We start from the raw sequence: 72,089 nt of genomic DNA on the forward strand, positions 1-72,089 counted from the left end.
TCCTCCTCCTCCGCCTCTTTCTCAGCCAGGCCTCGAGCAATCCCAGAGACATTCTTATTCCTGTCACTGCTATTGCTTACTGGTGAAACTGGAAAGAGGATCCAAGATCTCTTTCTGCCGCCAAGCGCTGCGATACCCAGTCCCCAGTGTTCCAGCATCTCTTGTCTCTGATCACAGGGAAAGGCAACCAGCTGCCAGTGTTTGTTTTGACGGCACTCACCTGTCAGCACAGGCGTTGCTTTAGTTTATATAACTGAGGTGGCTTTGACAGCTAAGTCATCCCTTAGCCCCTTTATACACCCAATCTGTTACAGCAGCCCCTGACATGGTACCTAGTGGTTCACAATCCAACCAATAAAGCATGGCTTCTGGACTCTCACCTCCTTACCTGAGGGAGGGCCCAGAAACCTGTCCAGCACCGTTAGACTGGAACAACAAGCTAGGATCTTAGCTGCTGGCTGAAAAGCCCAACATGGTAGCCCAGGCCAGCACTGCACTGCCCCTGACCTAGTGGATGCAGAGCTCTGGGATCCTGCATTGGCCAAGGCATGGAACAGACTAGATGAACTGAAAGGAATTTTCCAAGACCCGCCGCAGGCTGGTGCTTTCATGTAGCCATCATTTCACCAGAGGAGGTTAATTAAGTCCCTTTGGCTGGAAAGTCTTGATCCTTTTTTTATTAATTAAAATGTCCTTATGCACTTGAACAGACTAGAGCTGGAGGGCTTGTAGCCCAGCAGTATCTAAAGCGGATTGTGGGCTGCACGGAATAGGCAACTCCAGGGCAGCATTGTTTCCCCCAGGCCACAGCCATGTCCACTAATCTCCAGGGATCAGGAGGAGCTTGGATCTTGCCACATTCACAGCAAAGTATAAGCCCCTGCCTAAGCACCAGCACGGCAGGAAAGATCCCGCAGGCCCAGTTACTGGGTTCAGAGCTGCTCCCACCTTCAGCTCCCTGTGCGGGACATTTCAGCCAGTGGGTTTGCACCACTGTAAGGGACTGGCTTTGGGATTCTGCTGACAATGCACAAGGAAGAATTGATTCCAGCTCCCTTCCCCGGAGCTCAGCTGGCTCTGCAGAGCTAGAGGGACGGAAACCGCACGTTAATCTGTACGGTCACAAACGGGACTCCATAGTGCCATGGGGTAGTGGATCTGAGCCCAGCAGCACCCCAGGCTCCAGCTCTGGGTCCAACAGTGCCTGGAAGTGGGGGGCAGGGGCTCTGAGCTTGGTAGCTGCCAGGGCGGAGGGAATGGCTCTGACCCTGATAGCACTGGGAAGGAGGGGGGAGGAGAAAGGCTCTGAGCCCAACAGCACCAGTAGCACGGCGCCTGAGTAAGGGGGGCCCAGTAAGAGGAGAACTGCACTTTAACATCTTTCCTCAGCCACTGGATACTCAGCCCTGGGTGTTCAGACACCCTCCCCAGGCTGTCCCGTGCGACCCGCACCCCTTCAGTCCAACTTAACCTGGACAAGGGGCATGACCACGCCCAGTCCCTTGCAACCCCCCATCTCTGCTGCCTGCGCTGCCTCCATTCCACTCCCGCACCCCATGGAAAGCCAAGACCTCACTATGGCCTGACACGCTGGGGCCTCCAGCTCGAGCAGGCTTCCAAGCTCCAGCAGTGGGAGATGTGGCTGCGAGCGCTTCTCCCGCTGTCCCCCTGGCCCAGCCCAGGAGAGTGGCTATGCTCACAGCCAGCCCTGGCTTCACTGACCTTAGTGAGCCTTTTTCTCCCTGTTTTTTCTGCTCCTGAGCTAGAGCTGCCTGCATTCTCCCCCTGGGGAAGCCGGGTCCTCGCTGCCTGGGCCTGCATTGCTCAGATTAATTGATGTCTGGCAGCCATTTCCCCTGACTGACAAGTGCAGTGCAGCCTTTGGTTCACATGCACGGCCTGCCCCATCGCCCCAGAGAGGCAGAGCACAGCGCTCCCCTTGGGGCTGGAGGGCCTCAGAGCCCCCATTTGCCTGCCCTTGCCTCAGTCTTCTAACATAGGACACTGATGCTGCAGCAGGGGACGTGACTTGCCCAGGAGCAGTGAGGGTTCCACGTGTCTGAGGCGCAGCAGGCCTCAGCCGGGTTTCACATCCAAGCCCCAGCTAATTAGCTGACGACACATTGCCCTGCGCTTGCTTGGCTGCTGTCAGGAGCCTGCTCTCCCTCTGGGAATTCAATCCAGCCCCAGAAACTGCAGCAGCCGGCTGGGGGTTCTGGCTTCAGCTCCTGCCTCCAGCAAGCTGTGTGCTGGGGGGTGAGGAGGAAGTTATGCGAGGAGGGGGATTTCCCACTCTTCCTGCCTCTGCAAAAGGTTAAATACCAGTCAGTCAGGGAGCTCAGGGCTCCAAGCCAGGATCAGCTATGTGCCCAAGGGCTTAGCACCACCAGCAGTTGCCAAGCGGGGTCTAAGTTTAGCTCACAGCAGTGTGCACAAATATTACAGCCCTTCCACACCTGCCCAGACACACACTCCGTAGGCAAGAAAAAGTCTAATTCAATGGCGATCAAGGGCATCAGAGGGAGAATCTACCAGGCTCCCTTAGGGAAGTTCCATTGCTGGGGTCAGATAAAACAGAGTCCTGAAGAACACAGCGTACTGGCCCTTGGGAGGTGGCACCAGGGGAAAGAATAGGACCAAGGGGGCTTTCCCAGCTCTGATTTCATGGCTGATATTATAGCCACAAAACTTAGAAGCATGAGAAAAAACAACTTGGAAAGGTGGAGAGCACATGACCCAGCTGCAGTCCCTGGGGTGTCAGAACCCCACCAACCAGCCAGGTGCTCAGAACTGTCCTGACGTCAGTGACAGGATCTGGGGGGGGGGGGGGGGTCTCCACTAGCTCATCGCCAGCCAAATCACCTCCACTGTGCTGAGACAGAAACATCCCAAACGACCACACTCCGAGCGCCAAATCCAACTAGGGTGACCAGATGTCCCAATTTTATAGGGACAGTCCCGATTTTTGTGTCTTTTTCTTATATAGACTCCTATTACCTCCCATCCCCTGTCCCGATTTTTCACACTTGCTGTCTGGTCACCCTAAATCCAACTGAGCCTGTGGGAGGCTCCAAACCAAGAGCTGAGCCCCCGGGGGGCGCTGTTCCGAGGGCTGAGCCCGGCAGAAGGATGGGGAGAGGCTCTGATCTGAGGGCTGAGCCTGACAGGAGAATGGGGGGGGAGGCGCAGGGCTGAGCTGGTGGAAATCTCTGACTCGAGAGCTGAGCCCCCGAAGTTAGGGCGAGATTTTCAAACTTGTTGAGTACCTGCCGCTCTCACTGACACAACAAGCGCCGTTTGGAAAGCCTGGCTGTGATTGTGGGTACTGGTTCTTTTGAAAAGCTGGCCCCCAAGGACTCCAGCCAGTGTCATCAGAAAGCTCAACACTTTGCTCTAGGCCAGGGTAGGGGTAGAAACATTTGGCTTAGTCATTCAGGCAGTTTCCTTACTGTTCTCTCCACACTCACACATGGTTTGTAGAATACTCATAAATGAAGCCTCTGACTCAGAGAGGTAAGTGCAGGTCCTTGTAGGGGGTCTATTAGTGAGGGGCGTTCACTCTCCAGGGGGTGAATTTGGGGTGCCCCTTAGGACGAGTTGCAGTTTTGATTTTAGCGGTTTCTGCCTCAGCCTTGGTTTGCTCTGGGCAGGCACTGACCCTCCCTGTTTTTATTTAATAACCCAGTCAGGGTGGGGGCTTCAAAGGGGTCTAAGGGAAAGTCTGCACTGCAACGTAAGGCCAGCGTTAGTAGAATTCAAGTTGGCAGACCCTGGTTTGTGGACCTGGGGCTTGAGTGTCTACACTCATTTGTATCCCCATGTTAGGAATTGCTGAACGCTGTGTTAAGCGGGCTCAAGTCCAACCGCCTGTAACCCAGACTTCCTAGCGACCTCCCAAAATGAGGCTGCTCTAGCCCTTTGTGGTGCAGTTTGGGAAAACTCAACTGTCCATCAAACCTGATTGTCCAGAGGACAAAGAAGGTTGGCCTGTGGGATTATGGGATATTTTTGACAGACTCCCAGAGCACAAATCCAGTGGGACTGAGTCTACACTGCAAAGCAATAGGGCTTGGACACTGGGTCCTGGCTTGACTCGGGCTTGGACCCTCCCCTCCTGTGGGACCCTGGATGTGAGCCTTGGGTTAGTGCGACTCATGTGTAGACAGAATGGGAGCGGGGGTAGGCTTGAACCTGAGTTGGAACCCTGGGCTTACATTGCAGTACGGACATACCCTAAGGGACTTAGGAGCACACATCCCTAGGACCTCCACTGGGACTTGTGCTTCTAAGTCACCCACGTGCTTTGAAAATCCTACCCTGCGTCACCAAGTGTAAAACAAACCCAAGAAATTATCAGCTTAAACAGGAGTCAGAAGAGTGGCCGCCTGGTCTGAACTCAGGGCTGGAAGCCAAAAGTTACTGAGCTCCATCCACCAATTCCTACTGTAGTCTTGGTCAAGTCATGGGAGCTCTCTGCCACGGTCTCGCTATCTTTCCCCACCTCCAGGTGTGTGAGAGGACTTACTCGTATCAGTGACTATCCTTAAGTCTCTCATCAGCGCTATCACCTGTGTCCCTACTGCTCAGACAGATTTCTGGAGACATGAATCGGCTTTTCTGTGGCCACGTCACCTCCCTTGGCTGGATCCTGAACATGTAGGGCCAGGTATTTGCTGACTCTTCCCTTTTACGCAATCTGGGCAAGAAATAGCCAAGGGAAATACAGAATTGAAGTGTACAAAGTACCATAATTAGCAGCCAAACAGCTGCTTTATCTGGAGAGAGGGAGAGCGCTCTAACTGGGTAAATGTGTTTACTCATTGGTAGGATTTCTCAGTGCAACACAGGAATGGAAAATGCCTGGTACAAATGCATCCAACGCCAGCACATGATCTGCCAGGCAGTGCATGCCATCCAAGGAGGCCATGCAGCAAACCAGCCTAACTGCCAGGGTTGCAACTGGTGGCACGGAGCAGGTGCTGTCCCCAGAGCAGACGTCCCTCATGCTAGCTCAGGTGTTCGAGATCTATTCCAATAAAGAGAGAGAGATTTACACTATAAAAGTTACTGAGCAACAGGATTTCCTTCATCAGCAACTAATACCCATCATTCCTTTGTGCCCTACGGCTCAGAGAGATTGTACAGAACCTTCCAACTCCTCAGTGGGCTACACGTTTCTGAGTGTGAGGCGAGAGGCACCCCTAGCCAGCACAACAGCTGCTGGAGCAGAGTCAGAGACCCTCACAATTGTCACATCTCAAAGTCCTCATGCCACCTTCCCAGACGCACAGGTCATACCAGAAGCCTCATCAGGGCATGCAGTTCTCTCTGCTGTGGAACAGGCCATCTCCTGCTCTGCACATCTGGACCAGCTGCTGTCTTAACACACTCCCTTTTCAGCTACTCTACCTGTGCAGCTTTGCATGTCCCCCCACCCCCACCCCACAGCAGTACACCTGGCCCCACAGAGGAAGTCTGTGGATACTAAGGGGGCAACTCTTTGGCCTATGGGTCTGTGCATCCAGACCTGAAGTGTGGGACACCCAATTAGCCAGGACAGCAAGTATCTCCCCACATCTAGACCCCCTCCCCTCACCATGCACAGTTGGAGCCTCTCCCTAGGCCTGCCCTTTCTGGTGTCTTTGGCAGCCATGTTGATGGGAATTTTTCATTCAAATGACCTTTTAAAAAAAAAAAAAAATCTTTCCTGAGTCACATGCCTCCCTGCTAATGCTTGCAGTGACTCGAGCATTAGGGAAAGGATTAGAGCAATTTTAACCTGTCTTGTGATGTCCTTGGAAACTGCTCATGGAGTGTCTAGGGAGCAGTTATCAATGGGGGAGATGGCAGCCCACAGCAACGGAACAGGAAACACTGATGTCTATGGTGAGCGTGCCCCACCGATGTGTTTGTTGCATGTGCTCCCTGGCACTTGCTGCTGCTGGCACTTTGGCACAAGCTATGGGCTACGAAAATCCTGCTGTCTCATGCGCTGATCACCCCCCCCCCCCCCCGCTGCTGCCAAAAAACGAGATGTGCAGCACTGACAGGAATATCACTGGAGTGTCTGCACAAGAGGCCCTGTGACTTCAGCCTGTCTGCTGGGATTAAGGTGACGGACATTCCCTTATATAACCAAGGGGAGAGAAAAAAGGAACAAAAAAGCCGTGGCCTATTTGTCAGCTCAGGGTGCTGCATCCGCTGGAACCATCGATTACTCATGTTGGTGGCACTCCCCACCTTCATTCACATCTTCCCAGCCAAAACGTGCATATTGCATGGGGGTCCTGTGCTGACAGCCTGGAGGATGTAGTGCTCTGTATTCACAGAACAGGTACAACAGGGTAGCTCCACACTGCTCCAGCCCTCATGCAGAGGGGCTCTGAGTGGAAGTGGGTACCCACTTTCCATGACCTGTACCAGCCTTAGCCTCTCTTCTGGGACTCCCAACAATGGGGTCAGTTAGTGACAATTTCTGGACTGTGGCATTATTTGAAACCACATTCTGTGCTCCCACCTATAGATAGCGCTTAACAATAGGAAGCTCTGAGGAGGCAGTTATGTAACTGGAACTCTTCAAACATAAGAGGCTGCTAGATGAATTTCTGAACAAGATGGTAGGGGTGAAAATACAGGCGTTCTTGTGTTAGGCTAGATAATACTGACATTCAGATCTCTTCCACCTTTTGTCTAGGTTACATCTTTTAACCCTTGAGCAACATGATTTAGGATTAAAAGTGAGTGTAATTCAGTCTTCCCCTTCCAGCCTCCCAAGGGGAGATCCACCAGCTCAATATATGGTCTATATATTTTTAAATAAAACCTGTAGAATACATTTTCCCCTCTGGACATTCTGGTTTTGCCTTTTAAAATGACACAGGCGTTAGTTATTCCATTCTCCTTCCCCACACCCACCCACAATTCCTTCATGTCCAAGAAGTTCCTTTGATCTGCATTTCCCCATCCAATTATGTTTTGTCTGCATTGCAATCCTGGTATGTTATCTATATAACCATAAGACAGGTGACACTGATAAAAGTGATGGATTAATAGCACTGACTATTACCTTATTGGCAGGTGCTACGTGAGATCCTTTCCACTTCCCCACCACTAAAGTACTCCAGTTCTGACCAGCACCTTTTCTGTTATATTAGGTCCAAAGCCTCCCTTCATCAGAGACTATTGACCATGTGGTGGTCGAATGAGACCATTCCAATCCAAGTAAAGCTGAACCCAAATTGCCAACTAGTGCACCACCATTTTTGTCTCCAGCCAGTACCTGGGATCCTCAATTGGCTTGAAGTGAAGCACAGAAGAGAATGGCTCATTCTGGAGTCACTAAATGCTTGATTTATATTAGACCAAACTCCTTTGAGACGGAACCTATTACATTTGTTCACAGTAAGGTCCATGTGTAATAAAGCAGACAGAAAAGTCACTCATTACCAATTCCTTTTCACCTTGCACACTTTAGAAAGAGCATAGACAAGGTCAACTTGGGCTGTGGAATATGACATCTGCAGAAAGTTCATGATTATGCACAAGGACAGGTGACTGCACCTCATGCAGAGAGCTTTTTCAGTGGTTTGTTAACAGACATGAGAACATTATTGAAAATGAAGCTGAAAAGCTAGAAACACTTTGCAGTGAGTGACCCATCCACTCCCACTTTGGTATTTCAACTCATTGCATCATTTTCTCACATCACTCACAGAGGTGGAGGAGGATTTCATTGGTTAATTCTTATAAAGCATTTTGAAACTGAAAAATGCAAAGGTTATTTAGGGTTCATTTCTCTAGTATTCATGCTGATGTTGTGGGTAGTTACACACAGAAACAGCTAGTCCTATACCAGCCCAGCAGTGCTCCATCACATCCAGCATCTTTTCTGGCTGTGGCCAGTACCAGGTGCTTCTGAGGGAAATGCAAGAAACTCATTAGTGAACAATGATGGACTAACGTGCCCATAGGGGAAATTGCTCCTGAATCATAGGCAGTTAGTAGTTAGGGGTTTGCCCTAAAACCCATCACATTTTTAACCTATCAAATCTAAGTGTGAATTCTCATTGTATGTATAAAATGCTAATTTTTTTGAACCACGTTAAACCTTTTGGCTTTTATAATATTGTGTAGCAGTGAGTTCCACAAGTTAATTGCATGTTGGAATTTAACATGAACTGATGTGTAACTACTGCCAAAAACTGATGGCCACTATAAGAAACCAAAACTATGAGAAGAGCTGACAGGAAAGACTTAGTAAACCTCTCTAATAAATTTAAGAATAGCATTCTCAGAATATTAAGCAGCCTCAGGCCTTAAACAGGTATGGTCAGAAGAAAATCAGCAACTGGTGGGCTTTGAATAGGGGACCATAACATCACCCAGGGATTCAATGTGTTGCCTGGAAATCAATGTCTGCCAGTAAGAGACCAAAGACCAGCAGAGCCAATCTTCTATCTTGACTACTGCAACATCCTCCTCTCTGGCCTCTCCCAATACATACATCCCACGCCCCTCGGATGCATTAAGATCATCTTCCTGGCCTATTCTGCCAACATCACTCCCTTTGTTTAATCTCTTCACTGGGTCATTCATGACTTGTCTACTCTGTCTCTTGTCACATCACCTCATCTACTCTGCCAGCAATGCCAGCTTCACCTGCACGGATGTCAAATGCTTCCAAACAACCACCTTAGCCTTTTCTTCCATGCTGCCCCCTGTACATGGGACTCTGTCCATGAATTAATCCATAAGGCCATTACCCTCTCTCTTTCCTCAAATCCCTCCTTAAGACCCACCTTTACTGTGATTTATGATAGATCAGCCAATCAGCGATTGATTGTACATAAACTGGGAAAAGCTGCTATGTATTTTTAAAAACTGAAGATGATTTGGCATCATCAGGTCGTGCAATAGCTAATCTGAAACTGGGTGATCTTTGTTACCCTTGTCTTCCCTCACTGGGTCACACTTGCTTATTGCATCTTGTTGCAAATTAGATTTTAAGCCCTTTAGGGGATGGGTTTTCATATTGTGCAGCAATCCACATATAGCTGTGACTGAACTCAAACTAAGCTGAAGGTTAATCCTTAGCGGAGTTATTAATATTTTGGTTCAATTTATCTTTATGGTAATATTGTACAAACTATCCAAATGGGGTATTTACCCCCATGAGATTTATAGTAATGAGATCCTGAATTACTATAAAAACAATTTATTGGATATTTTTAAGACGATAAGTTATTATTTGCCCCTCAATATCCAGTGATCAAACCCAGTTTCTGTACTATATGACTGGGAAGATCTGGGAACTCTGATTCTCTTTCCTAATCACCAGCAAGGACACCATCATCAATTACAATGAACAAAAAGAATTTTATTGGAATATATACACACCGGGATAACAGAGGTATCTGAATAATCAAATATGGAATGTTTAAGAAAGAGTTAAAATAAATAAGGATACCAAGATTTGCCAGTGCTAGGTCCAGCACCATTGTAAGTAAATGCCCTCCTCTGAACAAGTCTGACTCTGATGGGACCAACCCAACAGAGTCTGTAAATATTCCTACCACTAGAAAGTGGCCAATAATTTTGGAATACAAAGAGTCACTATAGTGCTTTCTACTGATGTGCATTCAAACTTGTTTATTCGCTGTTTTCGTCTCTTATTTCTTTAATAATACCTATTAAGTTCTGAAGTCCAAAAACATAACCTGTGTCTTGGCCCTCATGCACCACACTATCTTCCCCATAGTACTTGCAGGTTGTGTGGGCAAAGTCTATCATACGGACATCAACAGTACTAGCAGTGGGCTTGTATGCATATGCTCCAGCTGATTCATCCGAAGACTCCTCTGAGAGATCCTCCAAGTCCTCTGGGTCTGAGTCCACAGTCACTTCCTGCAACTCCTTGCCATCATAAATGATAAGCAAGGAGCTGGAATAGAAACGGTAAGACTCCTGTTTTTCTAAGACAGATTCGAGTTCAGTCAATTTCTTTATAACTGGTTCAAAGAGTTCCCTGCGCAGGTATTTGCCATTATGAAAGAACTGGTAAAGTGCTTCTTTAAATCCTTGGACTGAAAGCTTTCGCCCATGGTATTTATTCATGAACATTAACTGGCCAGTGCCCGTCTGGTAGACCTGTATAGGAGAGAAGAACAAAAGGAATGGTTGGATTGCCAGCAATGGTAACTCTGAATCATACTCCAGAAAAATTAACAATGTCCCAGTAGAGAGAAAAGGTTTGTCTCTTAAAATAGCTCTTATGCAGTTGGAGGGGAAAGCATCCTAGCAATCACAGCCCACCAATATCTGAGGTATTGCTAGTCACAAAGGAAACTGAAAATTCCTCAGGCTTAGACTTGAGCTTTTCCATTTTGAAAAACGGGATGAAGAATTTAAGTAAGATTAGGAAGGCTGAGGCCAAGATTTCTGAAGTCAAGTTACAACATGTAGGGCAGCCACTCCATATCACTCACTCCATTAGCAACTACTGCATGCCTCTGCTGGCAGCCTTACCAAACCTATTCCCAGAACTGCTGGAAGTCTGAATGACAGCAATTGCCCATATGAAACATTGAAGCAAGCCCCCATACAGAAGAAGAAATTCTCCAGTTCTGAATTGTTTGGTCAAGTGCCCAACCATGTTCTTCAGAATACATTGGGACAACTAAATGTGCAGGAAGAGCAGCCAGTTGTGTTTGCATTGAGCTGTCTAAATGGAGTAGAAAGAAACCACACCAGTTTGCAAATGAGATCGTGGCAACTGTTAATTCAAAGCACCTTCCTCTCTATCCAGGTTTTAACTTTAAGCATCTAAATCCTTGCAAAATTGGAGCCAAAGTGATTTATTAGTCTAGTATGGTTCAGCAATGTGGGTTCTGCCCACATGCTCAGGGTGTGATTGATTGCCATATTTGGGGTAGGGAAGGAATTTTGCCAGAGACCAAGAGATTTTTGCCTTCCTCTGCAGCATAGGGCACAGGTCACTTGTAAGTTGCAACTAGTGTAAATGGTGAATTCTCTATAACTTGAAGTCTTTAAACCATGATTTGAGGACTTCAGTAACTCAGCCAGCAGTTAGGGTTCTCTTACAGGAGTGGATGGGTGAGATTCTGTAGCCTGCAATGTGCAGGAGGTCAGACTAGATGATCATGATGGCCCCTTCTGGCCTTAAAGTCTATGAATCTTTAAGAAAAGGGTAATTTTAGCAATCCGTAATCATTGCTTTTTCCTACAAACTGAGTACGTCATTTACCTCAAACCCACAGATCAGGTGGAGTCTATATTTAAATGGAACCACCACCCTCTACAGCTCTGTATGTTTCTCCAGCAGAGGCCTCTGTCTGAAGGGCACACACACTAAATGGGCTGGAACAGGAAACCAGAACCATTCTCTCAGTTGAGCACCAATACGGTGGTGAACAAATGCGGTACCCCTCCCCAGCCATCTTGGCTGACCGGTTCTCTGTTCTCAATACATGAGTTTAGGGCGGCAGTGAGCTGAGTGCCAGCCACAGGAATACTCACTTTCCCGAACAGAGCAGGGAGTGCTGAGTGAACACATCAGGCATCGGGGGAGTCTACTGGATGGAAAAGGAAGTACCCCACAGAACGTTTGTGAATGGAAGTGGGTAGAGAAGTCATTTTCTCCACCTACTAAGGCCACTGGGAAGAAAAAACATGCCCTCTCCCTACCAACATCTACGGATGAAAGAGAAGAGGCTTAACTTTCCCACACAGAAGCTGGAAGGAGAAGAACAGACAGTCTTGACTCCAATTCATAGCAGCAGAGGGGCAGAGTGGTGGCTCTTCAACACCACTGGAGCTGCAGTGAAGCAGTTAAGGCATTTCATAGGACTCAATCAAGTCACTCAGTCGCCAGAGATATGCAAGCTGCAGGAATTACTTTAAATGAAAGCTTAAGCTGTTCCCTCATTGTATCTGCACTGTAATCTTATCACGCATATTTAATGATCAACTTCTTGTTTGCACATTACACAAAGTTTACTTTCGGCAGTGAAAAGAATCCAGATGTTCCAAGTCCCCAGGATAGTACTAACTGTAAGAGTTGTTGCTGCTGTTCTGATAGCCAAATGGTAAGATCCATGCACAGTGAGAGAAGACAGACAGGTTTGTTTTCTGATCTACGGCTCACAGGACACACTCACTGTGATGCAGAGGGAGAGCTGCAGGTTGCTATGCAGTCACTCCTCTGATTGATTAGTGATATCGGTTTACTCTGAAGAAAGCCATCAAATTTCCTTCAGTTAGAAAGGTGAATGAAAGGTAGGACCTCTCATAAGAACATAACATACTCTCAAAGGTAGGGGTATGAAGGGGGATGATTGGATAATAAGGAGATGTCTAAAACTACAAATACAAAGAATATAATGGATTAAGAAAGCAACAAAATTCATTTTCCTATTGTCACCTTAATAAGATAATGCGGTTTGTTTGTGATTGGCTGGAAATTTACTGAGCTCACTTTCCTGCTATTACCAGTCAATCATACTTGTAACTCTGGGAGACAGATATTTTCCTCAATTCTGAGCAGCTGAAGGCTTGTTTCAGAAGAAAGTTATAGTCTTTGCTAATAGTACCCAACTACAAAGGTACAAGTAGAAAGTGTTTAAAAAATGTCTCTTCAAATATAGCCTGTTTTATTCCCAACCCTACCCGCAATCCATTTCAGACTCACCTGCATGCCACACACTCGGACCCCAATAACCGCTGAAGTACTTTGCTGACACTTCCGGATCTGGTTAGCTTTCTTCTCTTCTGATGCATCATCTCCATGCTGCCGGGTTCCCATTTTAAGGTCCAACACACATGGCACTTCGTATCGAGAGGTTAGATTTTCCAGCAAGATAAATTCTGACTGGTTAAGGAAAAAGCCTTACAATAAGAAACACAGGTTTTAAAATGCATTCTGACAGCCCCATTCCAAGTGAAGGTAGTGGTGAAGTTAAAGTTAAACTGAGAAAAAGGCTAAAAAACAGGGACATCCAAACTTTGCCCAATCATGACTCCACTAGCAACTTAGTAAGAACCAAACAGATACACCTACTTTGCATTAAACAAAGTAGATGGCACATGACCTAATCTTTCATTTGGATGTGAAGTCCAAAGAGGCTATAGGTTCCAGCTTGCACTGCTCTCTCACTCTACAAGCACCTCCAAATTGGAGATGAAAATCACTAGGGGCTCCATTATTTACTAGGCTGGCCACCATCTGGCAATCCACAATCTAATTTTAAGTTCTCCACGGAGTGAGTAAACCTAGCAGACACTATTTCCATAAAGGGAGGAAAAACGTTTCAGTGATGAAGGCACTGGACTGGGATTCACGAGATCTGGATTCAATTTCCTGTTCTGCCACAGACACTTCCCGCATGACCTTGGGAACGTCACTAAAATTCTCTTTGTGCCTTGGTTCCTCATCTCTAAAAGGAGGGGATAACACTTCCTTCTGTCACAAAAGTGTTATGAGGATAAGTTCATAAATATTTGGGAAGACCTGAGATACTATGGTAATGGGGGCCCATTAAATTATCTAGCTAGGAACTTATCACTAGGTTTGTGAGGCTAGCCCCTGGGAGAATTCTATTTGCATTAATCATTCTCCATGGTTCTAACGGGTTAATTATGTTTATGCATACACATTTTTAGTGATCCAATCACCAAAACTCCTCACATACAAGATTTCCTTCCCTAAGCATGTAGGTCTTAAGATCTTTACAGCATCTGTGCCAGTTGCAAGCAGAATGCATTCAAGGCTCTTTGTGCCTTATTATGGAAGAGAACCAACATCACTCTAAAGCTGTGGTGGGCAACCTGCGACCCATCAGGGTAATCCACTGGCGGGCCATGAGACAGTTTGTTTACATTGACCGTCCGCAAGCATGGCCGCCCGCAGCTCCCAGTGACCAAGGTTCGCCGTTCCTGGCCAATGGGAGCTGTGGGAAGTGGTGCGGGCTGTAGGGACATGCTGGCCATCGCTTCCCGCAGCTCCCATTGGCTAGGAACAGCAAACCACAGTCACTAGGAGCTGCGGGCGGCCGTGCTTGCAGATGGTCAATATAAACAAACTGTCTCGCGGCCTGACAGCGGGTTATCCTGACGGGCTGCATGAACCCCGTGGGCCACAGGTTGCCCACCACTTCTCTAAAGGTTCACAGGCATATAGACTCCTTTTGTCTTTACTGGAGTTAAGAGGGCGTGCTCTGACGGCTGCACTGGCACTAATGGAACAAGGAAATCTCATTTTCCATCACATGAACAATCCTACACTCTCAGAGCCGGTAAGCATAATCTGCTTCTGCTTTTAGGAGCTTGCATTTACTAAGGATTTTCATCTTTTCTCAGTTATAAACCCAGATTGAATTTTAGGTTCAGTTTGCTTTCACCAAAAAATTAGCTGAAATTAGCAAGCTGCTGGCAGCAGAGGACTAGCCTGTACAAAAAAAGTTTCCAAAAGTACTGCTATTTTCTCACTCAAGGAATCAAAATGTTCCACCTTTGACTAATTAAAAGCCAACAATCCCCACGTATTTAAAAATAAATAGTATCTGAGAAGATACATTTTTGGAATTGTGAGGGTGGAGGAGTGAAGGTTAAATCCTTTGACATCATCCTAATATATGCAACAAATATAACTGCTCATGCCAAGGAAAGCAGCAGCAGAACTCCACTCCTCTAAACTCATGTATCAGTAAACTTGTCGAGTCAGTGATCACTTCACCTAGGATGCTGGAAACTTTTCCACTAACAGAGATTCATACTAAAGTAGATTCCTTGAGTTGCCCTGCACAGATGTGTTTAAGTGTTGGGAAAGCCCAAATTTTGGCAAAGAGTAACGATCCCTTCACAGTCACCTTCTATCTAACAAACCATGGTTTCAGATAATCTTATTCTGTGTTATAGCTACACAGTCTGGGTTGGGCTTTCGGGGGGTGGGGGGAGGGGCATTTGCTAAGAAAAAAAGCAGAATCCCTCCTTGTTCTGTGTTGAGAGAGAGACTTCTGGGAAAGGATACTATATTGGTTCCGATGTTTTGCATTTTCCTTCATCCGCCGTAACTGCTGCTGGTGACATTTCATACTCCAAGGGTTATGATGCTTAAACTGTGAACTGACATTCCCCTTTTTCTCTACACTGTAATACAAGACTTCAGATTTCTTCAGCCACTCAAATTCTTCCTCTAATTTGTGACTAGAAAACAAAAAAATAAAGAAGTCAGAAGCCAAATGGAGAAAGTAAGTACCCTACTTTTAAAAGGAAAAGATATAATTTGTTCAAGCTTTACATATTATACACTGCTGACCCTCAACCACTCAATGCTTTCAATTAGCCTATTCATATGTACCTCAAAATACTTCTACCAACAGCTGGCAAAATCCATTATTTCATTATACATGGGTCTGATCACGTTTCCCATTGTTGATATTTCAGTCTTTGTAAATCTGCTTCCACAATATGACCATATGCTAATTTATATTTGCAGATTTCAACAGACCCTATGAAACAAACAGTAATGAGAGCTACAGAATCCCTCACCCGCTTGCTAGAAGTTTTCCAGATTTCCATTTTGTTACAGCTCTCTGGTAACTGCCGCTACAATATATTGCAGATCAGGGGGTTTGAATTGGGAACAGGTTTGCAGGAATCCTGCTTTACCTCTAACTGCATTTTTCCTTATTCACCCATGCAAAAAAGATTCCAGTAGACTCATTCAGCATAGCTGAAATTTTCCCTTGCAGAGTTATGCTTCTGCAGACACTACAGTTAAAAACTAACCAGAATCCTAGAACCTTCCTCAACTGACCACTGCAAAGATTTAATTGTGATGGGGCTCAAATGAAATTTGCCTGAATGGAAACCACTTCTGCTACCGAAAGTGTTTCACAGTGGAGAGAAGAGAAACAGAAATGAGTGGGAGGAAGAGACATATGGCAGAACAAACAAAAAGACTGGATAAAACCTCCATTCTAGCATTGAAAAGTAGCCCCAATGTGTTTAATTTTACTCATATCTGCATCAGACCAGATAAGAATAAAATTAAACACATGGAGGTTATGTTTCAAAGCTTTACACTCACTTCCTTTTGACCTACCTTTTCATTTTTTCCTCTTTCCTGTGCTGCCGGACCCATTCCTTAGTTATCTTGTCATTTTCTAATAATACAGTCTTTTTGTTAGACCACCGTAACAACTTATTTTTGGGTTCGCAGTCAGAATTATCTATGCTTTCCAAGTTATCATGGTCCCCATTTAATGGATAGGCTATTAGACACAGATTTCCATCTTCATCCTCTTCAAAGCTCACCGACACCACACCTGAGGAAAGAAAGGAGATGACCAGTTAGTAATCAATTAAATGACATGCAAACACTTTATGCAACATGATTTTACATGAAAAATATAGCAACTTTTGGTTTTTCTCTTACCCAGGTCCTTAGTTTTTATCTTGCCACAGGCCAAAACTCATCTGTCAACCTAACAAATATCAAAACACCTAGACAAAATGACACCTCACAGAGAAGACAATTTATCATGTAGACAAAACAATAGTGACAGAAGAGATTTTTCTCTCTGATGCACAGAGTCAAATAGAAATCAAATAATAACAGGAGACGATTTCAATTATTGAAAAATTTTATTAATTTAAAAAAAGTCTGACTGGTCTGACCCTAGGAGAGATGTAAAACATTTTATATTTACATCTTGCAGTGAAAAATAACCTGCATAGAAACACCAAAAGCTTTAAGTTTTGCATGACAGCAAAGCAAAAAGCATTTATCCAGATTTTTTTGCGGGTTAATAGATTCCAAGGGCAAGGAAAGGCTTCAAGCAGAGCAAAACAATAAAAACGTCACACATTACAACAGATACTAGTTCAAAGGCTTCCACTTAGAATCACCACGTTTAATTTTACACTTTTTCCCCCCTTTTTGGGGTATATATTTTATTGATGTTGGTTGTGCAGCGGTCTTGTGAAATAAAGAACAAAAAGCAATACAAAGCAAATCTGATCGTAGTACATAGAAACATGGTGAACCTTGAAAGCATTTTTTCCTCCTCATCTCAAGAGTCTCTAGAATACTGCATTGTATATTAAGAGTCTTAGAGGAAAGTTCTGACAGGGTTGCCCCCAGTGCCATATTAGAAAGTTTCAATGATTATCGAAGAAGCCGTAACAATTGGCTGAATGTTTTTTTATTTTTTTTTTTCAGTCCTTTCTCTTTATCCTCAAATCAATCAATCTGCACAGTTCTTGCAGCACATCACTCGGCCGGAGGGGAGAGTTCGCGGCGAGAGATTGGCACTTCTGAGCTGGGCAGGCGGTTCTGGGACCTACAGTAGCTGGGGTAGGGAGTGCAGAAGCTCTGACTGACAGTCCTGCTGCCACATAGGAAAGGACTACAGGAAAAAATGGGGGAGCCAGCTAGCAAATGGCCTTTGGCTTTATCCTGGAAAAAACAACAGAGATGGACCAAATGAGGCCCCCTTACCCCTAAATCCCTCCCACACTCCCCAAAAAAGAAAAACCACATATACTAGTACAATTGTTCTACAACATTTTGTAAAGTATCATTTATAGACCACATTTTCTTCAACAATTCCAAAAGAGCTTTTAATAAGATGTGTTCAAACCTCTCAGCAAGTATGTGAACATTCAGGCAATATAACTTTGAAACATCTCTGAAGTCCTCCTCCAATTTTACAATCAATATCAAAAGAAACTTGGCCACCCTTACTCAGTGTTCAAGTCTAAAATGCTTTAAAAAGCAATTCAAAAATGAATAAATGCTTCAAACTTATTTTATCAATTAATCACCAGACAGCAGTTAATGGAATACCCCAAAGAGAGAAGCATTTCATTTAACTAGTGCAATGCTTAAAAGAACTGGAATTTCCACTCCTACATACCATCTGACTCAGCCTCATCACGGCTACTTGATCCTTGCCTACCTAAATGACACGAATTTTCATTTCCTTAAGGGCAAAAACAAACTGCAAATGTTTAACAAGATACTTTTCAACTTTCTTTGCTATACTGACGTTATATATGGTGATTAATATGAGAGTTAGAGGACAACCCAAAACACAAAACAATACAGCTAAACTTCCACAAAACATGTATTCAGGCAATCTTACCCAGCCCCTGAAGACACACATTAAACAAGAGGCAACAAAATAAAAAAAAAAAAATTAAAATCAGAAATAAAAATGAACGTATTACTGAGAACATTTACAAGCTGTTAGCTACTTACCTGTCTGTGCCTAAGGGAGATATATGGGCTGTCACCAGCAGAGTTGCTCTACTCTAATGCTGTTAGTCAGCCCAAAGACCCACTGGCAAGCATCTCCACCCTGCATCTCCACAGCCTGGCTCAGACAACATCAAAATACATGAAAAGAAAACCCCTAAAATCTCTTCGGCGCAGAAGAGATTTTAGAGGAAACAGAGCACACTGGGATTTAGAAAAGAGAAAAAAGCCCAACCCCTTTCTAAGGTTTCGTAACATACCTTCATACTGTGGAGTGAATTTACGCATTTCTGTTGGGAGAGTCTCATAGAATTGGTGTTCCCTCTGGATGAGGGGTTTACAGATGGTCTTGTCATTAAACCGGAGGACACAGGAGTGACCCCCAACCTGGTGGACAAAAGGCTCGAGCAGGACTCCCTTGGCATAGTGCTCCACTTCCATAGCTCCAAATGCTGGGCTCATCCTTGTAGCACATTAGATAAAACAATGTGGCAATGGTGAAGGCAGTTCAGAAGTAGATCTGTCTCCCAAAAGGCGTTTATTCCAGCTCAAAAAGTCTGTTAAAACAAGTAGAATAGAAACCTTTGTGTTAGTAACTTTATATGTTGAGGTCTGAGCAACCGAAGCCAACAGTTACTTTCATAAGGCACAGCAAAGGAAACTGAATGTAAACAATCCTCTATGCAAGGTGAAACTGAATAGAACCCACAGCTTTAAGTGCAGAGGCAAATAAGAGCGAGATCGTACAGGCAGAGAAAAACAAAGCCACTTACCCCTCCCACCAAAGCCTCAGCCAATGGGAATTATATTTAGCTGCTACGCAGACCAACAATGAAGGAGGGGAAGGAGATGAGGCAATACAAAAGAAGGGAAGGGTAACAAACATGCTGCTTCTCTCAGCTGCTCTCCTTACTAGCCCTCAGCATTTTCTTATCAACAGAAAGGCCCATGGGACAATCTGAAGATTAAACTTCATGTTTTAGCACTTTATTCTACATACTCACATTAGATACTAAGAGATTAGATCCAAGTTAGGCTTTACGTATAAGCTATTATGTACACTTACAGAACTACACAAATCAATCATTGTCAATCCATGCATAAGTTTCCATTTAATGTATGAGATATTTTACTAACTTTCAACACAAACACAAGCTATAAAGAATGAAAGACTAGTTAAAAACTCCCACTAAATTGACAAATCATCTTTTCCAGGAGCTGTAAAAAAGAACTTCTAAAAATCCAACCTGAGCAACTTTCTACAATATATTATTTCAAAGTAATTTAGAACAGAAACATGCTATGCACTGTTCATGTTATCTGTAAAAAATTTTGATCACAGTAATTAAACTTTTAATCCGTTTAACTTTTTGCATCACTCAGTAATTTTCAAATGTACTATATACTGCATAGCTAAAGGCAGAGAATCTTTAGTAGAAAGCCGCCAGATAACAAATAGCACCCAGAGGACTGCAGATCAACCACTCAGTTTCAGTTACCTGTTATTTTACTGTTTCATTTTACAAACAGTACAGAATGAAAAAAAAAAAAAAAAAATCTCACAGACTAGCAAATTTAGGTTGAGTAATAGTAATTTGAGACTCCGCTTTAATGATTAACTTTAGTATCTAAAAAATGAACTGACAGCTTTATTCCATCTTAAAGAATGTTACATGAACAATTTCAAAGAAACTAAAAGTATTCAAGGTCACTGGGCTATTTTTGTTTGTCCTTCTCAGATATTTAGCAGCTTTAGCTTACCTTTAAAACTAAACAACTAGAAGCTTATGGCAGTGACGATAGGTTTGACAGGCAACAAGGTTAATACAACTAAAAATATCTACAGTGCTTTTGCATACATAAGAACATTAAGCTGTTTATCTGCCTAATTTAATTTAGCAGAAACAACAGGTCAACCAATTAAATCCTGACTGCTGGAAAATATACCTTCAACTCAGACGCCTGTCAGTGGCATTATTCCCAGGCACACTCAAATTAACAACGTATAAAAATTACAAATTTCCCAAGTATGGAGAACACACTACGCAATAAAACTAACTACTAGATTTTTATACCAAGATTGAATTAGCGAAACAAAAGCAAATTTATCTATTTAATCAATTCTCTAGCAAAGGTATTTAACACCTAACTTACAACAATGCGCACTCAACAAATTGTACAATATTGTATTTGATATTCTAGTTACATTTTATATTGGGGGAGGCATGTCCCCTTGCCAATCTAAATGGATTTCCCAATATTTTTCAGAATACGATCACGATCTACTTGGCAAGAGAAAAACGTTATATCTACATTAACAGAAATGCTAAGAATTCATTTACTTTTTAGCTAGACCTATACAAATACAAACTGAAGACTTACAATATTTATTTGGAACTAGCTTGTTTAAAATACAAGCATGGTATAATAGGATTTTTTTAGTCTGGAACTTGCTGGTACTGAAATTTGTCATCATCCTACCTCCTGAATACTAACTGGCCCAGCCAATGTAAGCAACACTGTCTTATCCAGAAGATGGCACTCTTAGTATTTTTCAGTTGCAGAAAATTATGGAATATATCCTCTGAACTTATTCTACTCACCTTAGGAAAATATACTATTATGCTGCCTTCTACCCAGATTGCAACAGTCAAGCACCACTATACTTGTCAGTTTCTGAGATACAAGTCAACATACAAGTCTATTTAAAAACAGATATTCCAATGTGCTAAGAGAGAGATACATTTCAATGGACAACTATTTTTGTTTTGAGGGTTGCTTGCACACATCAAACTGTTTCATATACAGTTTTTCAATCAAATTTAAAAATCCCCAAAGACTTAATCAGGCTTCCTGGGGCAAACCACTTCAGCCCTCCTGAATTTTGTTCAATCCTAGATAACAAAGCCTTGTCTACAAACAAACAAAAAAAACTGTTCTGCTTTAATTATAAGGTACATTTAAAAGCAGTATGTCACCACCTCATGCAGATGTCATTATACCAGTAACAGCTTATTTCAGTATGTAAAGGGGAATAAGCTACACCAGTATAAGCACTTTTATACCAGCATAACTGAGTCCACACTAGAGGTTGTACTATTTTGTTGTTAAAATAGTTATTTAAAAAAAAAAAAAAAAATCACACTCCTTAACTTAGGTATACAGATACAAGATCGGTGTGGAGACCAGGCCTAAACTTGTGTCAGAACAGCAGAATTTATATTGAAAAGTATGCTTATTAGCACTACAGAAAGGAAATAAATATCTGCCAAAAGGAGAATATTCACCTTAGAAAAAACACACCATGCCCCTCCCTCATATCCCCAGTGAGCTCATTAGTTCTTCAGTGTAACTTCAGAACTTGTTTTCTTTCATATAGACCCAAATGGTCCATAAGGTATTTGCACCCTGTGTATTTAGAAAACAAAAGTCACTTGGGTATGACATTACCCGGTATGTAGCTCAACAGGAAAAAAATCCTACTACTTTTATCATTAAATCTGTATTTGATAAAGGCACCATATATATTATGCCATATCTAATGCAAGCGTTAAATCAGAATTAAGCTATATGTTCTCAAAATTTCACATAAAACACAGCAATTATCAAATTCATTATTTCATATTTAGGCAAAGTTTTCAGTGTGTGGATTTGGGGTCATCAGTACGTAGATCCTGCAAAAAGGTCCTATTTTGAGTAAGCGCGAGAGGTAAATACAAATCCTTCAGAGTAATGTGAAAAAAACAACACGGAAGGGGACTTTCACTGTGGTTGTGTTATGCAAACTCTCCTTATATTTTCATATTACCACATTTAATTAAATAGTGTGTATATTCTGCATCGGTGTTCTCAAAGTATTGATGTAGGAATGTGCTTTAGGAACGTGCCAGATAGTGTAAAATGAAATCTTACACACACAATCAAACAAAGCTAATGCTGTTAAAATCTTGAGGCTGGGATACACAGGGAAATTTACTGCTATAATTATAATTAATTCTCCATGTGAACACTCTTATCTGGAATAAGAGTAACTTTTTCTGGTTTAGCATATTTCACTTCGGAAGCAGTATAAACTAAGCTAGAAAAAGCCACCCATTCCCCGACAATAAGAGTCGCCACACAGGGAGTTATTCCAGAATAGGTATAGCAGTATAATCATGCTGGGACACTTTACTATGCAGACAAGCACTTAGATAACAAAACTCAGTTTGGAACTAGGCTTTATTCTCAAGACAGACTTTGAGGTAAGAAATCCTGGTTCTACTTCCTCACAACCCAAGCTCAGATTTAGACTGATTGCCTAACACTATAATGGATTCACCCAGTGAGTGTGTTAGATAATTCTGGGATTCTGTCCCCCAGATGTGCTGTACTAATTAATTCTCGGTACTCTTTAGGTAAGAAGGAGAACAGAAAGAACAGTTTGATTAAATGACTTTCACAAGGTCAGTGACAACTGAGTTAGGGTGACTAGATGTCCCAATTTTATAGGGACAGTCCCGATTTTGGGGGCTTTTTCTTATATAGGCACCTATTACCCCCACCTCTGTCCCGATTTTTCACGCTTGCTATCTGGTCACCCTAAACTGAGTTAATGGAATGGAATTGACTCAGAGTTCCCGGTTCCCAGTAGCATTCTGTCTCTGCTATGTTTTGGACTGCTTATCTAGCACATCTTTTGGTAAAGAGATGTGTCAGCAAAAGAGACAAAGATAAACAGAGGATGCATTAAAGCAGTGGTCTCCAAAGTGGGGTGTGCAAGAGGATCCTTGGGGGTGTGTGGCAGAAGGAGCGCTTTTTTTTTTGCGCACGCCAGCAAAAATGGTAGAGCCGGCACAGCAGGGGGTGCGTGCTCAAAATTTTTTACTGATATGGGTGCGTGATCAAAAAAGTTTGGAGACCACTGCATTAAAGGATATTTCTTTACTTATACCATACATTTCAAAAGGGGAAAGTCAGAGAAATTTAACTCTAAAGAACTGGATGTAAGATCTGCTTTATATAGCTTTTATTAAAAACTAACCCAATGAATGATTTAATGTCATTATTAAGATACTAACACTTCTGGATAGTCAACTGTAAAACCAGAAGGAAAACATGTACACACATGAAATCTCTGTTCGGAAGAAACTCAAGAATATCTCAAGAGAGTACCTTATTTCTCTAAGTGGAGACTACATTTAAATGCACTGACTTTATTCTCACAGGCATTCACAAGACCAGCTGACCATCCAAAGCATATCAGTAAGGATTAAGTTTTGATAAGGTGACTAATCATTTATATTAATCATAAGCGCTAAACACAAAGCAATCCATGGAGAATTTCACCAGATTTGCTTGCACTGTGCCTATGTCTAACTGACACCAACAGCATCAATGGAACAAATTCATTAGAATAAAATCTGTTCAGCAGGAAAGCTGAAGAAGAGCTACCCTATCGTCGAGTCATTCCATTAAACACCTTATACACCCAGAAGGATAATGCCTACAGGCCCTACTAATTCCAAGACATCTTAAGAGCAAGAATGTAATGCTCTTTAAGAGTGTGATGAATGTATTGTACAAGACAAGGAACATACCCCACTTCCACCAAGCTCCTCATGAGAGCTCCCTTTCCTGTTTCATTATTATAGTCCCACAAATGTGCACAGTAAGACAAGGCCCCCAAGCCAAAGAACTTACAACCTAAACATACAACATGAAAACTTAACCTTTGCCTCTCATATTTCAACTTTCATATTTACTCCTTCCTGTTCTGACTCAGTGTAACAGCAACATCTTCACTTCCCTCTCACTTGCCAATTTTTCCATCCTTTCCCTCATAGTCCAGGGGCCCAGGAATTACAGAAAGATTTAATTCAGAACCAATTATTTTTACTTAAGTCAATAGGCTGCTATGGGCATGAAACAGAGTCCAAGATGAGAGAAGTTCATTGCAAACATATTCCAAAGATATTTCATGTTGCTAGGGGCTGGGAGGGAGGACAAGCTCTCCCTGGACTCTGCCTTCTGAGAAAGCTGCAGCCTTTTAAGCTTTTATTTTAAGCTGTTGCTGCCATTCAGCTGAACAGGCTACATGTTCTTGTGCTTTGCTGCAGGAGCTGGCTCTCTTTAGGTGCTTTCAAGAGAACAACACAAGTAACTGCAATTTGTATTAACTCCTTAAGATGAATGGGGAAAGGTAAACAAAAATCTAAACCAACTGCATATGTTGGAAACTAAACATTTTTACACAACTTAGAGAGCAAAAATTTCTCAATGAAAGATGTTTCTTAGAGCTCAAAGAAGAACAGGAGTACTTGTGGCACCTTAGAGACTAACAAATTTATTAGAGCATAAGCTTTCGTGGATTACAGCCCACTTCTTCGGATGCGGATACAGACTAACACGGCTGCTACTCTGAAACCTGTCTTAGAGCTCAGTGACATCTAGGAAATGAGCCATATATGGAGGGAAAATGTTCAAGCGTTTAGTAAATTTAGTTAAAATTAGTGGCATATGGAAACATTTTTTCTCTGCTACCTTTCCATCACTCAAAACTGGCTGAACAGATTTTGTGCATGCACACATATGCGATACCTTTGAGCTAAGATCACAAACAGTTTCCATCCAAGTTAATTTTGTTTGAGAAAATTAGGAGGAACCGAAGAAGGGCGTTAAGTCACTTTGATTTAAATCAGTCCACCCTGAGCAGATGTCAAGAGCTCAGGAGAAGGATCTGGACACACCACAAGCCTCTGTCCTAAGCCCAGAGAGTACTGGTAAGTGGTGAGGAAACTGAGGCAGGGAACCTACCTGTGTTTCTGTCTGTAAACCCAGAGCACTCACAATGTTGGAGGTCTGGAACAGAATTTGCTTAAGCTACCGAGGAGCCTGTCAACACTGGTCCTGATGCCTAGGGCAGCTGGGTTCTATGCTCCCATTTCCACAGAGGGGTAAAGGACGGAGCGCATATGCCCAGGAAATGTGCTAGAGAGACCAAGGAAAGGAAGTGTTGCAGCCTCTCTCAGTCCAAGGGAAACTGAAGAGGACATAGTGTCTGAAGCCCTACAAAGAAGCCTGGTAAGAGTTCAGTCAGGGAATGCTCTACCAGGACTGTGTATGAAACTTACAAAAACAAAAACTATGTTTACATTTATTTAAGGGATTAAACCTGCAGATGTCCTCTGTCTGAAATCATCTTGCTGAAATAATAATAAAAATAATGTAATAAAAAATAAAGTTGACTGGAATAGCGCCTGCTGAAACATAGAGCCATCAAGATAAAAAGATGTTCGGCAGTAGAAAATGAAACTTACCCTTCCTTGTAATTCAAGGCATCAGGATTTATTCAGCATATTAAGATCAAATTCCCTCAAATTAATTCTATCATGGAAAAGTTACGTATGACAATAAGGTGGAGGAGTTTGCAGGAAAAATGTTTTGATTCCACATTTTTAATTGCATTATAAAACTGGCCTAAACTTTCCAATGTAATTTCTCTTCCAAAGAGACTTCAGTCAATATACCAAGTTGGTAAATGTTTACCCAGTACTAGAAATAGATAGGATGTACCTGAGCAGTATTCAGAAGTTAAGTGATCAAGATCTTGCATAATAAATTATAGGTTTACCTTTTGACAGGAACCTACAAGAAATTTTTTGTTTGTGGCAGTATTTTAATGCTACATATAAATCCCTTCCCACAAGAAACTACTTAATCTATCTTTCATGTTAGTTTTTGTTTATTCAATTTGGATCAATAATTCAATTTAGCCTCACAATCTGTCCAGCTGTCCTAACATAATAGCAGTAAAAAAAGCGACTAATCGTTTAAACTTTAGAGACGAACTACCCACTATTTTATTTCTCAGTCCTCATGGAAAATCCATTCATTAAAAATGGTTGTACTAAACTAAAATGGAGAACCATGTTCTCCATTATAGCTCTTAAGTAAAAGTGACCTGTTCTCTTTAAAGGGTGGAAAGCTCCCTTCTACCACTCATTTTCTGTACCTCCTATACAACTTTGACTTACCTTTAAATAATCAAAAACAATTTAAATGGTATTTCTGTGTGTTTCTAAAATGTTATCCCTTTTGAGATATACATGCTGAGACTACATAATCATATACTCGCCACTGTACCCTAAAAGAAACTTTAAAACGTCAGCTAACAATGCTTTTTTGTGTTAATATAGGAAAGACAGACATTTCAGTTTGGCAAAGAACAGTGTTTATTAGTGATGTAGGACTATCAAAATGTACTAACGTTGATCACTAGAACACTATTTTACTAATTTTGGGTTCCTTCTTGTAAGCAACAAAGTTTGGGTTTTTCAAAATTAGCTGATAATGCACGTTTAATACAGTAGGATTAATGATTTGCTTGTTTTTCCCCTGACACTGCTGCAAGTATGCTGTTAATTGAGAAAAATGAAACTGAACAAGTAATGCAAGAGCAAAATGACAGAATGCTGCAGTGGGGAAAAAAATCTACTGTAGTGCGTTGCTTGCTGCATTCCCTTTACAACCTTGTTTAGTGTCAAGAAATATACTGATCACTTCAGCAGTTTGGAAACAGACTCAGTAAATCTGTCTGATGCAGCTCAATTTAAAAGAAAATATCAAAACTAAGATTATACCCAATGTTGCCTGGTTTGCCAGGTGCAACTCTAAATACAGACAGCTGTGCTGAACAGTGCCCTTTGGTTGCTTGTAAAGCAAGTAAGAGGAAGACAACAAGGGTAAGCCAGAGTAGAGCCTTCTCCATAATTCTTTTAGTTTATGCATTTCTGCATCACATTAGTCAGCATATTGATTTTTTTAAAACTGTCTTGACAACTTAAGGCACCTGCATACCAAACAAAGTCTTCTAAAGGATCTTCCTTGAGAAGCTCCTACAAATCCAAGATACCTTGGTAGGTAAAATTTACTCTCCTAGGTCTGTAGTATGTACAGTCCCTCAGTCCCTATTCTGCCATAGACTTCCTTTGTGGCCTTGGGCAAGTCTCAGCCTTTCTGTATCTGTAAAAAGTGGATAACTGCACTTCTCTATCTCACAGGGATGCTGCGGTGATAAATACATCAAAGATCATGAGGCACTCCAATACTATGGTCATTGGGGCCAGGTAAGTACATTAGGTAGATAGAAAGGTATTTTAAAGACAAGTTTGACAGCTAAAGGGATACCTATTTTCTACCTGAGTCAACAAAATTACCCATTAGAACGTCACTCTTTTCTACAAATACCTTCCCCTACCCCTAAATTCCAGTTATTACCCCTTTACATACAATCTGATCCAGCAATAGATTATCAGTAGCGTTCTGTGTCAGAATCAAGACATTTTAAACACGTAAAACCAAAAATCTATACCATCCAAAGCATTGCCACTAACAACAGTTTTGATAAAACAAAAGTCTGTTGGGGTAATAGAACAGCTGCATTTATCCATCCTCACTCGAATGACTGGCAAGAATGCAACTGTAAATGCTACCGCTTCCTAGGAATTACCGGATATAGGTATCATAGTGCATAATGCTGGACACAATTATATACAACTGCTTATAAGATAAATCTGATGTTGTAACATTTGCTTTATTACCTACCTCCATGAAACACCACAATTCCAGTCTTCTCTAACCCAGTTCTATTTCCATTTAACAGGAGTGTAATTTCCCTGGCCCTCTTCTGGAGATATGCCCAAAATACTTTTAAAAAATTCCCTAAGGTAACCTGAATAACTCTAGTATATTCATTCAGTTTGTGAAAAGATTATGAAACACAAACCTACAAAAAAACCCAATTTCACCAATGTGTAACAGTAAGCTGCTGCTGCCTGGAGCTTACCCATCGCCTCACCAAGTAGTCTTTTCAGATATTGAGAATACAAGCACCCAACTTGGTCTAAATCATTTTACACCTTGTTTCCTACACATAAAATACCAAAGAGAAATGACAGTTCTATTTTTTACTAGATCTATTTTTCCTCTTTAGCGAAACAAAACCAAGTTGGAGAGGTTACAGAGCTTTTCCTGCTCAGACAAGAACACATTCATCTGATCCATGTTACAGCTCTCAAGTTACATAATACCTGGAAAAACAAAATTTATTTTCCAAGGACATAACTGCCATAGTAACTAATGACCCTAAATCACCTATTCTAAGTACTTGAACTTCTTGGAAATGGACCAAAAAAATCTGTTTTGGGCACTAGTTCCTAAAAATACCATCCAAAAGCTATGAAAAATTTCAGTAGTGTTCTTTGACAAAGAAATTAAGTGTTTGGTTAAAATACTGAACAGTTACATAATTTAAATATAGAAATATCTCTACAAGAAAACTATTTTTAGAAGGATGATTTAAATGTCTGACTTCTGCAGGAGACTCATGAATTGAAACTAATGGTGTACATGAATGGCTAATTAGAGACAGTTTCAGTATAGAATATAAGATAACAGTTAGAACTCAGATCCATTGCTTAAGAAAACATTCAAGCTCTGAAAAATTTGGGAGTGGGCTACTTTCCAGTGGTTAAAACAGACAGAGGTTAATGTGAGTTCATGGTGTTGAAGTCTCCAAGGGGGCAGCAGGGATCTCAAACAAGGAGCCTCTCTCTGAAATTAGCTTTTAATTTGTTTTTCATTTTTTTTTATTCCCAACAAAAGTTACAGCATGGTTGCTACCATTTCTGAATATGCAGCATTGAGTGAATCTTGTATTCTACCATAAACCACTCCTGGCTAACATTATACAAATTGCTAAACTTTGTAAATAAATGCTGCTATAGAAACATGTCCACCAAGTCAAAATAAATAAAATTCTATTAGATCTAATACTCATGATAAACCACACTGATCTCTGCAATTTTCACTTTTGGACTAAAAAAACCCCACTCATCTGTCCCTGCTGTGCTGTAAATTCATGAATTCAAACTTAAGGGCTGTAAAACATGTTTTGGTATCAAGAGCTTCATTACACTAATTAGTCATTTCCCCAAAGGAAGATTTTTTTATGAAGTTCTGTCCAACAGCTACATTGTTTTGACTAAGAATTTTTTCTTACTCATATTCAGGTCACAACCTCCTAATCCTAATGTTTTTCTTGCTCTTCCACATCTGGGTCTCAGCACATATTTTAAGGAGATAAATACTTTAAATTTAGGAGAGGGTTTTCAAAGGACACTAAGGGAATTAGGTGCCCAAATCCTACTCACTTCCAATGTGATTTGGAAGCATAACTCCTTAGGCTCTTTTGAAAATCCCAGTTTAAATTTTTATAAATGCATGTAAACCACAAGTGTTCTTTTATTGTAGAAAGACGAGTGACTGAAAGCCATCATCACATAACCTAATAATGTGTGCCTTGTAATGACTAATTACAATTTAAAATAAAAGTTTCCAATAGCAGATTCCTAGTCTTCTAACACCTACTTCTGATGTATCATGGCAGAGTGAGCCTGCACTCTGAAGACATATCCATAAGGTTCATGAATGGCTATGTACCAAGGGTGCACCTTAGAAACTATATTAAATGCATTTAAGGCAACAACCAGTGCTAAGCATGTCACCTTAGTGTAATACTGCTACCTACTCCTACATTTTTAATGGGAACAGCAAATTATTTAGAGGGACATCAGGTATCTGTTCCTGCCCTAAGTTCAATTTCAAGTCAACAACATATCAAAGGCTCTTTTGGCAGCAGCACACCATTGTTGTCCACAGAGGTACAACTTTATTTGACTAAAGTCAGAAATTTCTGCCAAGGCTGTGACCAACATCCTCTCCTTTGAGCATATACTATACACATTTTAAACTGTTACTGTGTACATTTTTGTGAGATTCTGCAATTATGAGAATGCACTCATAGCATTTTGTTATAATTTTTGAAAAATATTCAGCCAGCTTTTTTTGTTTGTTGACATTTCATTTTTTTTTTTCAAATGAAGAAAAAAGGTTCTGGTTTGATTTTTCAGCTTTCCCCCTCACCTTTCTCCTTTCCCCCCTTCACTGGACCCACTAAATCAACAGCCGATGCATCGATCGCCACACCTCCGATAAGTGTAAACAAGCCCCAAATAAGAGCTCATTAGCAACTATAGTAAACAAAGGTCTTATTTTTAAAAAGTAACATCTCCATCTACACTTTAATCGGGAAAATTCAACAGTTAGTTGGGACCTGTGTTAGGAACCTCTTTCAAGGGTTACAAAAGCAATGCAGTGAGCCATCAGTATTTCAAAAAACAAGGATCCTCTTAAGAACTTTCAAAATATAGTTGAATGCATAGGAAAATAGCTGCCCAGAGTCAACAGGAGTTGAATTTATTATGCATAGCCACCAGGGCACTGAAGTGGAGAGGGAGACCAATCTCTTATGAAATCTTTCCCAGCCACATCAGATCAGATCAGGATAAACAGAGGCAGAATAGAAAAGGGTGTCTCGTAAGCAAAATTTCTTAATTGGTGATACTGTGCAATGTGACTGGAAAAAACATTTCTCTACAGTACTTGTCTCGTCTCTGCTGTGATTCAAGTAAAATATTAAAGCAGGTGAGGGTCTAATTCTTTCCCTGTCACAACCACAAAATTTCCTCTAATTAAATACTGTTCAACAATTAACTTTTCCAATCAAATTATATCAAGGTGGTCTTGTTTTTTCTTTTTTACAGCATTATTCAGATGCATTTCACACAAAAATTTATATTTGACTTACTCCACACTTTTCATCCTTTTGTGTTGAGAGGTTGGCTTTCCCGGGCACCATACATGGTTAATAACATACTCACCAAAACCACCATTGCCAAGAAGTTCACCTATTCCAATCTGTAAACTAGGTCATGAGATTCAAACAGCAATGTGAAACCACCTGAGTAGCAACCGGATGGTCCACAGTGGCAGGTCCCATCACCTGAACTCCAAAATGCACTTTAAAATAATTATTTTGTTATAATTAGCCCATCTGATGCGGGATGACCACATCAATATTATGCCTGTATGATGTGTTACTTTTTACCAGAAGTACTTGTGGCACCTTAGAGACTAACAAATTTATTAGAGCATAAGCTTTCGTGGGCTACAACCCACTTCTTCGGATGCATATAGAGTGAAACATATATTGGAGGAGATATATATACACACATACAGAGAGCATGAATAGGTGGGAGTTGTCTTACCAACTCTGAGAGTCCAATTAAGTAGGAGAAAAAAAATCACAATAGCAGTCAGTGTTTCTGCACTACAAGCAAAGGTGGTGAAGGTTACTTTATTCAAACTGAGCGTCCAATAGGACTTCACAGGCAAAAAGCCATTGGCAGGACCCATCACCCACCCAAACAAGAACTGAAAATTCCTAGGAGGTTGCTGACAGCCTACTTCCTTCTCCACAGCCCGGGGGCAGCCATATCCAGTAAGACATTCATGGCCTGGAATAGGACTAAGAATATCAATGAAAATTAAATTCCCCACGGCTTGAAACTTGGAAAGAGTCCAGCACTAATGTTGTTTGCATATTTCTTATTCTTGTACATGATGATGCACTGGGGTAAAAATTTGTCTCTACTGAAGGCAATGATTTAATTGGGATTAGGATTTCATCATAGATTTTTGTTTTAATTTGCAGGATTACATTCTCACATGCATGCAGACAAACAAATTATTGAAATGATGTTGGCTAGAAGAGATCAAATATTTTCCATGTTCAAGATTACAGGTTATTTTCAGAAGACCTATGACTATATCTTAATTACTCTGTCTGGCTTTAATTCCCTCTATATTCTGTTAAGAAGAGTTTTACATGCATGGAAACAAGAACAAGGTAAGCAATCTAGCAAGTGCAAGTTGAAACCAGCAGGCACAGCTTATCTGTCTGTAAAAGTCTACAGGATCACATTCACAGCAAGGAGAGGATGACAGGTCTAATATCTGCTCTCTGGAATCCAGTGTACATATTAATGACATCTAAGTAGAAGATAGTCTATTCTCAAAGTAAACAAGTCATTCCAACTGTTTATAAAGTCATATTTACTCTGAACTGATACTCTAAATACATAAACATATATCAATCCAAAACCATACCAGTCAGCAGATTTCTCAAAGTAGTAGTGAAAGTTACTTTTAACAGGGAATCAGACAACAGGAACTACTTGTTTAAAAAGCTCCCCACTTCTTAAATAAAGCAACAATAGTACAGGAACTCCTCACTTAACGTTGTAGTTGCGTTCCTGAAAAATGCAACTTTAAGCGAAACGATATTAAGCTAATCCAATTTTCCCCATAAGAACTAATGTAAACAAAGGGGTTAGGTTACAGGGAATTTTTTTTCACCAGACAAAAGACTATGTATATATACACATATACATAAAAACACAGTATAAGTTTTAAACAATTTAATACTGGTACACAGTGATGATGATTGTGAAGCTTGGTTGGGGTGGAGGAGTCAGAGGGTGGGATATTTCCCAGGGAATTCTTTATTGCTAGTTAATTTAGCAGATGACTGAGCCCTCCAGGGTTAACTCTCACAAGACTCTACAAGGCAGCAGGAAAGGGGGGAGGGCAGACAGAGAGACACCCTGTGTGTGAGAGGAAAAATGCACATTTCCCCTTTAAGTAGCTGACCCCAGGCTTAAGTACACTGCCTTGTTAATTAAATCAGCTTGCTGAGACCTGAGACAGAGCTACTGCCTAGAAGCTCCCTCCTCCCCCTCCCCCGCTCTATGGAAGATGGGGTAAGCGGGGAGCAGGGAGAGGCACCCTGACATTAGCCCCTCTTTCCCCCCCCCCCACCCGTGCAGCAAGCAGGAGTCTCTGGGAGCAGCTCCAAGCAGAGGACAGGAGCAGCACATGGCAGTGGGGGGAGGGACAGCTGCTGCACAGGGAACTTAGGGGAGTGGGGAGCTGATGGGGGGCTGCTGGTCCACCCTGGTTCCAACGGGCTGCTCTTCCTGCAAGCAGTGGACAAAACAGGTGGCTGCCAAACGAAGTCAGAAGGGAGCATTTCACAACTTTAAACGAGCATGTTCCCTAATTGATCATCAACTTAACATGGAAACAATGTTAACCAGGCCAACTTTAAGTGAGGAGTTCCTGTATCTACTAATGCTAGTAGCATCAGACAATATAGGTTACCCTTGGTTTGATTACTTTGCTTTCTTCACAGGTTTGAGTCCTAGACCATGCAAGTTTCAGCGCTGTAAAGTGGCAGTGTAGACAGTGCATCAGCGCTGGGAGCTACTCCCCTCATAGGGGTGGGTTTTTTTACAGCGCTGGGAGAGCTCTCCCCCAGCACTGGTGCCAAGACTACACAGCCACGTTAAAGCGCTGCCACAGCAACAAGTAGGCAAGCAGTTTATTAGCAATAGCATTTCTCACCTTTGTACCCAGGAGCTGTGTTAATCTGATTGATATCATAATGAAAGTCTATGACCACAATACTGTCTAAATATCTCATATAGAGCACAGATGATTTACTGTACATTTGGAACTGATCCAAACACAAAACAGGAGCAATTGCTAAAAGAAAGTCCTCTTTTTCAATGAGCATGAAACAGAGATTCACCCACACTTCCTGACAAACCTCAGATGCTGTAAAAGCTTTGTGCATCATACTACTGCATAGCTACTTGAGTATTCTGGTCAAGACCCTCTATGTATAATGAAAACAGACTAAAATTGAGCATAGGAAAAATGACAAATTCTAGTTGGTAGAAGGCGTAATAAAGCTAAAAAGTTCAACATCCTGGGATATTTTTAGCAATGTAAATGTGGTGGGGGGGGCTTATTTTTTAAAAGTCTGCTTTTAATCATTATATACACTAGTCAAGAAATTGGGCTGGATCTCAGTCATGTGAGCCACAGAATGAGTCTGAGGGCTGTATAAAAGATTGCAATAGGAGACTGCTCTAAGGAAGAAGAAAAGTCCTAATAGCTCATTTTTTAAAAGTTCTTAAAATCCATTTAATCAGCGTAGACAGCACTTGACAAAAAGTGTTCTCTGATAAATTTAAAGTCTAAACACAAAAGATCAGGGAAGAGGGTATACTAGGATTATTAATGAGAATGGGCTGTTTAAAGAGGAAGGATTTAAAAGAGAGAAGGTATCTGGCAAGAGAGACCATTCATTACAGGGGTCATCACAACAGAAATGCTCAAAGCAGGGAGCATACAAAGGAGATGAAGTAAGACTATCTATATAGTCTAGATCTACACTACAGGTCATAACCCATAGTGTAGATGCGCCCCTACCATCATGGAAGCAGTTTTTCCATTGCTGTAGGAACTCCACCTCCCCAAGTTATGGTAGCGAGGTCAATAGAAGCATTCTTCCTTTGATTTAATTGCATTTACACAAGGGGTTAGGTTAGCATAGCTACAGCACTCGGCGGTGGATTTTTACACCCACAGGTATGTTGAGCTAAACGTTAGGTATAGATCAGGCCTAATGTAAAAGAATTGGGATGAGGGCAGGAAGTGGGAAGTTAGAGCAGAGAGGGAAGATGATGTAATGCCCCGAAGATGAGGCCAAGGAACTTGTATTTGAAGTGGCAAATCAGGAAGTCAATAAGCAGCATGAGAAGAAGCAGAATTTTGGATAGACTGGATGAGAGGCAGGGAGGCTAGAGGAGAGACCGAGAGGCTCCGCGTTAGCTAAAAAGCTACCTAAAATCTATGTAATCACTATTACAATGTATCTACTTCCATCTACCAGACTACAAGCAGCAAATCTTGTGTCGCTGTCTTACAAAAAATTAAAACTGCCTGGTCTTTTCTCTTTAACCAAAATTACTCTTGTGTGTGTTATATCCTGAACATGAAGAAATTGAGACTGGAAGAAAAGTCAGTGTCAGTCTACTGAACAGACCTGAAGTTTCCAGCTTGAATGACAACTGTTTAATTTCTGTGAAAGGACGAACTTTCCTCTATTCAAACAACCCTGGCTCTGGAGGCCATTACTGATTTGAATAGCGCTTTTTTAAATTAAAAATTAAACAATATGAACAAACATGCTTTACTAGGTTTTGCAGTTTTGATGCTTCTTAAGCTACAGTTCTTAAGGTCTTTTAACTTATTAAATAAAGATAAATGTAGTAAACATCTAGGATAATAATCCTTCTACATCTGTTTACAAAGCAAGAGTACTGCTCACATCCATTCTAAGGATTAGTGTTATCACATTAGATCCACCCCAATCTTTCTAATACAACTAGACATAAAAACACATTGCTGCATGAAGCAGGAAGTTTAAAAAAAACAACTTTGGTGGGTAAGCCATCAACTCAATGCCTCCAGAGACACTTAGCCAGCACCTGTCTACAGGCATTTAATAGGGTTTTAATTTTAGCAAACCTTGTTTTCTTCCGCTTTCAAGATGTGTAGTGAATTTTAAACCACTGTCTGGCAAACAAAAGTGGTATCTAGTTCCTATAGCACATTACAAGGCATTTCCACTTGTGTTAAACATATCATGCTCTCTCTTGGTAATTGTATTTTTGTTACAGAATAGGACAGAGGGACCAATTTTTAAACCAACAAAAATGAAGCGTTTTTCCTCTATTAACAAAAATCCCAACAAAAAGTTCTGATGAGATGTTTCTAACCAAAATCTGTAATACAACATCTCAACATACCTTAAAACGATTATCAGAAAAAATATTGTAATTAAACAGTTATACAGTGTATTTTACAGATGGTTCCTGCATAGTTACAAAAATACATTAACCTTGAACAGAAAACAGCAAACCAGAGGAAGGAATTTAGGTACAAAGGAAAAATCCTCTTCCCCTGCAATGGAAAATTTTAATCTCTTCAAGCAGGTTGCAGAGATGCTTAGCAGGACTTGCGTTGCCTAGATACCAATCACACCTTCTTGCCAATAGAGACAAACTAACCATCATCAAATGAAACAATGGACAAGTGAATGAACTAAACTAGTGGGATTTTTATTCCCTTGTTCCTCTGCACAACAACAACAAATCACACATTCTAATGTAGAAAGGGCCAGTTTAAGATTGATTTAGCGCTAACTCATCAAATGTAATGGAAAAATACTGATAAGCTCTAGCCACAATAATCAACAGGAACACAATATTCATTAGTCTCAAATGACCTTGGCTCTGAAACAGTGTTTTGCTCCTACCCTAACATTATGAACAGAATGACAGGTAGTATAATGCCAATTTCCTAAATTGTATTCCTGACTCAGAGTTAAAGAAAAAAGTAGAATTACCAAGGCAGCACTTTTAACAGCACTGCCAGAAAGAAATATATTAATAAGAATTACCATTTAAATATTGCTATAGTTTAGCCTTTTGATCAGATAGTTGAATTTTGTGAGCATATTCTTAGCTACAGAACAAGTTACACATTAGAGAAAGCAATAAAAATCAAATGCAGATGATGCACTTCACTATCATATCTCACAATCTCCTGAAAATATTTAATTTATATCTTGGCTTAATGTTAAAGATTGCAACAAATTACAATGGACTACAATTAAACAAAAACTGTATCTTCAGACCTTGTCTACACCAAGATTTTTTTCCTAAAATTTCCCACTATAGCTACCAAGTCAGTTTCACTGGTATAAGCTAAACTAAGATGCCATGATTTTGGACACTGTGTATTCTAGACCTGTTCTTACCAGGGTTAGATGAAACAGTGGTTAAAATGCTTGTGGGAAAGCACCTGGAGCCCTCTATATTAATACTCCCACTGTTGCTGTAGATGAACCAGTGGTAACAAAAGGGAGGTAATGTGGTCTAGTGGACAGGCCACAAGACGGTGATTCAGGATACCATTCCGAGCTCTGCCACCACCTATCTGTGACATTGGGCAAAACACTTTACCTTTCTGTGCCTCCACTTCCCCTCCCACCACTTGTATTCTTCAAGTGTAACTCTTCAAGATAGGGGGACTGTCCTATGTTACATGTAATATCTATCATAATTTGGACCCCAATCTTGGCTGGACCCTCTAGATGCTATTGTAATACAAATCCTAACATAGATGTGGCCTTAGAGAAAATTGGCCCATTTAAATAAATGAATGGTCTACTTGTCTATATGAAATCACCATCATAACTTAAATTATTTGGGTGTTTAATATTAGTTTCCAATAAATTCCTGCAACTCACTCCTTTCTGTACAAGCCTTGTCTTACTTATCCTAGTCACTAATATTCTCTACACATATTTTGTTTCTTAAATATAATGGTGTAAAAAATATTTTAAAAAACTGTAAAAAACAACCAATACTATTATTTAACTTGCCCTTCTAGATACAAAATCCCTTTGGGGCTCTTATGTCCTAGTTAAATTAGTTTTTTTTTTTTTGTCTAAACTGACTACATATTTTCCTTCAGTGTATTCACAGAACAGTAACATTTCTGACATTTGCTGCCCATGCCCCTTCAGCCAACATACCAAGGCAATCTCAAAAAAGGAAGCAAAAACGTTTGTCTAAGTTACATTTACTAGGCAGAGGAAGATACAAAAATAAGGAGGTACAACAGCAAGGTCTAGGCATAGGGCCCTAGCAGGAAGCTCAGGCCTCACCCCAGCTGCTGGAATTCTTTCTAGAATGGTGCTCCTCAACCCTGCTCAAGGGTCTCCATCTACCTAATAAACTTCTAGGGCTGTCACTCTGTGAGTCACTCTGAAGCTCAGAATATCTGTTGAGTCAGTGTGAAGTGATGGAAACAGCTACAGGCATGGTTGAGAACTCCTCTTGTTTAGATTTTCACCAGGTTTAATCATCACCGAAATTCATGGACTGTTACATCCAATATTTAAGTTCACAAACTTTTTGATTTTACGAATCACACCCATGAGACAGAATGGGCTTTCAAAAACCTCTAGCAAATGGGTGTCTGATAAATTTGAAATTCTCCCCTCCACTGGGGGGGGGGGGGGGGGGTGGAGGGGGTAAGAGAGGAGGAAGAAATTGTGTTACCCGTAATATGTATTCCTAACCAGTTTCCAAGCTTTAATACTTCCAAAATATAACAAAGCAAGATACACAAAAGTAACATATATATACACACACAAGTTTGACTTTAAAATAGGAACATATTCAATTTAAATAACTTTGTAAATGGAGTGAGAACTAAATGATACGAAACAAAATGGACTCAGTTCAAAGATCCTCTTTTTAGTTTCTCTTTTTAAGCTTCAAATTCAGCATGCACAACTCCCACATATTCCTAGCAGCAGCTCTCCAATGGGTTTATAGCTACATAATTACTGAATAAGATCAATCAAGTTTCAAAATCAAAGGGTGTCTGAAGCTTTTGAAACTAAAAAATATCTTACGCCCACATTAGTTTTAATTTCCAGAGCCAATCTCTTATGTTCAATGTTTGTCATAAGAAAAAGGCACCAAAAACAACTCTGCATCTTTAGAGCCATTCTCCTCAAAACTTTTCTGGAATATTCAAAGGATAAGAACACAAGATTCATTTATTAAAATATTGGTTTTGAAATAACAGTGGAATATATTTGCCTGCTGTATCAAAGAAAAAGAAGAAAGCCTATCACTATATGGCAATTCAGTGTATGACTACACTAGAAAAGAAAGGTGTACTTTAACATGTGTTAGCTAATGGGTTATTTCTTTCTAGAGAAGGCAAGGCCCAAAACAGGATGGTTTGTTTGGTACATAACTACAACAGGAGTTTATTTTGGCAGCAATGTTAATACAACAGTAACCACATTTTACAAACCCCAGAATTACAAAACCTCACTTAATCCAAAATGCCTTTTTGTCTCTGTGCCTGAGAACACTATTACATGCACCCTCAATTTTATGAGCCTTTGATTTTACAAAACATTTGTAGAACAGGGTTTCTACTGCATGCAGTGTAATACTTTGGAATTACGATTAATATTTATTTAAATCAAGAAGTGTTTCCTTATACAAAAGATGTAATTACCTTATTCCAATTCTGTAATTTTTCAGTGGCTTTGGAGCAAATACTAAATTTAATTTGTATCCACTACACTCAACAACAATAAAAACAGCCCTTCTCCCCCGACTATCTTAGCAGGTAAGCAATATTGTTTCCATATTGGTAAGTAACACTGAATATAGAAAAACTATCCACCTTTACTCTTACTATAAAACCACGCTTTGTAAAACCCTGGCTTTGTTGCCTCAGAAGTTCTGCCTACCTCACAATTTAATGACATCCAGAAACTTGTTTGGGGGCGAAGGAAAGGGAGTGAAGAGGAATGCTCCCCTCCATAAGCATGATGCTCGGGTGCTAAAAGTGCTCCCACCCCTCAGTTATAAATTCCTCCCGAACCCCTACAGAGGAAAATGCATTCACTGAATGAAACCCGGTGCAACATGAAGCCAGTGCGCACGCAAAGAAACTGGGGCTCACGAGCATCTCTTTGAGGGGGATGGAAGTGGGACCCCTGTGTGTGCATCAGCCAAACACCAGGACGAGGCAGCCCCATGCTTCTGGGCATGCCTGGCACGGCACCAACGCCAGCCGCACGAGGGGAAGTCAGGGGCGGATCGGGGCGTGCGGGGGAACTAGGCAGCAAGGGCGGCGGGTTACAACGCCCAGGGGGGGGAATGCTGGGGATTTCCGCGTCCCACGGGGAGGCAGGACCTGCACTGCCCCAGCAATGACACGCAGAGCTCTGCGGACCCGCAGCCCAGCCCAGCCCGACCGGGGGGACAAGGATCCAGTTAGCTCAGCTGGCCCGGCCCGGCGCAGGGTCCCCATAGGAGGCGCGTAACCTCCACAGGCCGGCCCCGCTTGCCCAGGCTACCGAGCGGTCTGTCAGCGGGTCCGGGGCCGGGCGCGGCCGCCCGAACCGCTGTGGGGACTGGGAGGGGCCGGGCCCAGGAGCCGGGGGGCTCGGCACTGCAGGAGCCGAGGGGAGCTGCCGGAAGGGGGGTGGAGAGGATCGGTGGGGCCCGAACGGGGGCGGGAGGGGCAAGTTACCTGAGTCTCAGATCCCCGCGGCCAGCCGCTTCGGCTCTTTTGTTTCTCTGAAGCCAAAATGGCGGCGCCGAGCAGGGCAGCTCCCTGCGGCCTGGCCCCGCCTCTGCCCCCCCTCTTCCCATTGGTTCTGCGGAGGCAGCTGCCCGCTGATTGGGTGCCCGCGAGAGGCATTGTTGCTAGGGCCGCCGGAGCTGGCGGCCAGGCAGCGCGTGCCACCTGACGGGGGGGGGGGGGAGAGCTGGTGAAAGCTGGGCTTTGAGCGGGGCTGGCAGGGAGATGCCGCCTGAGCGTGCCCCGTGGGGGGTTGCCCCCACCTCGATAGGGGACTCTTCCCTGCCCTCCCCTTGCAAGAGCAGGGCCACGGTGCCCACATAGTGGTGGGGTCCTAGCAACTCCTCTTCCTTGGACCCCGTAAGCCCTGGTTCTCCTAGGCTTTGGCCTAGCAATGGATGTGGCCAGCCAGCCCTCCTTTGGTTTGCTGACTCGCTTGCTCCACTTCTAGCTCGCAGGTTGTACACAAGGGTGAGGTGCAGTACCCAGCACTCCAGCACACACTGATGTCACCTGATGCCATGGGCCTTTGTGCTACAATCCCCTTAGTGGTCCAGCAGGTGCAAGTGTTCCTGTCCTCACCATCCCTCTGAGAGCCCATCTGCAGCCAGTTGAAGCAAAAGCTGTAACAGAGTCATACAGAACACGTAAAGATGATCTTACTTTTTAGTCCTACTTTTGCTCCTGTTATGTTGGTAAAATCCCATCTCATTCCTCCTAAACCTTTAGGGAACATTCATTCCTGTTCTCGCTCCCCAGATCCTTACTGTGACTCAACCTGAGTGATCACCCTAGTGTAAAAAATGCACTAGGCCTAATGCTTTGTGAAGTCACAGTGATGGGGGCCCAACTGCAACCCTATTAATGGACCTATGACAATAGAGCTGCCATCCTGGAAAGAATATAAAAATCGAATAAAAATAATAAGATTATTGCAATTCAGTTTACTAAGCAACAGACTCTCTCTGCCATCTATTTAGGGCTGCCAATTAATCGCAGTTAATGCATGCAATTAATGCAAAACTAACTAGATTTAAAAAATAGTCACAATCAGTTTTAATCAAACTGTTAAACAATAATAGAAAACCAGTTTTACATTCTGTGTTGTAATTGAAATCAATATATTTGAAAATGCAAAAAAAATCCAAAAATAGTTTTAATAAATTTAAAGGGGTATTTTATTATTGTTGAATAGTGTGATTAAAACGATGATTAATCACAACTATTTTTTTACTCTCAGAATTAATTGGGATTTTTTTTTGTTAGCCCTAATTTAGTCATGAGATCAGACATGTCCACATAGGTATAAATTACTAGCATTTTGTGCTAATTTTAAATACATAAAAGGTCAGGAAACTAAAAGTGGTAAAAAAACATTGCAATGTTGTCACACAAAGCACCCAGTAAAGAACTCTGTACCAAAAGCGATGCTTAGACGTTTCATAGCATCCCTAGATATCAGATGCTGTGGCACTACTGTGAACAGCCAGAGCATGCTATGGAATGGCATGCATCTCACCTCCCACATTTGACCTGTGAATTCCTATCTCAAGCGTACAACAAAGAGCAAATGTTCCTTAGTGGCTATCTATTTGGAAATATGCAGTGTCACTTCACAAATGAGGTTTACAGGGGAGGGATCTTTCAGCTGTATCTGTTTTAAAAGCACCATACATACATGCAGCACAATATAAATAATAATTAAAGGCCTTGGGTTTTTTAACCTCAAATCTTCCCCCCTCCCCATTTTTTATGTTGCAGCAATAGTGAGATTAGCTCAAGGGTTTCTGTTAAGAGTCTCCAGATTTGTCTGTTTGGAACCTTGCAGATTATTCTCAGTAGAAGCCTTTGGCTCTGGAATTTGCTTTCCCAAGACGTGACTTTTGTTGGCTGTTTTAAGATTCTATTCTAAATTCTGTTCTCTCAGACCTTTGCCTGGGATGGGTGGCTGTGGAGTATGGCCATAGCTTGTTAGATTGGCAGTTACTGTTTACATGGGCATGGATGCACTAGAAATCATGGAATTGCCTCAAAGTGCATGTCTGATTTGTGTTTATTTGTCATTGGGTGGTGGATGCAGAAGTGCAGCCCTTTAAGCCCATTGCCTATGTGTGACTATTATACTTCCAGAGGGGTGAGTATATTATATTATTATTAATGGCAGTATTAGGTTTCCTCACACCTTGTTCCTGATTGCATCTCCCTCTGACCTTCTTATGTAGATTATTGTGAGCATAGTCCAGGTTATGGAGGTCCCCCAGATGCCATAACCCATCTAGTTTTCCTATGATCAGTTCCCTGATGCAGTTCATGACTGTAATAAGATGTTAACACCAGGCCTCATTTGGCGGGTGCAATATTGTGTCTCACCTCTCAGTCCCCACACTTCCCTTCATTGCTCCATTGCTCTCATGTTCCTTTTCTAAACAGCTGCCATCCTTCTCCAAGTCCTCTTGCACCTCTCAGCTCTGTCATTAGCTAATGACTTGGTTACATTTTGAGACATGGATACAATATCAATGCCTTAGTTGCTTGGCCCTGCAGGTGACCCCACTGGATCAAGCCTTTGGTAGCCTGGCACTCCAGGTGACCCTATAATTCTTATTTTGAACCCTCACCCTGGGCTCTGTCTTGTCATTGTATAAAAGACATTTAGCTCTGAACGGAGGCGAGAGCTCCAGGAAAATGATTTTCTTGCCCAAGCAAGGGAGATGCACCTTGTACAAAGCATTAGCACTGAGGCATTTTATTGATCCAGATAATCTCAAAAGTGTCTGCTTCTCGGAGTGGCACACTCACAAAACAAACCATATTTTGCTTCTGCAAACACCTACCTTTCCTTTGAGAGCTGGTGAAAAGTGCCAGGTTGACAGTTGTGGAAACTAAAGACTCTTCGGTTCACCCACAGAATTGATACAGCATGGGGAGCAGCACAGCAAGCTTCTCCTTCCCCTACTGGGCCTTATCTATAATCCAAAGGGAAAACCCTCTAACAGGAAGTTCATGCACATTCAGTGTTTGGCTTCTCTGCTGAGACTGTCAACAAAAGGCAGCATCATGGTAATAGGGCTCTTAGAGCACATATAACCAAGGCACTAGGACCCACTCCTTTATATACAGCAGTGAAGAGCTATCAGATGAGGATAGCTCTAGTTCACTATCTGAAGGTTATTTTTGCCATAGTCAGGGCATGTCTACACTACAGGTGTTACAGCAGCACAGCTACAATGCTATAGCTAGGCTGTTGTAAAACCTCTTCCATCATTGTAGGAGCTCCCCCTCCCCAAGCAAGAGTAGTTAGGTTGATGGACAGCAGGGATTAGGTTGGCATAGTTATGGTGCTCAGGGCTGTGAATTCACCCTGAAACACTGTAGCTATGCCCAGTGCTTAATTTGTGCCAGGACCTCTAGGCTTGGCAGTTCATTGTCCCAGCACCTCTGGGCTTGGCAGTTCATTGTCCCGGCACCTCTAGGCTTGCCGCATCAGTTACGAAAATTAAAAAATTGCTTGATCTCTGGCACCTAATTGCTCTTTCATTACAAATTAAGTACTGGCCATGCCAACCTAACCTTTAAGTGTAGACCAGACCTTATAATTTAAAAAAAGGCTTTAAAACTATCTGAGATTCTGCAACACAAGATGGCAGAATAAAATCCAGGGACCTGCTCACCAAATCAACCCTGTTCAAATCCGTTATAGCACTTCCCTAATCCTGTGATCCTCCCTATCTCCCAAAACCCCTTCTTCTAGCTACAGGATGTGGCTAGCACAACATTCATGGTGATTTGCTCTCTGGGGCTTGGATTGTTACACATTGTGTTGTTTTCCAAACAAATTCTTCTTAGATGATAAGAGGGTTAATTGGGCTGTGTTTGATTCAATACACAAAAGGATCACAGCACATGTTTTAGTCACCAGGACAGATTGACAGTGCCATGCTGTCAAAAGGAGCTCTGTGTAGCTCGAAAGCTTGTCTCTTTCACCAACAGATGTTGGGTCACTAAAAAGATATTACTTCACCTATCTTGTCTCTCTAATATACTGTAAAGAGGCACTTTAGAACAGAGTGTGGTAGAAATGCACTCAATTCTATTCTCAACCCTGGCAGAGTCATGAAATAATAATTATAACAAAACCACTGGAAAAAGAATAAATGACTGAAAGACTAATTTCTCTTCAGATCAGAAGCAAAGACAGCTGCCTGGGCAATGACAACCTGATGAATGAGTCGTGGATGGTGCACATGTCAGGCCTTTGTTTACTGAGAATCTGGGCTCCGAGTTCTGCTCTGGGATTTCTCTAAAGTTGCAGGAGTGGGTAGGCAGACAGCTGTCATTTTAATGAGCTAGGGCATGGAGGAATCACAGGTGAATCATTCTGCCAGGAGCTGTAATTAATAGATAATATGTACTCCCAGGGCCGGCACAACCCATTAGGTGACCTAGGCGGTTGCCTAGGGTGCTACAATTTGGGGGGCGGCGACCGCAGCAGTATTTCGGCAGCGGGACCTTCCGCTGCCACTGTGGGGGGCGGCATTTCAGGGCGGGACCGTCCGCCGCCTAGGGCAGCAGAAAAGCTGGCAGCGCTCCTGTGTACTCCACTCTAAGCTCATTTTAATTGTGGCGATCAGATCCAGGGAATCACTAATAAATCCATAATGTGCAATTTAAGACTTTATTTTGTCAGCTAGGATCCAGAAAAGCTTGGAGACCTCAAGTCTACACTGCTTCTGAAGTCAATTATAGAAAGACTGGCTGACTGAGCAGAGTATTGAACTATGGAGCCTTGGTTCTCTTGCTCACTAATTAAAATCAAGCTGTAAGAGGGAATGTCTTTACTTTTAGGGTGCCCCCTCATTCCTGGATGCAGCATTGCAGGGAACTTCACCTTTTGTACCCCACCCTGTCCTGTTGGCCACTTCCTTGCCTGTGATAGCCAGTCCCTGCTGATGTCTTCTCCTGACTCCCTTCCTGGGTTTTCTGTGGCTCAGCCTTCCAGCCAAATCAGGTTAACAGTTCACTCTCCTTCCAGGGTAACAAAAGATCCAGCTTAAAGTCTAAATCAAATGCCCAAACTAATAGATCTTCTGCTCCTCTCAGACTCCACTAAAGTTCTTTGCTCCGTGGCCTCTTCTCCTGGACCTGCAGAGTTTCTCTTATCATGCTTCTTCCCCAGCAGGATTCCCCCTTCACCAGGGACTCTGCTGGAGGATCTCCTTGATCCTTTTAGGCCCTATCTCAGGGCTTCCCTTCCACTGGAGCCTACTCTACTTCAGTGGATGACAGCCTGACTTCCTCAAGCTCTTCCCAGAGGGGACAGCCCCTTATTCCTCCGGCCAGATTTTTCCTTTATCTGCTGAGTTCCCAGCTCTATTTAAGTAGCACACTCCCTGCTTCACCACCAGACTGGGGATCACTATTTCTAATTAAGCCCCCTTATACCAAAATGGGGTATAATTAACCCTTATGTTGCCAGCCCAAGAGTGAGGCTGAGGGATAGCTTCTAAAGAGACAAGGTGGATGAGGTGATATCTTTTACTGGACCAACTTCCATTGGATAGCTGCTAAGGCAGTGGCTCTCAAGCTTTTTTTTTTTACTGGTGACCCCTTTCACATAGCAAGCCTCTGAGTGCGACCCCCCTTATGAATTAAAAACACTTTTAAATATATTTAACACCATTATAAATGCTGGAGGCAAAGCAGGATTTGGGGTGGAGGTTGACAGCTCATGACCCCCCATGTAATTACCTTGTGATCCCCTCAGGGGTCCCAACCCCCAGTTTGAGAACCCCTGTGCTAAGGCATGGGAAGGCTGAGCCCAACTTGCCTGAAGGACCAGCCACCCCATGATACTAACCCAGCCTGCTGATGCGTGAAAGTCTTTGTGTGCCTCAGTTCCCCATCTGTAAAACGGGGGAGAATATGACTTCCTTTCTCCCAATTTTGTCTATTTATGATGTAAGCTTTTTAAGGGAGGGATTGTCTCTTACTGAGTGTTTATACAATGCCTACCACAGTGCAGGCCCAAGGTGCTACTATAATATAAAGAATAATTACATATAAAAAAGTGTTAAAAGAACATTATTTAGATTGCAAAGTCAAGCACACACCAAAGTTAGGAAATGTCAGAATTAAATGTCTCATGCAATCTTAATTCAACCCCCCTCTACAAAAGGGTAGTCTTCAGCTCCATAATAACATACTATTTTTGTCCCAGGATCCTTGCCTCATTAAATATTCTTTTAACATAGGATTTTTGTTTGTTTTATGGAATTTCCTAGGGTTTTTTTCTTAAACTAAAAAGATGAAAACAAATTGTGTTATATGCAACTGTAGCAACTCGCCAGCCCGCATCCACTAGCAGGGCGTGAACCCTCAACCTTCAGCACAGCTTGAACAGGACTAGCTACATTAGCTGGCAGCAGCAGAAGACTATTATACTGGGGGGAAAGGGTGGTCAGGGGAGCCGAGCCTGGTGCTTGCTCTCCCTCTCCCCACCCCCGATTGTGAGGGGAGCTCCTTCCCCATGTGGTGTCCCGGGGAGAGGGGAGGCTGGGCCACGTGCTGGTAGGCAAGGAGAGCCTGGTCTGGTTCTCTCTACTCAAACGAAGCTATCTGCTCCTAAAGGTCCCAGTACCATGTGTGCTGCTGCTTGGGCCAGTGCATGGCCGCAATCTTAGGACTTGTCCACATGGGGAAACTGACTTCCAAAGCAAAATAATTAGAGTGAAATAAAGTCACTTTTATTCCAAAATACAATATTCATACGGGCAGTTATACTGGCATAGCTACAGTGGTGTAATTATGCTGCCGTAGTTCTGCCATTTATTTTCCACAGGTACACAAGCCCTGAGATTAGAATGCATGCTGCCAATATTGTATTGCCAACACAAGCAACAGAAGGGAAATAGTGATTTTCAGAAGTTTCCGTTCAGATTTGATTGAAAGAGAATTTGGTAGGAGAAAATTAAAAAAAGCACTTATCTGGCCCAGGGCTCTCCATTTGCCCATGGCAAACAATGGAGATGTTGACAAAAGGCAATTTCCTGCAATATCTTGGATAAAACTTATTGAATTAAGTTTAATATCATTGGGGTCCACTGTATTAAAAATGCTATTGTTTGTGTGCTATTGTAGGATTGTATGTAATTTTTCCAGGAGAGTGACTAATGTAAACCTTGGGGAAATGTTAGAAACTTCAAAGAACTGTTTGGGACAATACCTGTAAAGTAATTGGGAAGCCTCTTGAAACTACACCCTGGAGGGAAAAAAACCCTTGTCTATTCACCTGGCTCCTGAAGACTTCAGATCAGAGACTCCTGACCTGTACAAAGGATTGACTAAACTTTTCCTGAGTGTGCTAGTTTTGAGCTGAGGCTGTTATGAACTTGTGATCAGAGAAGAGACCCCTTTGTGGGATTTGAAGGACCAATCACCTCCTAAACCTAAACAGAGGGGGGGCTACCGATTTCCTCTATAATAGTTACCATCTGAATCCCTACCCCAGCTTCAACAGACCTTGAGTCGAGTGTTCAAACTCACCCTCTTCCTGGGATTTGGCTTTATTGGTAAATCAAAACTACTAACAAAATCTAAACCTAAGCTTCCTCCTCTGATCCAAAGAGACAGGCCCTGCTCCCCTTGTATCCTGGCTGTAGCTAACTCCACTCACTTGTTGGCAAGGCTCAGCAGTAATTACCCCAAATGTTAACAGTGTTTTAGCATCCAAGCCTAGGATGACTGAACAGAAGAGCTCAACCTTCCTATACAGAGTGTTAGGCTGGCACCCTGTTAATGTGGGGGTCAGTTCAGCTACTAGTGGGCAGATGCTCCCATCCCAGCTGGTACCATTGTTGCAGCCTGAACAGAGCTGGGAAGTCACAACTCTCCTCCACAGTGTAATAAATGAATACATAATAATAGTAAAAAAAGACTAGAAAATCTACAAATTTACTGTTGCCTCTTGGGAACAGCTTTGTTCATTCCTCTGGGCTTGGTGCTCTTATGTAGTGAATATGAGACAGAGTTAACAGTACAGCGGTGCTGTCCCCATCTCATCTTTGTTGAAGCAGGAAAGAGCAACCAAACTGAGCTTCCTGTTGTCGCTCCCCACACCTCCCCTGCAGCACACCCCTGAGCGTGCTTCCTGGCTCACTGGGTCTGTTTCCTGATTCTGATTTTTGGGTTTTCAGTTTCTCCCACTTTTCATAGTGAAGGTTCCTTACAAGAAGTAAAGTTTGGAATGAACCAGGCCGACTATACTCCCCTCTTGCCCTGGAGGGGCTCCCACTGGTGGAGATCTGCAGGTGGCAGAATGGGGAAAACTTACCTTCCCCTTCTGTTGCCTGTACTGTGTCTGCTCCATGGCCTAGAAGACTTCATTTTTCAGAGCTGTCAGTTCAGCACCTTTCACCTGCTCTTTAATAACAGAAAAATGAGTGTCACTCAGTGTTCCACCGAGTGTTGGATTTACTCTCATGATGGGCTAATGCACTCTCTGTCTCTCTCACTAACAGACTTGAGCAGTACCACCTCTGCAGACATGCTTCTTTTCCTTTGTAGGTTTATAGACATCTAGGAGTCATAAAGGACACCGCCAGCTCTGCCTATAATGACCCTCCAAACGCCCTTCAAAGATCCATGTTTTGGAGATTCTCCAACCCAACAAGGCTGGCCTGGACTTTGCTTCCTCCAGAGTTCAGCATCAACCTGGCTTCTTCAGTGGGCTGAAAGAGCCTCTGGAAAGCAGAGGCTCCTTACCGCCTGTCTAGGCTTTGAATACACTTCCCCTCCAGCACCTTCCATCCAGGAGTGATCTTGTGACTCCAACTGTGCTTCCCACTGCACTGCCACTTGATTCTCCCAGATAGTCCCATTGAAGACAAATATGAATATATAAAACCCAGGGACCAAAACCTGCTGTCCTTTCAGAAGGCAGATACCCACTGAAGCCACTGCAAGGGTTAGCCTGAAATCTAGTGGAGCACAGATTTTTGAGAGGCAGAATGCAGGCCTTTTCAGCTTAATCCCTTCCATGCTGCATGGCCATGTGCACATGGACAGCAGTTTAAGCGAATGTCACTTCATTGGAATGAACCATCAGGCCATATGAAGCATTATTAATCTTACATTTATTACAGTAGTGGCTAAGGACCAACCATTGTTCTAGGCAGTTACAAACACAGAGAAGCTGACTGTAAGCTCTTCAAGACAGGGCCAATCAATGCTATGCCTGGTCACAAAGCAGCACCAGGTAGAGTCATTTTCATGGCACATCCTGGTTTTGTCCTGAAGCAGATGCACCAAAATCCCATGAGTGAGGCTGTTCCTGCAGAACTGTTCATCCAGCAAGAAATCTGATGAGAGAGACATTTCTTGCAAGATTTCCAGCCCATTTTCCAGATCAGTAAAAGCTCAAATGATTGGGACCACTAGCATCATTTGAACGTGTGTTTATTTATCTGACTCCCAGAATCATTTCAGGTTCACCAATAGTAAAGTCCTGGATTCCGCTGAAAACCTTTCCATTTCCAGTTAAGCCAATTTGATGGTTGTAAGTTTTTGATCCAATAAATAAAATAAATGAGAAATATATCCCTGCAAAAATGTGGAAGGAGGTGAAAGTGCACAAGTTGCACAGATTACATAAGAGTTTTGGTCCCACAGGACTTTATCTTCACTCATGACAACTCACTTGCAGAGACCAGTACACAACCCATTTGTGTTGGGATATGTATGTTACATCTTCCCTGACGCAGCATGTGTTCTCTGTTTATAGAAATTAAATGCAACTCCCACTCACAACAATAGAATTTTTTTGACAGTACTGTACCCTATTTAACCCAACCCTTCAACAGCCAATCAGCCACAGACAAAGTGTTTGTGATGCTGATGTTCAGAACCAGTGAAAGAGACTTTCCAGCATGCACAGACCCAGCTCTCCCCACAGTTACTAACTAGATCACTCTGTGCTCTTTGTTGCAGATGGGCTCTGTCAACCTGTGGTTGTGTCTTCTATGGACAGGGCCTCCTCTCTCTTCTCTCTGGACAGGTTTTTCCTCCTAGTTTTTTATCTTGTCCACTGCTGTTGCTCGTTCCCTCCAGTCTGGCCACCAACAATGCTGCCCCTTGATTCAGCCACCAGGAAAAGCATACGACTGCAGCGTTCAGAAATCACAATAGCTACCGCATTTGTTTTACCTTTGCAGGGTTTGGGGTTTTTTGGTTCCCTCTCCCCCTCCAATTTTAATGGAAAAGTTCTGCCAGACTTTAATGAATGAAAAAGGGCAGGTTGACTCAGGAAGCAATTCCACTTGCTCATGGAAAACTTGGACTTCCACCAAAGTAGACCACTCCCCACCTGTGCACCTGTACTTTTGCAAAGCCCCATCCCTTTCCTTTGGGATATTTACCCTGGCTGACCACCTTGGTGGCACTTTCTCATCCAGGCCTAGATGGGTAAGCAAGCGGACTAACATTGTGGCTGCTCCATACAACATTTGGCAAGGGTTGACAGGGACTAGAATGATTAGGATTCTATTTCCAGATACTAAATATGCTACATCTGCCACATGAGAGGAACCCCCTGGATGCTCCCAGCCCAGAACCTTCTGGGTATTGACACGAGTATTCTGGGCAATGCCAATAGGACAGATTAAGAGTCATCACCTTTAACTGAGAACATCAGTTCTTGTGTGTTTCACCTTTTGATCTGACCCTTCACAACAGATCTCCCTGCTACAGGATTTCTTCCTCTTGTTCTTAGTGCAGTGCCACTTGCGTTATGTAATTAGACAGCTCACCCTGCCTTGTAATGTAAATATCTGGACATCTGCTAAAGAGAGCTGCACTAAGCTAATAAAAAGAACTTTATAAATCACCCAGAATAAAAACAAGGCTGTACTCACGACGTCGCAAATGGAATAGATGTAGGAACAAACAAAGAATATCGTGATAATGCCAACACATGGAAGAAGGGGGGAGTGCTGTCCAGTGGTGAAAGCAGGGGACTAGGAGCCAGGAAAACTGCAATTTCACAAATATTACAATTGCTTTGCTGTGGGACACTGGGCGAGTTAGTTAATCTTCCCAAGCCTTTGTTTCTTCTCTTTAAAGAGAAGGTAATGGGACCTCCTTCTCAGGGGGATTGTGAAGTTTGCAAAGTGCTTTGAGATCCTGGAAGGAGGAGGATTTCTGAAGAAAGTACTAATCATTGTTATTAATATGCAAAACTCTGTGGAACAATAACCATAGTGAGTGAAAGAGGAACACAATAGCTCAGGAGGACTGGCTTTGTAGGAGAGGGGGTTATATGTCGGGTTATACAACCTCAGCCAGTAAAACATATGTTGGGTCAGTGACAGATTCTGACTATTAGGCCATGACAATGTATATTCTAACTCACTGGACACATGTAAGGATTGTTTGGGCTGTGAGACAGCAAGCACAGCCAAGTAGATTACATTGTGCCCCTTCAGGAAGATGCTGCATATTTCTATTTTGGGGCCCATTTAGTGCTGGAGGCAAAGAGAACTCCCCAAGGTCAGTAGCTTTCCACAGACATCCCTAATCAGTATGGAATGTTGGGTGTATATTTTCATCAAGTGCCTTGTCTACATGCCTGGGAATCCGGTCAGTCACTAACTAAAGCCCCCCTTCCTCGTGTTAGGAGGCCTCTGGCACGGCTCACATAGTGTAATGGATACAATTTCCTAGTCAGAGTCAGGACAGGGGGTGGAGCTTCATTGCAGGCCCACTGGATGCCCATTAATCTGGCAGGGTTTAGAATTCTTTGCTGGTTACTGTAATGCTGTTCCACTCAGTTATGTAACCCTACAGGTCCCTTTGGGACTGCTTTTCATTTTGAGCTGGTATGAGTTTTATTCCTTTGCTCTCCCTCTCCCAGCCATACCCTGCTCTAACTGCGGCTGCAGAACTGTGTGCAGAGAGAACAATAGGAATTGGGAAATAGTAACTTGATTCTGGGTTTTAGCAGCTACATCTTCTCACCCGACTGCCCCGGTATGAGGGGATTCCCCCTGTGGCACAGAGCCAGGATAATGGCCCTATACCAATCCTCCACTTGAGCTCAAGCTTGTATTAAGGAGGAAAGGGTGTACTATAGTAGTGCACCTCTACAGTCTGGCTCTCCTGGGCTGCTAGATGAGATCCCTCAGGGAGTGTTGCTGTCCAGGTATAAATTAGAGCAAACCCAGAGCTGCTCTGGCTTATGACGGGGCTTGAATTGGGTTCCAGAATACCAGAGGTGTAAAGGGCGTGTAGAGCCAAAAGTTGGTTCTGATACATGCTTTATTGACTTCTGACCTCCCACGTCACTATAAAAATGGAACATTCCATGGTCATAGCAGAAAAGTGATGTCTTTCTGTCTACATATTCCTAACCACCCATCACTGCGGTGCCTATGCACTTAGCGTATGGCTACAGCTCTGTTAAAAACCCGCAGCTGGCATGTCCCAGCTGACTCAGGCTTGCAGGGAAGGGGCTGTTTAACTGTGGTGTAGATGTTCGGGGTCAGAATGGAGCCCAGGCTCTAGGACCCTCCCACCTTGCACGTTCCTAGAACCCAGGCTCCATCCGGACCCCAAACATCGACACCGCAATTAAACAGCCCCTTAGCCCGAGCCTGAATCAGCTGGCCTGGGCCAGCCATGGGTGTCTAATGGCAGCATAGACATACCCTGAGGGGCCAATCAAAAATCAAGGTATTTGGAATGTTAGGGAGTCGAAGGATCTGGGTGGTAGAAAATGAGCTAATGATGGCTTCAGAGTTCCATTGTTATGTCATCAGGATTCACCGAGAGCAGGTCGGAAGCTATGAGCTACAAAATGCATTGCTGGCACATCCACGGGGGGAAATGAGATGCACAAGGCCACAGGCGGGGGAGGCTCAATACGGCAGCCCAGAGGAAAAGGGAAGAAGGAAGGTGAGGGTTAGCTATGCATATAAAATGAAAGCAGATATTAGTTTAGGGCTCAGCAAAAGCCAAATTCAGGATTAAATAGTTAGGGCCAGATCCTCAGCTGGTGTACATTTGGATAGCTACACCAGTTGAGGATCTGACCCATTGTTTATTACCAAGCTCTCAACTGATTCCTCCTAAATTACTGAGGCCAAAGTGGCAACAATGAACAATCAAAGGCCTTCCAGTTACTGCAATCTGTTTATTTTCTCTTTAAGTCGAAAGCCCAGAGTGGGGACAGGACTGCTAGCAGCCATCACTGACCTATGAGAAGATATTCTGCTACTGATTAAAATAGGACAAGCAGGCACATGTGCGCACACACAGCCCCCATTGTGAGAGCAAGTGCAGCTGACCTTCTTGTTAGGCTGAATCTATCAGCAAGATCAATAATATGACTAATTATCTGTTTTACTGATATCCACTAAAGCTATGCAGGGAATTTCAATATCAATCATGAGGATTTCTCTTCCCAATTCCCAGAGCTGCAGCAAGCATCCCTCATCTGGGCAATTTGTGTAGAGATTATTAAACCAAACTGCCTTCACTGCAGCTGGGCCAAGGTTAATCCCGCCAGCCACAGCAGTTGAGTCCATGTGAGAAACTGTCATGACAGCACGGGATGGGCAAAGCAGCTGGCATGTGCACACATCCTTACACGTGCAAGTGGAGGAGGATTGATATTGGATTTCCCCATTCTCATAAGGGAGTCAAGAGGCTTAATTCTTTCATATTTGTAAACCACATGGAGCTTCTCAATGGAAAGTAGTAACAGAGGATAAAGGAGTATTATTAATAATCTCTATTAGCCTGCAGAGACAGGCACGGTACTGCTCACTGTTGGCTACAACCATCCCAGAATACAGGCGAGAGTGCTATTTCCCCCAGCTTTGGCCTGCAGGGCAATTAAAGCAAGTGAGTAACTGGCAATGCAGAGCTGTGTTGTGATATAGCAGCCTCACCTCATAATATTGCATTAGTGTGGGACATCATCACATAGCAATGCCACATAAGTGTGGCACAACAGCATGCACTGATGCCACTAGACAAACGGGCAGCAGCTCAAGTATTTCTGTCAGGGCTGCCCAGAGGATTCAGGGGGCCTGGGGCAAAGCAATTTCCGGGGCCCCTTCCATTAAAAAAAATTGCAATACTATAGAATACTATATTCTCATAGGGGGCCCCTGCGGGGCCCAGGGCCTGGGGCAATTTGCCCCACTTCCCCCCGCCCCTCTGGGCAGCCCTGATAACTGTCTGGTGTGCGTGCATCCACTCACAGAGCCTGCTGCACTTGACAGCTTGAGGCTGCTTCATTTCCTCATTTTGCTAGCAGCTGCGGGTGCATTTTCAATGGCAAATATACCCAAAGGCTAAAAACGCAACTTTTTCTCTCTCTCTGAAGCTGCTGTGTAGGCCTTTTTTTGGTTTCATGAGGCACCAGGGGGCCCACGGAAGTTAAACACTGATGGAAGCATGAAAAAGAAAATCCTCCTACATGTGGTGGGGAAGATGACCCAGAAAGTTGTGTGTATTAACTATGGTATCTCAAAGGGAACCTCCTAGTCAAAAGGTGGCCTGCAAAGGATAAGAAAAGGGTTCATGCTGCTTCCCCTAGCCCCTGGCTTCTTATATTGTGAGCAGAGAAGCCCTGAAGAGTCTTCCATTTTTTAACATTACAAATTCACACCTTTTCTATCCAGGTAGATTTTATGGTGGTTGGAGAAGTAGTGAAATGAAGACTTGACATTTCAAAGGTAAAAAAAAACAAGCAGGAAAAACTTCTTTGTGGAAAAAATATCATCCCCCAATCATGTCAGGCCTATTTATCCGTTAGAAGGAAGCAAAAGGGCGTAAATATTTGTTTGTTTTGAACAAATGTTTTGCAGGTCACCTCTGTGTGGCTTCAAACCACTACGATTACATGGACCGAAATCGGTAGGAGCTAAGATCCCTTAGTGCAAGCTAGAAGTAAAATGCAGTCATTTTATGAAACAAAAAGCAATCTAGGGAAATAGCCAAGACTGGTAAAGTGCTCACCTCTAAATTGGCAGGTCGAGTCTAGCTCTGCCCTGTAGTGGCAAAAGTAATCATTTGTTGGTTATTGGGCGTCTTCTGTGACATGAGCTGGGGGAGGGGGCTCACTCCGGTGCCAGCAGGTAAGTATCTGCATCACCGTTGGCACTGATTAGCCCACTCCTTGAGTACCTCTGCAGAAAGGCCAATAATTGAATGTGTCATGGTGTGTGAAATCCACTCATCCTTATAGGAAAGGCCACTGTATGTACCAAAGCTGCAGACGCCTTGCTGCTGTATCGGGATCCAAAATTTTAGTGTTCATTTAAAAGACAGTTACATTGCCAGTCATGGTTGCTAAGGTAACCTAGAAAATGAGGCTCGAGTCTAACCACAGTCGTGGTGTTTACCTCATTCTGCAGGACAACTGAAACAATAGCTCTGACAGGTGCGAATGGCTCCATTCATCTAAATGGGGTGTTCACACTGAAAGCTAAAGATGACAGGCTCATGTTAACATAGTTAGCTATTTCTGTTTTAGCAGAAATATCCTGCTAATCTCACATTATCCCAAATTGCCATTTTAGGAACCCAGAGACCCGCTTTCGAAACCTTCAACTTCCTCATGACATCATCTTCAGTACAGTCAGGTGTTAATGCAAAAGTCTGCAGCACATTGAAAATATGTAGACAGTATAAAAATATAAAAAGTAACTGTACTGAGCAATTGTTCATTTGCATATTTAATTCAATACAAAACCTTCCAATTCTGAATTTAAATAAAACACCGGCAGAATTTCCAGTCTGCTCCACCAGAGCACTGCAGAACCCAGGGACTTGAGAATTCGGGTCGTGTTGTCCTCTAGAGTACACAGACCTCGCTCAAAGAGCCTCAAGTTGGTCACTTGAGATCAGATTTTAGGGCCAGCATGTGGGAGCTCACCCTGCCCTGGTATTAGAATGTGAATAAACACAGGGCTTAGTCTCCATGGCTACACATGGCATTGTGAGACCACTGATGGGATGCTGCCTCCAATTCTGGTGTCCACACTTTAAAGAAAGGATATTGGAAAATAGCTAAGAGTTCAGAGAAGAGCTCCAAGAATGACGTGAGGTCTAGAAAACAAGCCTTGCACAAGAGACTTAAGAAGCTCAAGCTATTTAGTTTATTGATCAGAAGCTAAATAAATGACTTGATTGTGCTCTACAAGTTCCATGCACAGGGAGAAAATATCTGATACCAGAGGGTACTTCAGTCTAGTGGACAAAGGCATAACAAGATCCAGTGGCTCGAAATTGAAGTCAGAAAAATGTAATCTGGAAATAAGATGCAGTTTTTGACCTCTGGAACAGTTTGCCAAGGGATGCAAGAATCACTGAGTGAACTTCTATGACCTGTGTCAGGCAGGAGCTTAGACTAGATGAGCTAAGCGGTGAGGGGAGAAACGGGATAGGAGAAGGAGAAGGAAAGGTATGTGGCAGCAGAGCACAGGGGCACATATGGAAGGAGGAGGATGGAAGAAAATGAGGGCAGGGAGCAGTCCCCTCTGTTCCTGTGACTCCAGTGACCGGTCTTGTTCTGCTCACATGGCAGCAGGAAGGGGAGCCTGTGTTCAGCCATCTGACGCTCTGTCTTTAAACCTTAGGTCAGGTAGGTTCCCGGTGGGGTGTTTGTGTTTCATTTGTTGTTTAGGTGAGTAACTACAGTTTATTTCAAGCATTAAATAGGAAGGCACAAGTGAATGCAGCCATTGTTGGTCACTCCCCAGTGTGGGCACTTTGGCAGGGTGAGGCAGGCCTGCACTGTTACTACCAGGCTGTGCTGTGCCAGTTCCAGAGAGAAGCAGAGGCCTTTCTATCTGGAATGAGGAAGCATCCTCCTAGAGATAGGGCTTGCAAACGTTAAGTGTGTGAGTGTTGCCAAGGCCTGGCTCCCAGCTCTGCCAGTCACCTCCATCGTGGTCCCTACTCTGCTATTCCAGTCCTGCTGCTGCACCCCAGTCCTCCGACCATACACAAGTGACTTATCATTCCACCACATTGCTGAAATGCTTGACATTAAACTATGTTTCAGCAGTGACTATTATGTGCCAAGGCACGCTGCCACTGCCAGGCACCCAATTTCACTTGTTTCCACTTTTAAGCTTCTCATAATGGTGTACAAATAATTATAGCTTCCATTGTTGGCTGTACATCTATTTTTGTTTAACTCCTTTATCTGTCAAGCTCTATTGCAGAATTTACTACCTCTGTGATATCAACCTGTCTTTCCTCCAAGTCAGCTGTATTTTATTTCCAATCCTGCATGGCGAACAGATGCACTGGTCTTACTGACATTCAAAGCGGATAGCTTTGTTTCCCCTGTCAGCTTTCCTTCAACTCCTTGCTCAGATAATCCCCACAAGCTCTGATAATTCTCTGTGCCAGCAGCCTGGTTCCACTTTGGTTAACTAGCAAAGGAGTGTCAGAGGGTGACCCCCACCTGGATTGCCCTTCTGCGCAAGCTATGGCACAACAGGTGTGCCTGCCTCAGTTTCCCCTTCTGTTTGACCAGGAAAGGAACAGTCTCTCAGGGCTCAGTACAAAGTCCCACCTCTGGCCACAGTTTATTCACACATGCACTAGTGCCGTAATTCCCCCAAAACCTTTGTAGAAGAACCGTTCTCAACAAGCCCACCATAAACGTCAAGGTACAAGAGCAATTTTCCTTTCCTCTCTCCAGGGGCATCACTTCCAGGTCACCCACCCATGAGTCCCCAAACATTCTGTTCCCAGTTCCTTTCTGCCTTTGTTCCAGGGCCCCAGTTGCATGACTCCATTGCCCAAGCAGAGTCCAATGACTCAGCCCTTTTCCGCCTCCCAGCACTGCCTGTAGAGCTCAGGGCAGTCAGCAGATTAGCCACGGAACTAGCCACCTAGCCAGTGGCTCCCTCTTCCCATGGAGGGCTTACTGGGCTTTCTGCTCTCTGCAGACTCTGTCTCTCCAAGGCAGCTCTCACCTGCCCCTTTTCTTTGCTCCTCCAGTCTGTGCTCTCAGGCATCCCACACCTGCCAATCTCTCACTCCCAGACAGCTCTGACCCACCAGCTCTCTCCCCCATCTAGGGCTCAGGTGCCATCTTTTAAACCCAACTGGGAGGCAGCTGATGTGTCACAGGTGCACCCTGTGACATCAGTCCCGAGATAGGCTCTCCCAACAATCTCTAGAAACAATTTTTCTCTCTCCTAAGTGGTTCAGTAGTTCTGGACCCAAGGTGCCGTGCTTGGGCTCTGAGGGCTATGAGCTGTTTATACTGGGTATACACACTGGCCACTCGTTCACACAAGGCAAGTCATCGTACATTCCGTGCCGTAAACCAAGACACTTCCACTCATCCACCAACACCCTAAACAATCTGCTGCTGCTCTTCTACCTTCATAGCTAAACTGGGGGGGTTGTCACTGGGCAGTAGGCTTGGGGCTTGATTCTTGTCTGATGTATGCCCATTTTCCACTGCCTTACTCTCCTGTCTTCAGTGGAGTTAACCTGATTTACATGGGGGTAAGATAAGAATCAGCCCCTTTGTCGTTAAGTTAGAAGCGAAGGCTTATTTATTTAATTTAGAGTTTTTCCTTACTTGAAGCCATTGACAACTGATTTAGAAGCTTACTACCTTTATTGCAGAACACCAACTCTCTCCCAAAGCAACCAGTGCTCTCTCTCTCTCTGTAGGGCCTCTCTCAGCTGTCTCTTGGCAGATCAGAATTGCCCTTTCTAGGAAGTTCTGCCTTGGCATTGTTTTACAGCTCAGCTGACAAACGCAAGCCAGTCAAGGGACTTGCCCAAGCACAGGTTGAGTCAGTGGCTGTGCCCACACTGGCAGCCAGCTGATATTTACTGACAATCATCCTGTAAAAGGCCATCTGAGTCACACACTCACAATTATCCCTTTCCCACAAGTCATAAAAAACAGTGAATCAGGGATTCTTGCACAAGGCCCCTGTGATAAATGGGGGGCGGGGTGAAGGGATAGCTCCCTTTTATGGACACCCAGCCAGCCAGTACCTATAAAATCCCACTTAGTAGCTATTCTCTAATTGCTCTACCTATAAAGGGTTAAAAAGTCTCACTGCTATGCATAGGTTAAAGGAAGTGAGTGGGCACCTGGCTAAAAGAGCCAATGGGAAGGCTAGAACTTTTAAAAATTGAAACAAGACTCCCCTTTTGTCTGTCTGTTGTTGTTCTCCAGGGAGAGGCGGACAGGACAGAGTTACGTGTAAGAAGTTTTGGGCCAGGTATGAAAAAATCATCAGTATCATACCTAGAAACTACTCATTTAAAACCCGCAGATATGTAAGCAGATCAGGAAATATCTAGGAAGACGCGATTAGGTTTATTCCTTTTATTTCGTTATGGCTTGTGGATTCCTCTGTGCTAACCCCAGGCGCTTTTTGTTTTGCTTGTAACCTTTAAGCTGGACCTCAAGAAAGGTTAACTCAGATGCTTAATCCTTGTAGGTTTTTTTTTTTTTTTAATCTAGCAAATGCCTAAATTCCCAGATGTATTTTCTTTCTTTAAATTTTATTAATAAAATTTACCTATTTTAAGAACAGAATTGGATTTTTGTGTCTTAAGAGGTTTGTGCATGTTGTTTAATTAGCTGGTGGCAACAGCTGATTTCTTCCCCCCCCCCTTTTCTCCGCTCTTTCCCCAGGGGGGGGATGAAAGGTCTTGAAGGTACCCCACAGAAAGGAATTCTCAAGTGAGCCTTCCTGGTCTCTCAAAAGGGTTCTGCACTTGGGTGGTGGCAGCATCTATCCATCCAAAGTCAGAGAAAAGCTGTAACCTTGGGAGTTTAATACAAGCCTGGAGTGGCAAGTATTAATTTTTAGAATCTTTGCGGGCCCCCACATTCTGCACTAGAAGTGACAGAGTGGGGAATCAGCCTTGACAGCCCCTCTGTAAACGCTGGTCAAAAGAGGCCTTATCAGAATGAAGTCTCCAGATCTCCCTCTTCACTTAGCTGGAAGAGTGATGGTTTATCTGAGCACTTCGTCAATGGCAGGCCCAAGTTTGTGTGTGTGAGTGAGGCAGCCAGATAGTCTGGAAGCTGCAGATCAATCTCCCCAACAGGAAATGGCATGGTTTACCATGTTACATGAATCTTCGGGAAAGGTACCTTGCAGACATGATGGCATGGTTGCATTAGGGCCCAAGAAACCAGGTTCAGGTGTGACCTTGAGGTCTCTTATGGAGGAAAGTTTAGTAAAATAAAAAAGAACATGCCCATTGACACTCCAAGTAGAGCAGTTCACGGCACTCTCTCACTGACAGCAGCTTCTTTCACCATACAGCCATGTGTCAAAGTGTTTGCATTTGAACCTACCCATGCTTGTATCAATGCACTCTGGGAAAATCTGAGCAGCTGTCCCGTAGTGCTGCAGCAGGGGACAGAATACCCAGGAAGCATACACAGAAGCACCAGCAGAATGTGGGTAAATGCACTCTGCTATACTGTACTGCACAGAGAGCTGGAAGGAAAGAGACCCAAACTGGTCATACCCACACAGGCAGAGGCTCACAGCTACACAGCAAAATAACAGTATGTGTGCTGAACCAGCCACAGTCAGCTAGCCATATAGCAGTTTAGGCCTGGGTCAGGGGTAGAACATGGTTAGCTATCATGGTTACTAACTGAATACTAATCATGTTGTTTGTGGACACTGACCACATTTTGAGCCAACCACATCAGGAAATTAGGCTAAAGGTTGTAGTATGGAAGGGATCTAAGACCAGAGATGGGGAGAAAAGGCAGCCTAGAATAAAGGTGAAGGATGGCACCTCATGCGGGATGACCGAAAAGATGGGATAGACTGAGTCGCTCTGTGTGGACAGAGGAGGAACCAGAGGACTGCATTATGGTCAGTCTGTTTGGTATTAGGCTTTTGCCATTTGTAGATGTATGTCTCAAAGAATCACTTACAGAAATGTGCCAACAATCAGCCCGATTGGGAGGAAGACAAGACTTCTCCTCCTTCCCATGGTTTGTTAAGCAGCCAGACTTTTGCTCCGCAGTCCCAGCAGGGTCACCTATGGTGACCGAATGGCTTTGTGGTTAACGCTTTATAAACCACTCCAGCAGGAGGGACCCAAATTCCAGTGTTAGGGTGACCATATGTCCCGTTTTTTCCGGGACCATCCCTTTTTTAAGCCCTGTCCCAGAAGTCCGGCCTTTTTTTTCCAAAAGGAGGCATTTGTCCTGTTTGCTCTTGCCAACATGATCAAGGGGGTGGGGTGGGGTGGGGTGGGGTGGGGGGAAGGGTTCCAGCGACCATTGGCGCCGACTTCTGCTTGCGCTGGTGGGTGCTGGACCCCCCTCTGTCCCCAGCCCCACCCCGACTCCACCCCTGCCCCGACCCCATTCCAATCCCTTCCCCAAAGTCCCTGCCCCAACTCCGCCCCCTCTTGCCCCTATTCTGAGCCCGTCCCAAAATTCCTGCCTTGGCCCTGCCTCTTCCCCACCTCCTCCCCTAAGCACGCCACGTTCCCACTCCTCCCCCCTCCCTCACGGAGCTTGCTACACTGCCAAACAGCTGTTTGGCAGCAGCAAGCGCTGGGCAGTAGGCGGAGGAGCAGGGGTGCAGTGCACTCAGGGGAGGAGGCGGAGCGGAAGTGAGGTGGGGCAGGGAGGGGAGCTTGGCTGCTGGTGGGTACAGAGCACCCACTAGTTTTTCCCCCTGGATGCTCCAGCCCCGGTGCATCCATGGAGTCGACCAGCAACAGCATCAAGCGGAGTGGGGGCTTCCTGTGGGTGGCTGGGAGTGTCCCATTTTCTCTTTGGGAAATATGGTCACCCTACCCAGTGTGGACAACCCCAGGTGAACATCTCCCTGCTTTGCATGCTGCCAGCCCAATCTGCCATACTCTTTGGCTAGCAGAGCAGGGCTCAGCTTTCTTGGAGGCAAAGAATGGGGGAGCGGAGCAGAGAGGAGAAACAGACAATGGGGGCCAAATTCAACCCAGGCGTAACAACTGAAATCATGGATGGATGTGACTCACAGAGACCTAGAAGGGAAGATCTGCTGTCAGATGCAAAGAGCAGATCCCTCTCTCCCTCTGCATATTACACAGAATGCCTCTTCTTCATTACAGCAAAGAATAAATAAGGAGCCTGTTCCCTGGATACTTGTTTTCCTCCCGCGCTGTTACCCAAGGGCTGACAATTACCCCAGCTAAGATCTGAGCTCTAGCAAATCCCTGCTAATCAGCTAAATTGCACCTTGGGCAGGGATTGCAGGGGCCAAAGAGAACATTCTGGGGGAGAGATGGCGCCTACGGGAGAAGCGAGAACTTGCCAGAGAACAAAGGATGCCAGCACATTTGAGAACAGAGGATTAGGGTAGGGCTTGCAAGGGGCAGGAGGGGAGGAATTCCACTCTCAGGTTGCTATGATAGTTGCTTTCTTGTTACTGATCCAATAAACAGTATGTGTATGTGGAGAGCTGTAACCTAGGCACATTGTAATTAAAAAGGCTATTATGCAACCTGGGCTATGCCATTAAAATCTTCCCTCGGGCTTTGGGGAGAAAAAAAAAAGCTGGGATACCCTTCTCCTGGTAACTAATCCAAAATATGAACCTCCGAGACGTAAAGCTAAGCTAACAACATAAGAGGGGTTGGTAGAGAAGGGAGGTGAGCTGCCCACAGCAGCAACACCAGTCTGGGATGGCTCTTGCTGAGTTGTATGAAGACTCCACTGCATTTGGAGTCAATAGGAAGAGAGAATCTAATCAGCTGCCAGGATCTATAACTCCATGTCCATGCTGTAGGGCTCTGGAAACATGGCGATATTTCTGCTTCCTGGGGGTTAGCCCCTTTCCGCACTGTGCTAGAATAAGATGCGGAGGCAGGAACGGGCCAATATTTGAGCACTCAGAATACATTTTCTATGGATGTTCCGTCTGCACTAGTTATGCTGAAACTTGGGGCTATGTTTGGAATCTACCCAGGGAAGTGCCTGTCACTTCACATGCAGTGTCATTCCATTTCAAAAACAATGGAGACAGTTGGGTGGTTTTCATTTACCACCTCTACCCCCAGTCACATCTGTCCAGGCCAGCCAGGGCCATTAGCCCACTCTAGATGATCAACTCAAATGTGGATTTAAATCACCAGGGAAATTAGTTCACTGGTCTCAGATTAGTGTCACTGATCATTTGTCAGATGGAAGCCGCTACACAAATTAGTTAACTATACTGTCTCTGCTCAAGGAAGACCCTGGACTGGCATAGCAGGGGCACTGCGGGTCATGAGTGAGGGGCATCAGCAAAGACATTGTGGGGCCCGGTCCTGGAATAGAAGAGATTGCTGAGGGTCAAGCTTAGGGCTTGTCTACATGGGGAAGTTAGAGCACAGTAAGTTAGAGTGTGAATTTAAAGCGCACTAACTCCTGATGTGGACACTCGAACTGGGCACTGTGAGCGCCCTCAGGCAGTTAGCTTAGTACACTTCCAAAGTACATTACGCTAATGCACACAAAGGCATACCTAATGTGCAGTAAGTGTGTCCACACAGGGAGTTAGTGCAGAGTAGCTAGCATGCACTGGCTATAGTGAGCTTTTTCCCTGTGCAGACCAGCTCTTGTTAAGGTGCATTGGCAGATCTGTGTTATTAAATTCATCCAAAATTAAATTAAAAATAAAGCATGAGACAGACAAACCCACCCACTTCCATTCAAACAGCAGTAATAACACATTAAGAAAATCTACCATGAGGCTATCTATTCACATCATGCTAAGAAAAAAGTGGTAACAGCCAGGCACATCTAATCAGAAGAAAAACCTATATATAGTCCTATATAATAAACTACATCTGGAAGAAGATGATAGGGAGGAGAATGATTCAAAAGGGTAAATAGGCTTGAGCATTTCAGCTAGCGGGATGGCGCTTTCATCTAAAGAGAGGCAGCCATCTAGAAAACCCTCTCTGGACACCACCCTTTCAATGACTAATGTTAACTAGCCCCAGGCCCTCTCACCACAGGGGGAACATACTGTATCCGACCAAATGGGATAACCCCCTACTTGGACTTTGCTTGCAGGCGGGAGATGAGCCAGTTCAGAGAGATAAAACAAGAGGGGCCCTTTGACTTCACAGATGTGGAAATTAATGGGCTGGGCCGAAAGATACGCTCCAGTGGAATGTGTGGGAACAGCTGCTGGGCTCCATGAGGTGGAACAGGCGCCTTGGGAGATTGTTTCCGACGCACATGGAGCTATACATAGTCTGTGCTTTACATCTACAGAATGGCAGAAACCCAACCCCACCATTCACAAGGAGAAGGGAGCGCTGCACCCACACATCACTGCATGCAGTAGATCTGTCCTCCCAAGAAAAGTCAACACTCCCTCACTCCCCTCTACAAAACCTATTGAGTCATTCCATGCCACCAGCCAGTTGGAGGGAAAGTCGGAGCAAAAACACTCAGGGGAAGAGGAACAACAGAAGGAAGAAACTGCACTACACTAGTGGCTTGGACCTATTGAGCTTGGGAACTCCTTCCAGCTCTAATAGCTACAATACCCAAGGCCACTCACCTGCCTCAGCCCCTTAGTGGACAATACTATCAACACAGGGATGAAAAGCCTGAGAAAACATAAGAGAGGCCCTTGTGGTGTCACTCACACTCTGGAGTGGGACCATCCGTGGCAATGGCTTGACCCTAGCAATAAAAGTTACGCTAGTGTCAGATGCCAGGGGTTGGGAATCCCTCTGATCTCAGCACAAGGCGCCTGCATGTATTGCTCTGTAGTCCACTAATTAAACGGCAGGCAGAACTCTTGGCGGGCCCCGTCATTTATAGGCTCCCAAAATAGCTCAGAGCTGGCTGAAGTTCAGCCAAAGTAATATACGTGCTTTCCTGCCTTACACAAACCACTGGGGCATGGTGTATTTCATCAGTGTGAGCAAGCCGAGGCCATGTGGATGTGGGGCTGGGTAACCCCAACCAGATGTTCTACTAGCTTTTTATGCTCTGGGTGCCATGTTGGGTCAATGAAGTTGGCAGCTGGAGCTCTGCCCAGTCATTCTGTGTGTTCCCAGAGTTAGCACCAGAACCCAGGGGAAGGTTCAAGCTTTGCCTTCTAGCTGAGCTCATTCGCTCTACCATTGAAGAGTTAAATGATCACTCATACTGGACATGGTTGCAGCACACTTCAAGGCAGAGTGAATGTGGTAGACTCTTCTCCCTGCCCCCTTCCTGCATAGGCCCCCTCTCCACTGTACCTCTTGGATTTCCTCAGAGCCTTCTTCCTGGACTCTGGTGCTACATGCACCACTGTTGCTGCTCCCACTCTGCCAGATGCCGACCAGAGCAGATCACCCTGATACTAATGCTAACATCTTCCCAGTTCTGCTGCAAATGCAGCCCCGGGCTTGTTACATAACAGGGCTGCTCACCAGTTGCACAGCTGCTCTCTGATCCCTATTTTTAGCTTCTTCGCTCAGCTTCTCATTTTCAAAGCCACCCACTGGAAACATTTCCATTTTATCACGAAAACAACATTGCTGCAAGAATAAATTCTGAGGATATCAGAGCACTAAAATAAAAATCTCCCTATGGAAGAGAGCCCTGGGGAGCGGAGTGGGCAGCTCTTCTTTATTCTAGTGGGTGAGACACAAAACAACCTCCTAAAGCTCCTTTCAGAACAGAAAACAATGCCGCAAACAAGAAAAGAAAATTAAAACAGAAGGGAAGCGCTGCAGCAGTGAGCTAATTGGATCAGGAGAGTGACTCAGTCCAGCTCTCACATGGAAATGAGCCCATCAGAATCCATCAGGTAGCCCTGCAAACATGAGGGTCTGGAGCATATGTACTACCCCAAACCTCCCTGGTCCCTTCCATTTAGGGGCCGATGTTGCAGCGTCCCAGGGCCTATCGAGGAAGTACACCCAATGATCTTAATATAAAGGAGTGGGGGATCAGATCGGGCAGGGAACTGTAGAACATGTTACTCTGTGGTAGCAAGTGGAAATTCACAACATACATCAGAAAGCCACAGTGAATAATAGTAGAATCGCACCTACTCCCTTTTGATCACAGGAGAGGGAAGAAATGAGCCATCAAGTCTTGGAACATAGAAATTGTCAGGCTGGATCCAACCAGCAGTACATCTAACTCAACCTCCAGCAGTGACCACATGAAAACCCATAATGGACAATTATGTAATATCTGCCCAGTTAGGCTTAGGAACAGTTCTTCCAAATGGAGAGGGAGTGATTGTCAGCAGATGGGTTAAGGACTAAACGGGTCATGGAGGACTGACCTCTCCTCTGACCCACCCATCCCAGGACAGGTCCTCCAAATAAGACTAAGACACACTGGCAGAGGACATTGTGTGGGATAAACATGCCCTGCTGCTAAAGCTGCACAAAGTCTCAGGAGACCTTAAGGACATCCATCTCCGGGGATGTCAATCCAGAGAAATAGTCACTTAAAAAGGAACAAGAGACACAAATGAAGAGGATAGTTCAGTCTCTGTGGTCTATTCATTCATCAGCCTCTCTGCAGAGAAAGCCAACAAGGTGGCCGCCTTAGGTGTTATTTCCCTTATAGGAACAAATCATCTTCCTCAATAGGAGGAACTGGTCCGAGACCCACCAACTGATTTTATACATGGCACCAAATGGCCTTCAGGCAAGAATAACTCTGGTGACTCCTGACCACGTTCAGACTCAGAACAACGCATTTTTTCAACGAACAGAGGGTGCTGCGTCAGAGAACACTGTAATTATTCCTCTGTGAAGAACATTCTGTTCAGTTACTTCAGAGAGCCAGGTGGTATCTGAGGGAAAGGAGCCCAGGTTCAACAAAAGCCGTAACACTCCGAGATGTAAGGGGAACAAAAGTCTCCTCGGGGCTCAGACTTGCTAATCTCAGTTGTTCCATTTGCTGGAGACAGTCAGGCCTTGGCAGGATGCCTGCTTAGAACACCGTGAATGAGACAGTGAGGCCAAGTTCCAGGTCACACGCAGGTTGCCTTTGATTTCACTTTCACAGCTGCCCAGTTGCAGGTGTTGATTCTGGGCCAGCTCCCTCAAAGCTCTCTCAGTGAATGGTCCTATTTCCCAGGTCCCCTAAAGTCCTGAAATATGCCCAGGTTTTTACAACAAGCAGAGAGAGGGAAATAGTGAGTGCTAGAAAGTCTTCTCCGCATAGCGTCGACCACTCTTCTCCTTTTCAAGCAGTGGACATTTCCCAGCAGATGAAGTTTCAGGGGCTAGTTCCCCGCCTAACAGGGGAGTCAGTGCTGCACAGATTTTATCACCACCTTCTCCCAGAGCCATCGCTGTGCTTTATCCCACCCAATCCCCTACCCTTGGAACACCCTCTCTGGACTGATCCACAAGGCCTCTACCTTCTCCTCCAAATCCTTCCTCCGGTCCCACTTCTCCAATCATATGGAAACAGTCACTAATTATATCTCAGTGGAGAAGCCATTGGAGATTATAGATTGTCTGGGGGAGAGGGATAACACACAAAGTATGTTGCTCCTCTTCTTAGATTGTGAGCTCTTCAGATAGCTAGAAAATGCAGCCCCTATCTGTGCGTGGGCAGCATCTGGCACACTATGGATGCAAACGGGAGACAAGTTGTAACTAATAATGGTGTCTCACAGACCCTGTGGAAGTGAGGCATTGTGAGCACCTTTGAGAAACTAGCTCCTTTCCGTAAAATGCACTCAGGCTGAGTCCATCTCATCCAGCACAGACCAGTAAGATACGAATCCCAAGGTGTGGAGAATGAATAAAGTAACTATGAAACTGGCCAGGGTTTTTGTGAGAGTTCCTCAGAAGGAGCTATCTACAAAGGGCTTCCCACAACTGGAGTCACCCTTAATGGGACGATCACTAATTTGGACTGTTGTATCCATCCTTAGAGCCTTCACATACTGATGACATCAGGAGCACCCTATTCACTTGCTATAAATATAACTTCAGCATTGACATGTGGAGGTGCTGGGAGCCCATATACTCACCAAATTCTGGCACAAGCTCAGGGTGCTCAACCCCTTGAATCTTGAGAGGAGTAAGCTGGACCCGTGGGCTCAGAGAACTCATTTGCTAAGGCTCCAGAGCAAACAGAGCTGACTTTGTCACAGTGGGGCAAGGCACTGGTGTTGAAAGCTTATTCCCCCCACACTGCCTGTGCTATGGGGATAAATGGGGATTGCACTCTCCAGGGCTGTCAACCCACCTTTCACCAGCATGAAACAAAGAACAAACACATTATCTTTGTATACAGACAGCCTTACTAGTTCCCAGGAAGAGACTGGAATACTATGACACCCATGTGAAACAGTGAATAGATTTCAGGGTCAGCCTAGCAGATTTTAGAACATCCCCCAGGACTGAAAGACTAAAACCTCTGAGGTAAAATGTGATGGCGGTGGTGGCAGTGGGGTGCGATTGCCCTAAAAGCTACTCCCCACTGTGAAATTTGTTCCCCACCTCCTCTTTGTGCTACTCAGCAGGGAAACGCCTTGGCTCAGTTATCCGCAGAGGGTGAATTCTAGCCCAGCGGCTAACGATTTGCCAAAAAAAATGCATTCAAATTCAATAGTTAGTAATGATTTGGGAATCGTGACACACTAAGCCCAACAGGCAGCCTGGGGCTTCCATAAGTGGCATACATTGCTCTGAACTTCCTGTTACTGCAAAGTCATTTGACTGATGTGACTGAGTCATGACGCTTCATGGAGTGAATTTGATCAGCCTAACCTCATTCCCACCAGTCCAGTAACTTCCCACAGGAACAGTAATACTGCTCCATACTGCGATAGCCCTTTTCAACCCGCTCTCAAAGCACTATACAAAGGTGGGTCAGAAGAGAAGCACTGTCTCCATTTTAAGGGGGAGAGAAACCAAGCCACAGAGAACAGAAGTGATTTGCCCAAGGTCACCTCAGCAGAAAGCCTGATGCTAGAGCAGGGGTTGGCAACCTATGGCACTCGTGCCAAAAGTGGCACGCGAGCTGATTTTCAGTGGCACTCTGCTGCCGGCCTGAGGTTCCATCTGCCGGCCCCACTCAGCCTGCTGCCAGTCCAGGGTTCTGGCCGCCGGCCCCCTGCCAGCCGGGGTCTGGGCCGCCGGCCCCGCTCAGCCCTCCTGCCAGCCTGGGGTACCAGCAGCCGGCCCAGGGCTCTGCTCCTGGCCTCGGCCCAGCGCTCTGTAGCTGCCCCCAGCTGTGGCCCACTGGCCCCAGCCTGGGGCAGTGAGGGGTGCAGACAGTGGCAAAAGGGGGTGTAGGTCAGCACCCCCACCTTAAAAATTGTTCCAGGCCACTGGGATATCTTTAAGTCCTGGTTTGCTGCTTATATCAGACCACGTGGAACAGTGCACTGCATTTGACATTGTGCGCGCCATCTGTCGCCATTTTTCCCCCCACTGTGAGTTGAGGGGTACATTTGACAAAATGTCAGCTCCAAAGAAAGCAAAGTTAGATGTCCTTTCATTTCAGCCTTCTTGGACATTTGGATTTATTCAAAAGTAGGACCGTGCTGTTTGTGCTTTCTGTTGTGAAAGTGTTGTTTGTTGCACATCAAGTGTTCGATGACATTTTGAAACGAAGCACAAGAAAACCTTTCTTGATGAAGCAGACAAGACTGAATCGATCAAAAAGGCAGTAGCAGGATATGAGAAGCAAAGCAGTGTTTTTAAAAGCTCAAGTGTAAGTAAAAATCAAGCCACATAAGGAAGTTACAAGATTGCACAGTGCATTGCAAAAAACGGAAAGCCATTTACAGGTGGGGAATATATAAAATAAGTTTTTCTCAGCAGTTCGGAGGTTTTGTTCAATGATTTGCCAAATAAAGATATGATCATATCTAGACTAAAAGAACTGCCTGTCTCTGCCAGAACAGTTGAGACACACATAAGCAAAATGGCAGAAAACATTAAGGAAAAGCAGATGACTGCATTAAAAGACAGCAGTGTTTAGCATTGCAGTTGATGAGAGCATGGATATAAACGACATTCCACGTCTGGCAATTGTTGCAAGATATTGTGCTTTCGATGAAATCCAAGAGGAACTTTTTTGACTAAAACCCCTGCATGGCACAACAAAGGGGGAAGATATAGTGGCAAGTTTTGTAAACCATTTTGAAGAATGGGGAGTTGACATCAGAAAAATATTTTGTGTGACAACAGATGGTGCTCCTGCCATGGTTGGAAAACAGAAGAGATTTGTAAAGTTACTTAAAGATCAAACTGGCCGCCCAACAGTCAAATTTCAGTGTATCATCCATCAAGAAAACCTGTGTGCTAAAATTTATTCAGAGCTTAATAATGTGATGAATACAGTGGTGCGACTTGTGAATTTCCTTGTTGCTTGATCTGCTTTGACTCACAGACAGTTTCAAGCACTGCTAGAAGAGAAGGACAGTGCTTATATTCCACTTCCACTTCACAGCAACATTTGGTGGCTAAGTCGTGGCAAGGTTTTGGTGCGCTTTGTAAACTGTTTTGATGCAATCAAGGCCTTTTTGTCAGAAAAAGGACAAAACTACCCCGAACTGGATGATGACAAATGGCTGTATAAGCTCATGTTTCTAACTGACATCACCGCTCACCTAAACGAACTCAACCTCTGTCTCCAGGGTGCAGGGCAAACGGTTCTGGATCTTTATGAAGCCTGGAAAACATTTGTTGTAAAACTACCAGTTTTTTTTCGGGATATTCGAACTTCTACTTTCTGCTACTTCCAACACATAAAAGAGCTATTGACACGTTGCACTGTCAGTATCAATGAGATTGGAATGTACATGCAAGAACTGGAATCAGAATTTTCTGACAGATTTCAAGATTTCCAGCGATTTGACCCAATTCTTTCTTTTCTAATTAAACCTGAAAAGTTCAACGAAAGCTACTTGGATTTGTCTGTATTTCAGTGGATGGGTGTTGAAGATTTAGAAATGCAGCTCATTCAGTTAAAAAGCTCAGAATTGTGGGCATCAAAATTTGTAGCTCTGCGGAGTGCACTTGAAGCTACTGAGAAAGATCATGGGGCCTCTATTCCGACCTGATGGACGTCCCTGCTAGTGAAATTGAACTGTTTGAAGAAAATTGCGTTTGCAATGCTTTCAGCATTTGGATCCACATACCTGTGTGAACAGGTATTTTCACACATGGAATCTGTCCTCTGTCCCTCTCAACTGATCACTCAGAAGCCTGTGTGCAGCTTAAAGTATCCAAATATGTGCCAGACACTGGAAAACTCAGCAAGGAAAAGCAAGGCCAAAGATCACACTAAACTGATAAGATCTGCATTTTAATTTAATTTTAAATGAAGCTTCTTAAACATTTTAAAAACCTTATTTACTTTACATACAATAGTTCAGTTATATATTATAGACTTATAAAGAGAGACCTTCTAAAAACGTTAAAATGTGTTACCGGCCCACGAAACCTTACATTAGAGGAAATAAATGAAGACTTGGCACACCATGTCTGAAAGGTTGCTGACCCCTGTGCTAGAGGCATAAGCACTGGCCAAACGTGTATTGAAAAGCCCCTGCTCTCATTTACCTGTAGCACAGAGCCGTGGTCTGTCCTGTCTTTTGCCTCTAAACATGCAGAGGCCCGTTGTCCAAGCTGACGAAATGCAGAGCTCTACCCACGGCCAGCACCAGCCTGTGGGTGAGGAATCTCCCCATCCAAGCACTCAAGAGACTGACTGGAAAGCCTGGGTGTTGCCTTCCACCATGTGCAGGCACCAACAAGCGGCAAGCTTTCCATCTGACCTCCTCTCTCCTGCTGACTCCTCAAACCCACCTGGCCTGCAAAGTCCCGGTCAGCCACACCC

At 43.8% G+C, this 72,089-nt stretch overlaps 1 protein-coding gene across 1 annotated transcript; it reads right to left on the reverse strand.

The window, feature by feature from the left end:
• Nucleotides 1–9,355: 9,355 nt before the first annotated feature.
• Nucleotides 9,356–40,308, reverse strand: IP6K2 (inositol hexakisphosphate kinase 2). The gene is made up of 6 exons (XM_034776175.1): nt 40,205–40,308; nt 18,538–18,834; nt 16,121–16,343; nt 15,044–15,219; nt 12,707–12,882; nt 9,356–10,146 (listed from the first exon to the last, which is right to left on the reverse strand). Exons 2-6 carry the CDS (start codon nt 18,737–18,739, stop codon nt 9,649–9,651), a joined length of 1,275 nt encoding a protein of 424 aa, XP_034632066.1. The 5' UTR covers nt 18,740–18,834; nt 40,205–40,308; the 3' UTR covers nt 9,356–9,648.
• Between the last annotated feature and the right edge of the window lie 31,781 nt (nt 40,309–72,089).

The sequence above is a fragment of the Trachemys scripta genome, chromosome 7 (assembly GCF_013100865.1).
Source record: "Trachemys scripta elegans isolate TJP31775 chromosome 7, CAS_Tse_1.0, whole genome shotgun sequence".
Lineage (NCBI taxonomy): Eukaryota > Metazoa > Chordata > Testudines > Emydidae > Trachemys > Trachemys scripta.

Coding starts and splice junctions, on each gene's coding strand:
- IP6K2 (XM_034776175.1), bottom strand. CDS start 18,739: ATGAGCCCAGCATTTGGAGCTATGGAAGTGGAGCACTATGCCAAGGGA. Junction 16,344..18,537: donor ATTCACTCCACAGTATGAAG/GTATGTTACGAA, acceptor TTCTTTCCTCAG/GTGTGGTGTCGGTGAGCTTT. Junction 15,220..16,120: donor AAAGAGGAAAAAATGAAAAG/GTAGGTCAAAAG, acceptor TTTGTTTTCTAG/TCACAAATTAGAGGAAGAAT.